This window comes from Balaenoptera acutorostrata, chromosome 18 (assembly GCF_949987535.1).
Source record: "Balaenoptera acutorostrata chromosome 18, mBalAcu1.1, whole genome shotgun sequence".
Classification (NCBI taxonomy): domain Eukaryota; kingdom Metazoa; phylum Chordata; class Mammalia; order Artiodactyla; family Balaenopteridae; genus Balaenoptera; species Balaenoptera acutorostrata.
In genome coordinates this window covers 38,405,684-38,477,772 of record NC_080081.1, presented here as the reverse complement: position 1 = coordinate 38,477,772, position 72,089 = coordinate 38,405,684, and the positions used below count along the sequence as shown (strand labels likewise).

The 72,089-nt window shown below is 35.3% G+C and overlaps 1 pseudogene; it reads left to right on the top strand.

Moving 5' to 3' along the window:
- The first annotated feature begins 30,975 nt into the window (after positions 1 to 30,975).
- On the top strand, positions 30,976 to 62,059 carry LOC103012907 (uncharacterized; annotated as a pseudogene).
- The last annotated feature ends 10,030 nt before the right edge of the window (positions 62,060 to 72,089 follow it).

Here is a 72,089-nt window from a genome sequence, read left to right as displayed (position 1 = left end):
AGGCCTCACAGAGTCTTTTCCTTGGTTTCAACCTCCCCCTTCCTTTGATACTCCTCAATTCTGAAGGGTACAGGGCCCCTGTATTACTGTTAAACATTCAGTTGGATTTTCCTGTATTTCATCCAATTTGGGTATATGTCTGTTTGAAATAATCAAAACCAGGTTATCAATCAGGGTTTGGGGTTGCAAGTGAAAGTTCTGGAGATCTGAAATATAGATGGAACTATTTATGAAGAGACCTGGTAGCTGCAGAATTGATGGGACAGAAGAGGAAGCAAGTATAGAAAATGAAAGGTAATAAGGATGAAAAAAAAAAGAATAAAACCCAGCCTAGGACCTACTAGGATCCTTTGGGTAAGATGCTGCCAGGTGCTCGGGAACCAGTCCACCCTTGACACCACCACTGAGCACCTACACATGTTGCCTTGGCACAACTAGGAGTAATTTGGCAAGTGATGTCTTTTTACCTTTCCCTGTTGATTTGAAGTTCAAAGCATTTGATAGTTAAGTTTAAGTCATGTTTGGGGTTCAAGCTTGTGTTTTCAAGGGGTAGGAAAGTATACGAGGCCTGTAAGAATTCCAGAGTGGGATGTGGGGTACTGCACAGCAGGGCATTCCCTTAAATTAGGATATCTGTTTATGTTCAAAGCTGTTTCATAAAGGCAGATATCTATAAGTCCATTTTATCTTCCCTTATTTTTTTTACTCTAAGAATTAATGCAAGCTCATTATGCTATAGAGAACTAAGAAGCAGAAAATTATAAAGAAAAAGCATAATAAATTCATAATTTAACTACTAACAAAACACAACTATTAATATTGTATCTTCTTTCTGGTTTTAAAAAAATTCAAGAATATGTTTGTATGTACATTGCATATGTACCCATATTTTAAAAAACTAGAATCTGCATAAATAGATTTAATTCTGTATCCTGTTTATTTAAGTCAACATTTCATCAAGAACAGTAAACATTATTTTAAAACATAATTTCTATGTTGTATAGCATTCCACTCTATAAATGTATCACCTTTTACTTAAACATTCCTTTAGTTTAATATATATGCTGTTGTCTTTTTTGTTGTTATAAATAACAAAATAAACTTTTCTCAAAAACTTTACATGCATTTGTTTATTTCTTTTTCTTTAGCATAGATTCACTCAGAAGGAAATTACTTTAAGGATAGACCTTTTAAAGTTCCTGAAAATATTGATTTTTTTTCTAGAAAAGTTAATTACAGTATGGTAAGATAATGTCATTTTAAACATTCATTTAGTGATAAAATTGTAGAGAGTATTTCCTTACATATAAAAACAACTTGCTCTCTCATTTTGCATTTGACCATTTGTGAAGTTAATGTGTTTATTTTATAAATATGTATTATGTATGCTAAGACTAGTGCCAACTATAGGGAATACATTAGTAAAAGGAACTATACTGATTCCTTCTCTCTCAAAGCGTACAGTGTACAGGAGGAAACTCTCATGAAGCGATTAAAAGCTCGTTTGTTAAGAGCTGTGCAGTATAGATGATGCTATGCAATGACATAATATGAGCAGCACAGCCAAATCTCAGAGTCAGTTATGCCTTCCAGAAGAAAGAACCTCCTAGACTGAGAGATGAGCAACTGTACAAAGAAATGAGAGAGATGGAAAAACAGTATTACAAGTGGCAAACACTTGTAAATTACACATTACAAAAGTTTGGCCACATGAGAATAAGACATAAAGAACTTAATTTGAAAGTTTATAGTGTAGAATGTGAAAAGTGGTGGTCAAATATGAATCTGAAGGAATAATCAAGAGCTGAATTATATAAAGCTACAAAATATAAAAAATAAGCTAAATCAAGGGACTGAAACTTCATTCTGACAGCAGTGAAGATTCATTGAATTTATTATTTGTTTTAAAGCAGGGAATGTCATTTCTACTACACGCCTCAAGATAGAGTTCTATGGAAATGGAGGTAGAGACTTTGGCAATAATCTTGATGAGATATAATGATGAAAAATTAGACTTGGAGCAGAGAAATGGAAAAAATTAAGTATTTTTAAGATATTTAACTTGGTGATGGATTTTGTAGTAAGGGATGAGTGGGAGAGAGAGAAGGAGAAGAATCAAATATTACAAAGAATTCAGTTTGGAGAGCAATACTTTTGAATTATCTTGTCTTTAGGTTATCTAAGAGGGTTTGCAAAGTAGGCAGAAATCATTTTGACTCTGCTATAAACTCAACCATGTCTCCACAAAATTCATATGTTAAAGCTCTAACCCCCAATGTGACTGTATTTGGAGATAGGATTTTTAAGAAGTAATTAAGCTTACATGAGGTCACAAGGGTAAGGTCCTAATCCAATAGGATTGATGGGTTTATAAGAAGAGGAAGCTCTCTCTGTCTCTGTCTCTCTGTCTCTCTCTCCATGTACTTGCAAGGAAAAAAGGCCATGAAAGCACACAGTGAGAATGTGGCCATCTGCAAGCCAGAAAGAAAGCCTTCACCAGAGCCCAACTATGCTGGTATCCAGGTCTTGGACTTCCAGCCTCCGGAACTGTGAGAAAATAAATTTCTGTGTTTATGCTTCCCAGTCGCTGGCATTTCATTATGGCAGCCCAAGGTGCCTAACCCAGACTCTATATCTCAGAAGATATGGCTGAATGAACAACCAGAGAAGAGGCACTGCAACAGAAACAGGAACGCCAAAATCATAAATAGGCTTATTAATCTCCGCTTGTCTTTTTATTTACCTTATTATGTCTGGCCATGTCTTTTTTTATCCCTGATGAAGTTTTAAAGATTCTCATATCTGTGTATACAGATCTTTGTATATTAAGAATATCAACTCTAACTCCACTGTTTCAGGTGTGTTTTGTCAATTGCGGTTGATTTTCTGTGATGTTCGAATTGATATTTACAGACATGAGTCACTTAACCATATAGTATTACCAGTCTCCAAATCGTGGTAGGATGTTCTAATATGTTCTAATATCTAATATTATCTCTAATATCTAATATCTCTATTTCATACTTAAAGTTATTCTTCTTTGTGTAAACTTACTTGTACATGTAATGCTTTATGGGAGATAAATGTTGGGCTAATTTCTCATTGCACTAACAAAAATTCTTCTCAGCAGTGGAGCGGATGAGGTGTGCTGCCTAGCAACACTCTTCCATATATACTCTGAGTTGCTTAGCAGCAAACTTTTGATAAAATGCTACCTTGAATTGGTATAATTCCTCTCTTCCTTGAGTAGAGAAATGCATGGCTACCCAGATCCACCTTCTTTAATAGCTACATTATGGAATCTGGACAGGGCAGCAAATTAATATTTCCAGTTCCTTTTGGCTCCTATATTCAGAAGCCTGTCTCCTCAAACAAATTTTCTTGACCTACCAGAGGCCTGAGGGTGACTTAATGAATAAGGAGACTAACCTCTCTCAAAGAAACTCATATTTTATTGGTCTTATACTTCAGGGTTGTGGGACTTAGCATATATATTTAAAACCAGGATAAAGAGAAACATTTTTTTACCATAGGTTTACCATAGTTTTTTACAATAGGTTTAGCAAATGTATGATGTTACATCATAACATAGTTTTTCAAAAAACAATTTGTTAGAATGATGAAATATCCAATAATAATGCATCATTTGGCAAGACTTGAAGCTCAAGCCATTAACTGATTTCAATTCAGTAGTGTATGCCCTTACTGTTCCTCTGTCAATTTTGATATGTTTATGATAGATTTTTGGTCTCATTTGCATTGGAAATGTTACCAAAGAGATCAAGTTTTTAACATCTTGATGGGGATATTACCTTCACAAAATCTAGCCTTGGGTTTTATTATGTCCATTTAAATATGGACCTAAATAAAGAGAGTACAGTATCTTAAAGGGGAGTGTTTTCTAAATGAGAAGAATAACCCATGTGACTTGTAAACTGGATGCTTGATGACATTTATCCTGTTTATTTCTTTTTAAGGCTTATCTCAAGTGGAAATATATAATTTAAAATTAGCAGAGTGGGCAAAAATCATGAAGTCTACTTAATAACTAAGGAAAGCTGTCAAAAAGTATATGAGGTACTTAGGACAGTCAAATTCATAGAGACAGAGGGTAGGATGGTGGTGGCCAGGGAGTGGGGGGAGTGGGCGATGGGGAGGTATTGTTTAATGGGTACAAAGTTCCAGTTTGGGAAGATGAAAAAAGTTCTGGACATGGATGGTGGCAGTGATTACACAACGATGTGAATGTGCTTATGCCACTAAACTGTATATTTAAAAATGAATAAAATGGTACATATATTTTGTATATTTTGCTGCAATAAAAAAGAATAAATCAGTGTAAAACAATATTTATATTATTAAACCAAATTAACATCTAATAAGCTTATTATTTTTTCTAAAAAAGAACAGAAAATATTTATAATTAATTAATAATGATTTAAAATTATATTATTAAGAGAATAATCTTATAAATTGCAAACATTATTATATTCATTTCTCAGATGAAGCAGCAGAGGCACACATAGATAAAGTCACTTCCCTACATCACAGGATGAAGAAGTAACAGAGACCAGAGATAAAGTATACAGTTTATATCCTTAACCACTGTGCTACACTGTTCTTATAGAGATAATTTCTTTATACTAAGAACTTACTATGTGCCAGATACTTTTTAAAATACTTTACAAGTATTACCTTGTTTATTCAGCAGAAGACTGGACTATTAATTAACAACAATAACAAGTGTTATATAAATATATTAACCTATTAATCTTCATACCTATATTATGTGGATTGAATAACCCTATGCATGTTAAAATATTAGCTTGGTTTCTCATATATATTAGACAGTAAATATGATATACTATTAACAATACTGTCTTTAGGTGTGTAGTCTCAGAATCACTTTTTTACCAACTATCCTGTTGGTCATATTTTAACATCATTGTCAATAATTCAGAAAAAAAGTATCATTTAAATCCTATGAATATTATTTTTTTTAGTAAATCTCCTCTCTTTGTCCTTAGTTTATCTCAGTCAGTGATACCTAGGGTAGGTATTATCTTTCCCCAAATTTTTATTGTAGATTTCATTATTGTAATAACTGCCTAATTCATTTTTATGTCTCAGAACAAATTGGTGGAGAGGGTCCTTTGAGTAGAAACATTAAAAGTCTATTCATACTACATGTATAGACAATATATGTTACATTTAAATCATAGAATTTTAAGTAGAATAGAAATACTAAGTAAGCAGCATGGTTGCTTTCTTTCTACTTGTAAGCTGTTAGGCTATTAAGAGGTTTAGCCTATGTAGGACGCAGCTAACTTTAAGTCAAGGTTAGCAAAAATAATACACATTCACCAGCATACTAACAAGGTGCATCATGATTTATGTGCCTATTTTAGATATGAGGCGGGAAGAGTGCCTTCATTTTAACAAGCTAGCTTTTAGCTTGAAAGTAGAAATTATTAGGCTCATGTTCTCACATAACATTCTCAAGAGAACAAAACTAAAAGAGGAACTGAAATAGATGTCATATTAAGCACAGTCATTTCAGCAATGTTTTTGAAAAAAAACTCACATTCATCCAGTTCACACTTTAAAAAATTATAAAACTTATAGGATGAATAGATTTATAAGCTTATGCTTCAAAAGCTATGTAACTGTAGCTGTAACCAAAACAACAGCAATACTTATACACATACGTACAAGGCTAAATACTCTCTGATGCTCATACCTCGAATCCCATTCAGTCCATCTTTTGAATGGAATTCCTCAACCTAGCCTATATATTCTTTAAATTTCTTGCTCTCTTCCACAAGTCATCTTGAACTGTTCACAAACAACATTTTTAAAGGCTTGAGCTGATTAGCTTGATTGCTTTATTTTTCCTCACAAGGCTTAGAAAATTCAACTATCTTGTCCAGAGAGAATAATTTGGTCCAAAAAAAGGGTTGAAATTCATCTCAGGCAGTCATCCTACCAAGCATGTGTTCTTATCATCAACGCCACCCAGAAGTTTAAAAGAATGAAAATGTAAGTAAAACTAATACTAACCACCAATGGCATAGTGTATTATATTCATATGAGAGTTTTATTTTAGCAAAAAAATAATGTTTTGGATATTAGTAGCAGATAACCACTTCCTTAGAACTCCTCAAATGAAAATCAAATGATAGAAACTAAAAGACAAACAGATTTTTGTTTCGGTTCATCTCCAGACCTAACCTATATCTAAATCTTGAATGCAAGATTTAAAAATATAGGTTTTTGTTGTTGTTGTTTTCCTTTTTTACATGACATAGAATATTGATATGGTTTGGTGAAAATCCGTTTTCTATTCAGAATCCAAAACATAGTAAAATTTCAATAGTTACTGTTAATTTTTTTTTTTTAAGTTTTTTTTTTTTTTTTAATTAATTTATTTATTTATTTTTGGGTGTGTTGGGTCTTCGTTTCTGTGCGAGGGCTTTCTCCAGTTCCAGCGAGCGGGGTCCACTCTTCATCGCGGTGCACGGGCCTCTCACTATCGCGGCCTCTCTTGTTGCGGAGCACGGGCTCCAGACGCGCAGGCTCAGTAGTCGTGGCTCACGAGCCCAGCCGCTCCGCGGCATGTGGGATCCTCCCAGACCAGGGCTCGAACCCGTGTCCCCTGCACCGGCAGGCAGACTCCCAACCACTGCGCCACCAGGGAAGCCCACTGTTAATATTTTGAGGAAGACATATGCACATTTATGTAGAGTTTCTGTAATGTGTTCTTTTTTTTTAAATTGGAGTATAGGTGCTTTACAATGTTGTGTTAGTTTCTGTTGTATAATGAAGTGAATCAGCTATAGGTATACATATGTCCCCTCCCTCTTGGACATCCCTCCCACCACCCCATCCCACCCATCCAGTTCATCACAGAGAACCGAGCTGAGCTCCCTCTGCTATACAGCAGGTTCCCACTAGCTATCTATTCTACACATGGTAGTGTATATATGTTAATCCTAATCTCTCAATTCATCCCACCCTCCACTTCCCTATGATGTCCACATGTCTGTTCTCTATGTCTGTATTCCTGTATTCCTGCCCTGCAAATAGTTTCATCTGTACCATTTTTCTAGATTCCATATATATGCATTAATATACAATATTTGTTCTTCTCTTTCTGACTTACTTTATTCTGTATGACAGACTCCAGGTCCATCCACATCTCTACAAATGACCCAATTTTGTTCCTTGTTATGGCTGAGTAATATTCCATTGTATATATGTTTCACATCTTCTTTATCCATTCATCTGTCGATGGATATTTAGGTTGTTTCTGTGTCCTGGCTATTGGGCAAATTTGCTAATATTTTACTGTAGGTTCATTTGAGCATGGATCTATGCTCTTATGGTTTTATTATATTGCATTATACCATATTGTGTCTTATAAAATTATTTTCCTGTACGTGGTTTGGAAGGTTTTCAATTTTGTGAAATGTCAGGGCACAAAATAGAAAGGAATAATACATTTTAAAAATATAATCAGATTTGAGGTGACATGATCATGTAGATGTGGTTGAAAGTTTGAGGGATTTCTAGATTACTAATTGTCAGTCATATTTTGGCTCTCATGCTACTTCTTTATAGAAGCCTTCCATAATCACCCACTCTACTGCAGTCCCCTCTAACCTGCCACTGGGTATCACATTAATCTGTTTATTAACTAAAGAAGCTATATGGATAATTTATATGATCTTATTACTTTGTATATTATGTCTATTTTCCCTGCTGTAATGTAAACTCCACATACAAGCAGGATCTTGTTTCTGTTTCTGACCACTGCATTTTGATCTAGAAGGGAATCTACTTGTAGGGCTCATAAATAAAGAGTCTATGAATGAATAGATAAGTGAGTAAATAAATAGTATCAGTATCATCATTTTTCTTATATTATTATGTATTGAAATTACACAGACCAGAGGGAAAAAAATAACTGATAGTAAACACTGATTATGCAACTTCATTTCTACTTGTGTTTCATTGTTCAGATATGATTATCTGAGATAATATAAAATTTTTAGATACCAAAATTTGAAAAAAATTAATTAGATACTTTTTTCTCATCTAATTTCTCATATGTAAAACCTATTTAATAAAAAGGACTCTGAAAGATGTGAAATCATACTATCCACTCAAGAAAACATCCCCTTAATAAACCTTAAAATAGTCACATATCCTTACAAATTCCCAAGCGGTTGGAATCAAAGAGCTTTGTTTTTATTTTGTTAAGTATAGCTATTTCAAAAGCATGTAAAATGAAAACCCAAAAGGGGATTATGGTACTTTAACATATCATACTGATTTTAACCATATCATTAATTATTTCTTATGCAAACTTTCTTGACAGATAAATTTGGTAAGTCTGATTTACTTGTGAATTCTTGAAACTGGGTAAATTGATATATTACTCATTGTTCTCTATGTAGTCACAGAAATTGCAATCAAATGTGACACTGTTAAATCCAATTGTCAAGTCTTATCCATGAGCAGGCCTTATGAACAGTCAGAGTAGGCAGCTGAATATGTCATATGATTTGAAAGCACTGGGAAATTATTTTTACTTAAAATATCTTCCTCATTATCTTTTTCTGTGCATGAAATTTCATCTTTAAAAAGCTCTCAGGGCTTTAACTTTAGTTTTCACTTAATACTTGGAAGTTTGAGTCTTCTCTTTTACAAATGCTTTTGGAGAGCTCATCTGGAGATTCAGGGAGGACGTATTTTCTTAACACCCACCTGAAGAACTCTTCTCCTATTTCAGGGAAGTCTTTTCTGTCATGAAATTTAGGTATGTTACATAAAGAAGAGAAGAAGGTGGCCCTTGCAGCTGACCAGATCGGCCAAATCATACCTGGGGACAAAGGCAAGTCACTCATGTTGTAGCCAGACAGCACTCATATGCCCTCAGGAGGTTAGGTGACCAACATAAAGGCCAGGAGAAACATGGTGAGGAAGAGGAGAATCCAAACTATAAGATCTGATAATTTTGTATTTATGACAATATTCAGCGCTTCATCTGAAGTTTAGCCCATCATTCTACCAAGGAACTGATGATACAAGAGATTATTATTTTCTTAGAGAAACACAGATAGTTCTTGCTGAGAAATTTACCCACATTTTCTGAAAACTGTCTCTTTTTCTACTACGTACAATTGTTTCCTATCCTAGAATCAGGAAAAGGAAAAAATACATCTGGGGTTTAATTATTCTTTTCTGTGTGTGTGTGTTCTTATTTTGTTGTTGGTATTGTTTCATAAAACTTGTTTTCAATGGATCACCCGTTAGAATGAAGCTAATGTATTTAATTTGTAAACAAATAGATATAAGGAAAAAAATTAAACTTCATTCCATTACTTAATCATTGTTTGTTCTACTTACCAGTTTTGAGTAATAAATATAAAATATTCAATCACCAATATTTCCCATTTTCCTTCTTCTTTTATTTTACATTTAGCAATTAATACTCTTTGACATACCGTATGTTTTGCTTATGTATTGTATTTATTGTCCATTTCCTGCACCCTTTGCCAGAATTAAGCTTTATGAGGCCACAGATTTTTACTGATTTTATGTATTGCTCTGTTTCCAGTGCCCCCAACAGTATGACACATATTCAGTATTCAATAATATTTTCTGAATGAATGAATGGATGAAATTTGAGACAAGAGAACCACAATCTTCATTAAACTAAAATGTTAACAGTAGCACCTCCACCACTAATACATATTATTTCTAATGCCAGACATAATCAATGCATGGGGAAAATGCAAATGTTTGAAACAGGCAGTGACAAACAAGTCAAGGAGAACCCATAGCACACAGTCATATTACAGAAGAGCAAATCTCGTCTTTTAGTGGTCTGTTACTTTACAGTCCAGATGTCCTTCTTAAGTGAGTACTATTTTGCAGCTTCTAAAGTTGAATTGTAAGTGATTGAAAGGTTTGTTGGATTTATTTCTCTGTTTCCTCTTTTCTTTTCAAGATTTCCTAATGAATAAAAGATAAAAATATAAAGAAATTGACTTCAATCTTCATGTATTATCCAATGCTTTTCTGTGTATATGTAGTACCTAGATGTTCTTTAATTAGCTACGTTGGGCAGAAAATGTCTGGTTTAGAATGTTAAAAAAACAATAGGATTCAGAGAACAATTAAAGGTAAATGTAGTGTTAGATTGTCTGGTGAAAGATGAAAGTTGTTTGATGTTATTATCTTTTTTATAGTATATGTTATTTCACTGTAAGCTGAAAATTTGTCAGTAAGCAGTTGGGACACAAACATAATTAAATACCTTTGTTCTCTACATTTCTTGAAAAAATGAGAATATTAAATAATTTGTTAGTTGTCTCATACAGTGTGTGATCGCTGAGATCACAATCAATATTTTTAATCTACCTATAATGATTAAGTTCACTGTTTATTTTAAGGGTATAACCATAGTGTTCATTTTCTAAACTTACTAGAGAGAGAGCTCTCTTAGCAAAACTGTGCATCCGTGTTTGTTTTGATTTTGGTTCACCGCTTAGCATCTTATCTTGTCTTTAATCAACATAAGGCTTGTCTAATTCATTGGCTTTATATGTGATTTAAGGTTTTCATGGCATGTGAAGAATGTGATTTAAACATGTAATTTTATTATGTGTTAACATAATCTTCCGAGTTAAAAAAGAATAGTTGAGGGAATTCCCTGGCGGTCCATTGATTAGGACTTTGTGCTTTCACTGCCAAAGGTTCAATCCCTGGTCATGGAACTAGGATCCCTCAAGCCACACGGTGTGGCCAAAAAAAATAAAAGTTGAGGCAGTTCAGTCTAATACATAAATTAGCCCTTTATCACGAGCTAGGTGTTAAGAATAAAATCCTAGTTACAAGAAGGCCTGTATCTCCAACAGCCTTAATCTTATGGTGCATAATCATGATAGTAAAACTAGAAAAAAACAAAACAGAAAAAAATCAGACTATGGGAGAAGTAGTTATAGACCGTCTGTAACCTAGACAAATCTATGCAACATAAAGAAATAAGAGTTCAATTAGTGCAGGAGATAGAAAAGAAATACAAGACCACTATCCAGACACCTGAGGTCATTTATTGCAGGGGTAAATGACTTCTATAACTAAAAAAACGCTATGTTACTACATAATCAATTTTACAGTAAGCCTTTCTCATAATTAATTTTTTAAATTATGTTCACAGTTTTTTTCTTTTAGGTTAGCTTGGAAGTTCATAATTTAGGAAGTTTTCTATTAGTGAATTCAATAGAGAAATCTAAGTATTTTGGCATTGCTCAATAAATAATAATAGCAATAAGGTAAATACTGAAAAGTTATTTTCCTTTCTTTTACCTTCCTCTCTTCCTGCCTCCTTCCCTCCCACCTTTTTTCCTGCAAATATCTAAACAATATTTATTACACACAAATTATACACTAAAATTCAGCTTGTTACTAAGGCTATAAATACAAATGAGGTAAAAATCTCTGACTTCAAAAAGCTTGTAGGGGAGAATCTGGAAATTTGCAAATAAAAAGATGTCATTCCTCCCTATTTAAATCAAATAGACATTTACGAGATTCTTGCTATAAAAGAAGTTGCTGAGATAGATTTCATTATCTCTTTTTTTCTGTACTACACTTACCACAATATTTGGCTCATTAAAGTTGCTCAAAATAATTTTACTAAATTAATAATTTGTGTGTGTATTCTATGTGAACTTTCTGTGTGGGACTCTTAATGTGCAAATACTCCCTTGTTGGTGTTAACGTGGTAAAGACTTTTTCTGTAAGTCTGTTGATGATTGGAAGAAGATAAGTAAACATCATCTAATGATATTTAAAAATTAATTAGTACATAATAGAGAAATCAAACATCTTTTCTACTCTCTCCCTTTATATGTCTATGCATCTTTCTCTCGACAACACATATATTCAGTAGAGGCACAAATCACAACTTACAGATGTAAGGGGAAAAAAATGAAGAAATAAGTCTTCAATATATTTATCTCAAATCAGAGTATCATGCATTTATGAAAGATAGAGTCATCCGTATTATAGGATTTTGATTATTAATTAATTAATTTAATTATTATAGGATTTTAAAACATGTACCTTTCAGCCAGAAATAATGGTTTCTAAACCAAAGCAAAAACTACCTGATTGACAGTGGCCCGCTCTTTGCTCTTCGTCACTAGACTATAGGCTCTGCGAAGGGAAGGACTTGTCCATCAAGCTCATTGATGTATTTCTAGCACATAGCACGATACCTAGTACATAGTAGCTATTCAATGACTATGTCTTTTATAAATAAATGGTTTCCAAAGTTTAAAAGCCTTTATAAGATTTTGTAGGAAAGCAGATAATATTCATTTTTAAGCTTGTTTTAGATCTTGCCTCAAGCAGCTTTCCTACGTAACCCCAAAGTAGATTAAGTCTCTTGATAATTGCTCCAGGAACACCTCATAATTGTCTTATGTGGCTTTTACTACATTACTGCATTTGTTAATTATTAGGTGACTTTATTATTTTACTTTCTGTCTTGTCCTATAGATTGTAATTCATAAAGACAGAACACACATACTTAGTTCATCAGTTTGTCTCTGCTAAGTATAATATTCCCAGAAACAATATTAATAACTTGGAAAATATTAAATTATTTAAGGAATTACTGTGCTTCAGCTCATAAGCTAATACAAACCTTAGTCAATTTTGCCATGTTTTTGGTAATATTGCTACACTATGTTAGAAGTGTAAAATTATAAGTTTTATATGATGTTTCCCTCCCTTCTCAAAATCTAAAACTCATGGGCTTCCCTGGTGGCACAGTGGTTGAGAATCTGCCTGCCAATGCAGGGGACACGGGTTCGAGCCCTGGTCTGGGAGGATCCCACGTGCCGCGGAGCGACTAGGCCCGTGAGCCACAACTACTGAGCCTGCGCGTCTGGAGCCTGTGCTCCACAACAAGAGAGGCCCGTGCACCGCGATGAAGAGTGGCCCCCACTTGCCGCAACTAGAGAAAGCCCTCGCACAGAAACGAAGACCCAACACAGCCAAAAATAAATAAATTAAGTAATTAAATTAAAAAAAAAAAATCTAAAACTCATAAAACTCACCAATCTGCAATTAAGTTAGCCCACCTAATTCTAATTTTGCATATGTTAGATTATCATCCCTTTATATATTTCCTTAAATTTATGTTTAAAAAGTTATTATTTGTTATTAAAACAGGATATACTAATTTTAGGCAAGGAATCATATAGTTAAAGATAAAGGAATAACTCTTAATTAGTTTTCAATAAAGCTTTAAACTCATTGTCCTTTTCGACTAGAGTTATATTGCCTTTTAACAGCTAAAAATATGAGGAACAAGGTAACCTTTGAGAAAAGAGAAAAGAAATGTCATCTTTATTGCCAATAGGGCACAAAAACATGACAGATTTTTTTATTGGTAATATTCAGGAAACTGATGACAAGGGTGTCCTGTCAGTGAATGATAATTGTTGAGTATCTATGAGTGTGTTAGAATTTCACTGTTCCTGTGCAAAGCTGTGAGGTGAGAGCTGCATGCTTCTTTTCCCTCTTAGTTTCTCATTCAAATTTCTCTCTCAGCACCTACCCTCACATGGTCTCCATGAGTGCCCAGTTCACTCACAATTCCCCTTCATTGTACACAGCCCCTGATTTCAGCACCCCACAGAATTGAAATCTCCCCTGACCTATGATCCAAGGTATTTATTACAAGCCCCACAACCAGTTCTCCACATTCTAGTTTATTTTCTCAGCTATTGTCATGAAACAAAGTAGTCTAATAAACTAAGTCACAGACAGCTGATAGTGTGTTTTATTATCCTTTGCCTTTCATTTATTTTAAGAGTAGATGTGTAGAAGTTACACTAGCTTAACTCAAATTAGTGTACCAATGATCAGGCAGATTATAAGGCCTTTTGTAGGTGTATTTAAGGCATATTAGGCAGAATACAATTTTCATTGACTTTAAAATTCTAAGTCCTAGTTGCCTATACTATTTTGATACTTTGATTTGTTGGAAAAATATCATTCAGTAGTTGCACTTATTAGGCCTTATGAAAAGAGGCTATAGACTTTAATTTTTTAAAAGTCATCTTCTTCTATCATGTTAGGAATAAAAAAGAATGATGCTTGTGTTTAAAATGATTAACCTAAGTAGTGTTATATTTATCATCAATACTGCAATGACAGTGCCAAGATTATCAGAATGTTGCTGCGATATGTGACGCTGCACTTGTGCTACATGTAAGGCCTTTTAGAAGTGTACCCAGGAATTCCTTCTCAGTACGTAGGCACCACCATCACCACCAGCATTGAAACACAGTTTAAGTCTCTTGGCAAAGAAGTTGTAATAGTGTCAATATTAGAAAGAAAACTACAAAACTCCCCCTGCTGGCAGAAAGTACTGAAAAAATTATCCATAGTATATAAATCTTTTTTGCAGGCAACAGAGAAGGAAAGAAAATGATAAGAATCAATCAGTTGCCCAAGGAAATATAATAATCAGAAACCAATCAGCAAGTTAACTGCTCTGGGGCAGTGAGTGGCTTTCTAATGGCTGATAGATAATGATACATAGTAAGAAAAACAGGCTTATAGGTAAGTAACCTTCATTTTTTCCAAAGGCAATGCACATCATCTATTATACTGTCATGATTCCATAGCTGGAGGCTTAGAGAGCTCTTAACTTGTAAATAGATTTTGGATAATGGTTAACTCCAAATGACTTCATTCTTGAGGCAGATTACAAATAGCAATTTTTAAGGAAGGTTTGATGGCAAGACTAGCTAGTTGCCTTGTAATTTTCCACTGTTGTAACATTTTGACGCTTAGAAAAATGTTGAAGTATTGCTGTTTGACCCTTTTTCTTGTTGCCAGATTTCTGCTGGCACTGTTACAGTAGCAGCATCTTCTCAAATGTCTAAGGTTTACATGATCCACCTAAATGATTTTCAACATTAACTTTCAGAGACAATTTTAAAGCAGAGCATATATAACTAGTAAGGCATAAACTGGAGCCACTCCCTTAGGTAGTGATATTTTAACAGAAACCAAAGTCTTAATCCAAAGACACTCTAATTAGAACTTTAGGCATTGGCACACATTTGAATAGATGAGATTATTTGGGGGACATATTTCTCAAGGCAGAATTATTCTGTTCTTTTTTCCTATAAAGATAAATTGATAGGTTTACATCAATATTTCTGCAAGATATTATTTCTACATACATGTGTTAAAAAGTTTGGGAAACACAGCTTAATATATAGTATCTCATAGTATCCCCAATGTACATCCATATATTGAATTATCTAGAATTTACAAAATATATTTTTGTTTGACACAGCTTTCCCAACCAAGTATGACCATGAAATTTTTTCAATGTAAATTCGTGTAACATCCTATGATACACTATAAGAATACTGGTCTAGAAAAGAAGGACATTGACTTGTCTTTGATCATATTTAAGCCAACATATTTTTCTAAGGAATGAAGGCATGGTAAAATATATTAAGATTTTTTTAATCTAGAGTTAATTAACATTAGATATAAAATTATGTCATGTTGCCATATGTTAAATTATTTTAGGTGTTCACAATAGTCACTCCCATATTTATATCCTTTCCACAAGTATTTTTCAGTACATACAGCTCATGGATGCAACATATGATGATCACAGAACAATCTTTCTTCACCTGAAATATTACAGCGATGTGAGTCACGGGAGAGCAGAAAGCGGATTATAGATTCATAGTGCTCTCATATGCTCATAGGTGAGAAAGAACATTGCAGTTTCAGGGGAGTAAGGATGGCTCAGCACAGATGGAGGCTCCCATGTCTGCTGATCTAATGTGCAGCATAGAAGGGGGATGAAGATGCAAAGAGAGGCAGTGGTCGGAACATGAAATGCTTTGCCTGCAAAGCCAAAGTCTTGGAATATGACATATAATCTATGAAAAGAAGGCTTTTATGCAGGGGGAATAACTGGAAGAATAAAAATGTTCATGGACTGCATTTTTCTCCTGCAAATTACAAGGGCTTTCTTGATGTCTATGAATAATATATATATATTCTTATAAATTGGATGATCTATTTTCTTGAATGGAAGAATGTTACTGAGAAATTGACACTGCTCTTTAATAATGAAAGTTAATATTAATATCTAGAAATCTTTTGGAATGAACAACAGAAGCAGCCTATCATGCACTCCTCTCATTTGTGATTTGCTTTAGAATTTGCCTGGCATGTGAGATCTCATGGCATGCTCACTTTCAGAGAAAGCAATGAAAGTTCAGAAGCTTCAGGTTACTTTCTCAGTCTCACACTGAGGAAAAGCTGGAGATTCAGATTCCTTTCAATGAGGCATTTGTTGAGCACCTATCGAGTGTCAGGTACTGTGCTGGGCATACGGAGTAGAGCAATAAATAAAAGTCTTCCGTCAGTCTTTCCAATACCAGGCTTTTTTTTTTTTAAATGGAGGCTCTCCATCACCTTGGGCTAGTCCACCTGATGTATTGTTGCCACCTGTGATCTCTAGGGTATCCTTGCTATCACTGGATTTCTCTCCAAATCCTAGACCCAAGTCCCAGGGCGGGCACAACACTGCATCATTCACAGACAGAGCATTTCTACAGATTTCTTTTGCTAAACCACTTTTTCATTCTTGAGGTTGTGGTTACATGCTGGTTGTACCATACTCACTCTACTTCTAGTGTTTCTCCTTTGCAAAAATGGAATGCTGCACTTGAAATTAGATTGCAAAGCTAATTATATATATATGCTGGTGGTGGGCATTGAGTTGCTCATGCCTGTGCTGCTGGAGAGAAATCATCAGAACGATTTGTACCAGGAGTGTACTGCAACTTAGAAAGATGATTGAAGCTTATTTAGAACAAATAAGCCTTTCTACTTAGTGTAGAGAAAAAAAAAAAAAAATCTAAAGAGACAAGACTAAACACCAATTGGGAGATAATTTAGAAGGTCATTGCTGAAAGCAAAATAAGAAATGATGAGGGTCCAGCCAAAATAGAGGAAATAGAGAGGATTGAATAGGAAAATACTTAGAGAATAAAATCAAGTGTATTTAATGGATGACTAGGTATAAATGAAAACAGAAGTCTGACATAACTTCTATATTTATGAGTTGTACACTGTAATGTCCCTTTAAGAAAGGAAAAATGGGAAATGTGACCTACCCAGCTTTGAAAAATTGAGCCTATGTATGTCTAGTCACACATATAAATGTTGTTATTTCCTTGCTAACTTCTTCCCTTTCACACTCAGATTCCTAGGAAATTCCACTTATTTTTGTGGTTTAAACTAGTACTTATATACTCATAATGAATAACTATAAGATAAAATAAAATAATTAATATAATATAATATACTTATCCTGGCTCTTCCTCCTAAGCGTCCTACTTTTATATCCAGCTCCCTATTAGACCCCTCCAACTCTATTTCCCACTGGTGAATTCATTCAATATGTCCTAATCTATACTCATAGTCTTTCCATCCTAAATTGTCCTCCCTGCTCTATAGTATTCTTTCAGTTCTCTAAATTCATTTTCTTATCTATAAAAGAGAAATAATAATATCTACACTAGATTATTTCTATGAAGTTTAAATGAGACAAAAGTATTAGCATTATGCTCTCATACTAGTAAAAGCTCAACAATTGGAAGTTGTTGATGATTTGTTCATCCATTCAATCATTAATTCTTAAATATTTATTGAGTAGTTATTATGTGCACGTATTATTACAGGTACTAAAGATGGAGCAATAAACTAAACAAGGCCTCATATCTCCTATAGTTTCATTCCAACTGGGGGAAAGCCAATAATAAAAAATAAATATGCATTGAGGTTAATGATATAAGAGCTATAAAGATAAATAAGTCAAGCTCTGTGAATCCACATTGGTAGGGGTGCTCTTTCTGATAAAGAAATCACTGAAGGCCTTTTGGAAGTGGTGACATTTGATCAGACATGGTAAAGTGAGGAATGAATGGAAGGAAGAACTTTCAAGGCAAAGACTAAGGAACTGAAAAGACAGGACCATACTTGGTGTATTTAAGGATTAGCAAGAGGCCAATATGAGACCAGCTGGGACCTGGGACCCTATGCTGCAGTGCTTACACCTGGACAAACATCTCCTCCAGCAACAAAATACAAACTCTAAGGGACTAAAATTAACTATGTGCATGAGCAGATAGGACAAATTATGTACAACAAGATATAAAAAGACCAAAACCCACACAGCACCACCAAGGGGGTGGGCAGATCACCTAAGCTACCCCTCTGGCTGGACCCTACCCTCACCCCATATAAGGAATCAGCTTGCCTTGCCTCAGGGACAAGCAAAGAAACCTGCTACTTGTTTTTGCTCCCTCCTGCTGCAGCAGGGGCCTCAATAAAGCCTTGCCTGAATTTCTTGTCTGACCTCTTATCAATTTCTACTGATTAAGTAGGCCAAGAACCCTGGTTGGTAACAAATATGGCTGTTGTTGAGTGGGGAAATCCACAGGAAATAAGGTCAGAGAGAGAGAGAGAGAGAGAGAGAGAGAGAGAGAGAGTCACAGGCTAGATATTCTGGTGTTTACTGTACACCATGGATTGCCATTTGTTCTAGAAACACCAGAGGGAGATACAAAATAACTCTCTTTTAAAAATCTGTTATAAATATAACAAATAGAAACAATAACAACAAAATCTTATGTAAAGAAAATAATAATGAAAAATTATTTTAAATAACTCAGAGTGTATTATGATCAGCCTAAATTTAAATTTAGTCTGGTATTATTGTTTTGTAGATGTTCAGGTGTATAGCACTAAATCAGACTTTACTTTGTCCTCTGTATAGTTTGGCCCTTCATTTACATATTTCCCTTGAATACAGCTTACTTAATCCAGGAGTTTTTGTTTTTGGTTTCTTTTTTTTAACTATTTTTAACAAGTGGTAAAAATTGTACCTTTAGCTTATTCTAAGTTTTCCCTTTAAAATAAATTTAGCTTATTGTAAACATTGAAGTTGCAATCACTTTCTATTTTAAATATGCTCTACAAAATTTCACAACTATAGCATAAATGTTATACTAAAATTTTACATCTCAGCTTGAATCAAAGATTTTGCACTTCCATTTTTTATAAGGCATTTTTTTTCATAAGAAAATACATACTAGCTGACCCTCAATCCAACAAAAAGATATTTTCATAATTTGAATTTGTGTTTTGGGATGGTGATGATGGAAAATGTTTAATACTTACACAAAATACTTTCTCAGGATTATAAACACAGAAATGTCATATTTCTTTTAGTTGGCTACAACATAGCTACACTCAAGAACTTTTTAAGAATTGATGCAGTTTTATAAGAAAAATCATGTTTGTGTTTATTTCCCTCATAGTGGTATATACCCATCCTGAAAGCTTGAATTTATTAGTACTCAATAAAGGACTAGGTTTGTTGGACTGATCCCATAAGACACTTTACTGCAGAAGGAGAAACAAAGACCTCCGATAATAATTTATTTGGGGGTTGAATTTAATAATATGCCAGACAAGGAAGTGTCTTAAAGAAGAGTCTCCCCAGCTCTGAAGTATGAAAGTGTCATATAGAACAAGGTGGAAATACCTTCCAATTAGGATAAGATTTGAAAAGGCATTTACTGATTGCTTATAGAAGGGAACTGGAAATCTGTCTTGCTCATTATTGTTGCAGTGTCACATCATTGTTGCAGGCATGACACTAGGCTCATTTCTTTAAAAGGTCTGGAATGCTGAGACTTGGCTTAGGGTCATGAAAGGGTCAAGCCCACATATGCATGTGCAAGACTGAATAGAGATTTCCTTTATCATTACTTATACTCATTTAGTGCCTGCCTATAACCTAGAGGATAAAAACCCCAAGTATATATTTCAAGTTGTTATATGGTCCACTAACTGTTGGTCTATTCAGCGTAAAGCCTTTATACTTTTCTGTTTTTATTTCATGATTTGACTATCAGGAATTGGCTGCAATTAGCCCATATTTAGTATGCTGTTGACACTGAAATGTCTTTACACACACTGTTTCCTTTGCCTCTAATCACCATCTTAATAAATATTTATTAACAATGCATATTTAATAGGTATTTATTATACATTAATTATGTGCTAACAAATAAGATAGATAATGGTAAGCTAAATGTATCACAAGATTTATTAATTCAGTAAGTATTTCTATTTAATATATAATTTGTGCTAGGTATGGTTCTAAGAAATAAGGATACCATGGTAAGCTGAACATAAATTACCACCATCATGGTGTTGAAGGAAACCAGAATACGTCACCTCCAAATACGTCTCTCTGACATAAAAAATTATTTTGAACAGAAGGTATTTAAGAAGTAGCAAATGTAGAGAGAGCTTTCTCTCCTTCTTCTTTACTGCCTAAAGCCCCCAAATAAATTCTCCCTTTACTGCAGACAGACTCTTATCAGCCCAGAGATGGCACCAGAGAAATCTGTAAACAAACCTTACTCCTTTAGTTTCCTCCCGTATATTTTCTTCTTCACAGTTTGCCTTGGAAGCCTTAAACTGCTTTCCTTTGTCCTGATATTTCTCTACAAATGTATTTTTCTTTCTTGAAGTAAGCCAGAGTTCCAAACCACCACTTTGAGTTACTTTTCTTTGAGGTTTCTCCCATGTGATGTACACTGCATGTGTTAACAAGCTGTTCATTTTTCCCTGGTTAGTCTGTCTTTTTATTAAAAAGCCCCAACTGAAAACCTATGTTGGGTTAGAGGTGAATTTTTGCCTAACTTACAATGTTTACATTCAAGTGGAGGGTTCAGAAAATAAACAAGAAAATAAATGATGTAAGATTAGTATGATGAACATTATCAAAGCGAAAACTGCAATGGACAAAGTTAAACAGGCAAGGAAGACTTTTTCCAAGATTATTACAATTGGGAAGGGAGGCCAAAATTAATCAGAACTCAAATCTACTGAAACAAAGAGCAGGAGAATTTTTAAAGTTTGCAATAAACTAGTGGGAAGGTACTGGAAGATGTTTTGAGAGCAGGCTGATCAGAGGGATGTATAAAGTACATTGAGTTATTTCCTGAGTTTGCAGATAATTTTCTCTGTGATTAGACAATCTGTGTTTGCTAATTGGCTGCCATGGAAGTTAGTATCCTATTCTTTCCATAGAGACTGAGAAATAGGGGCATTATCTTTCTTGATGATTACATTTCAAAGGGATGTCTTCCAAGTCTATGAGAAAAAACATTCCTGGGTTGTAAACTGGCAAGAGGCTTTTTAGAAAGACTTACATTTATCTCAAAGGGGCAGAAGGAATAACTCACAATTACAGTTGACCATTGAACAACACAGGTTTGAACTGCATGAGTCCACTTAAACACAGATTTTTTTTCCATAGTGAATACTATAATACTATATGATCTGTTTTTGATTGAATCTAGGGATACAGAACCATGGCTATGGAGGAACCATGACTCTAGTTATATGTGAATTCTTCACTGTGCAGAGTGTTGGTACCCCTAACCCCTGCATTGTTCATGAGTCAACTCTATAACTTTTCTAAAGAAAATACTCTGAGAAAAGAGAGAGCAGGGACCTACAATGAGGAAGAAAACTATATAAAGTTTAGTCAAGCTGAGGGAAGTGTGAAGGCTACCTTGGTCAAGAGAAAGCAAGCAAGAGAGAATAATAATGGGAAACAGTTCATTTAGAAAGCATTTTAAGGAGATGGCAGAGGAGGTGATATGTCAGCGATGACAAAGAGGTGAGAAATCCTGGGAGCCAAAGTTTCTAGGCAGGGAGAAAAGAAAGGATGCTTTTTTTCTGTTGTTCCCCTTTTCACTTCCATTCTCAACATTGTCATAAAGCAGGAGGAAAGTTAAATAGTTTCTGTGGTCTTCTCTTTTATATCCTGGGTTAGAGGACAGCCTTAATCAGAAGTATTTGTCTTCTGGTCCCCAGCTCTTCAGCTGATATGGAAGATGGTTCCATAATGAAATGTATCAGAACACAAGGCTAATGGAGCCTATAGGTCCACATACATTTCTTATAGCAAAGAAATGTTCTCACATGTATTTCATTCACTGTGTTGCTTACACGAAGACACAATGTGAACTGCTATTTCTTTACCCACTATTATTGTTTAAGTACTGTTTAATCTACAGTCTCTTTAACTTATATTCAGTACAATTATTTGTATAAAAATGCTAGAATGGAATTCTACACTGCCATACATTTTTATTACTTTTATACATTTCTAATGACTGACAACTATATTTGTAATTGAAATTCTTTTTAGTTACCTCCTTATAGTAGGCTATGAACTCCAAATTAAAATGTGAGTCAGCCTGTCTGAACTTAAAATTTAAAATGAATTATAGAATTTTTGAGACAATACAGTATCATTGCTATTGTATTCATCCATCCCAAACAATGCTAACAAAGTGGAGATCTTCCAAGTGGAGGTCTTCCAGGTCCTTCTTTAATGAATAAATAAACTTCATTAACACTTTATTTGCACATTAATAAGAATGATGTACTTGAATATTCTCTCAGGTATATTAAATGTTTCCCATGCAATGTTATTTCCTTATTATTAAAATTGTTGGGCTTCCCTGGTGGCGCAGTGGTTGAGAATCTGCCTGCTAATGCAGGGGACACGGGTTCGAGCCCTGGTCTGGGAAGATCCCACATGCCACGGAGCGGCTGGGCCCGTGAGCCACAATTGCTGAGCCTGCGCGTCTGGAGCCTGTGCCCCGCGACGGGAGGGGCCGCGATAGAGAAAGGCCCGCGCACCGCGATGAAGAGCGGTCCCCGCACCGCGATGAAGAGTGGCCCCCGCTTGCCGCAACTGGAGAAAGCCCTCGCACGAACCGAAGACCCAACACAGCCAAAAATAAATAAATAAATAAATAAAAAATCAAGTAAAAACTTTAAAAAAAAAATTAAAAAAAAAAAAATTGTTTATTTTTATACAAAACTAAGGAGGAAAAGAGTAAACTCTAGTCACAGAAGTTCAATTCAGTAAAAGTCATTATTACTCCCCCTCCCTCATAAACACACACAATGAAGTGAACTTTCAGAAAATGGCTTACATCCTAGCTGGATTTATAAAGCTGAATGATCTATAAATAACTTAAATAAGAATCAAAATATTTCACGAGGAGTAACTGCACAAATTGAATTTATATGACAGTGTTTTAGAACTACTGCTCAGTTTGAGTAGTAATAATTTTAGGAAAAAATGTATATCTGCCTCATATTCATATATTATTTATTGTAGCAACTATACATATTCATATTTCAGTAAACATTTTAAATATAAACGAAGTCTTCATCATGGTGAAAACAGACAATATGAACAGCAACAAATAAGTCCTTAATTGTTCTAAAAGTACCTACTTTTTCAAAAAAGAAACTCGATTAGTGAAAATGTTATGGTAGAACATAAAAAAATTAATGAAACATTTCAGAATTGAGTAAATTGTTTGCTTTAAAACATTGCTACTAGTATGTGAATGGAAAAAAATCTGACATTACAAAACTCCTTGTTTAAAAAATATCTTTAATTATACTATAATTTAAGTACATAGGAATTATTTCCCATGTAATGGAATTTGCTCTTCACCAAAACAATGAAGAGCTATAAAACTGATTAACATTAGCTAACAAATTATTTTATTACTGAGAATGATTTTTACTTTTTAGTAATTTGTTAATTTTAGTTGACATTTTCCAAGTAACTGAATACATTAACAATTTATTAGAAACAATTGTGCTTATTTAAAATGTAATATATTCTCAAATTATAATGCAGCCATTGTGTTCTTTGTTATGTAAATATCGGTTGACCACTATGCAGAGTTTTCTTTACCTGAGGATTTGACTATTCCCACGTTGTCAAGGATAAAAATCCCCAATTGTTATGCATTATCACCAGTGTAGGGTACAAAATAAAGGCACTGTGTAGCAAGGAGGAAGTGGTCAACATCTCATTAGTCCACTGAACAAGATTTACACTGCAGCACATTTTCAAGCTTCAATCTATAAATTATGTAGAACCTTTACCCCCAACCCGGGGACATATTTGAGGCTGCTATTCAAAAGGTAGGCAAAAAAATCCTTTCATGTGCTGAATTTAAGTAAAGGCATGGGTTCTAAAAAAGCAAGTTTAACATAAACACTTTAAAGTTATGTAGATGGATAAATGTAATTTTTATAAAATAGTATTCTACAATGGTGGATATATAATATGTTTGTAAGTCTCTTTAAAATACATAATAAACTAAAGGGCAGATAATTATATGAGATTAGAACTTATTTCATAAAAAAAGAATTGATAATTATTTTTGGATAACTTGTATTTAGGCCTTAAGTGTTTGTGTGTTCTTCTGTACTCTGGATTTATTTTTCCCCCAGAGGTTTTAAAAATAGAAAAATAGCATAAAACCCATTCTATTAAAACACCAAAGGTATTTTAAAGAGGCAGAAAAATAGTTTTCTAGAGTAAGTTAGGGAACTTATTATGTATCTTTCACAATTCTGATAAACAGAGAAAGAATTAATAGACATCATTTGGAAAAAGAAGTTAGTGGGACCCGAATTTGACAGCTGATGCTGTTAAGGGAAGTGAAGATGGGCACATGATTTAAACATTCTGATGCTCAGTTTGCTCATCTAATAAAATGGGGGTAACCATTTCTAATAATAATTATGAAACAAAAACTTGTGTAAAACTCTTAACATATGTGCATTAGGGTCCCTCAAATAATATGCATCTCTAAATATATAGACTATTGTTGTTTTATTTTTATTCTTGGCCCTAACAAATGTCTTCATTATTACTATTTGTAATGACGCCATAGTGACTTATCAGTAATGTAATGTTTTAGAGCCTCTTATTCATTACATCATCACCCTATTCACAAACTTTCTCTTAATTTCTTTAATCAAGTGTTTAAGTGCTTCTACTATTTTTCCCCTAAAATCTATTTTTTCTTTCCTCTAGCTCTCTTCCCCAAACATACACCTCTGTCAAACTATATGACTTCATATTTCTTAGAAATTTCTTCCTCTGTGCCTTTATCCGCATCATTGTTTTCTCATTCTCAATTACCTTTCCCTCACTGCTGGTCTGGTCTACAGAAATTTCTCATTTTTTAAGAATCAGTCAAATCCTGTGTATAATTTTTACTGACTCTCGTCTTTCCCCTCCTTTGTGCTGTTTTTGTGTATAGTATTTATATAACATACATAATAAATTGCTTTATGTTACAATTGTATAAACTTTTCATTTACTTTCATGAATTATAAAATATTTGAAGGCCCCACTACTGTCTTATATATCCCTATAACTGTGACATCAAGTATATTATATATGTAGCTTTTTTCTTGAAGAGTAATACTGTGCATTGAGTTTACCTGAAATCATGTCTGCTCACAGAAATGAATCACTTCCCAAATGAAAATCAAACAATTTGATGTGCTTTTTTTTTGGCCATTAAACTTAACACTTAAATATGGAATATATACTGCACTGTGTGATAGTATTGCAGTCCCAGTTTTATGTAAATGGCTTCTGACAATTTAGAAAGCAGTGTGAGTGCAAGAGTGATAACCTTGAAACAGAATTTTTAAATTATTTTTTCATATTTACAAAAGGTTAAGATGTAACTTTGTTGAGAAACATATATATCTGGAATACCAAAACACACATTTATTGAAAGTATTCTACAAATGAAGGCACAGAACAATTTTACAAGGCTTTATTATGAGATAATTATAAGCTAACCTTGAGGTTAATGGAAAGTTTGCTTAAGAGTACTTTACAAAAAAAAAAAAAAAAGCCTGGTAATACTCAGTAAGCCAATGTCACTAAAAACTTTCAAGGAAAAGGGGTTATTTTATAATCAATATGTTGTTTAACCTGTAATTTGGATAAAAATCAGAAAGGAGCATGAAAATATATTCAGACTGACATCTTTTGCAGGAAAAATCTGGCAGCAGCATCCAGCACCAGCTGGAGTTTATGCAGGTTCCTCTTGGGCCAGAAGCCAGGAGAGGATTGCAGTAATCTAATCCTGAAATAGCAAAAGCGTGAAAGACTATTTCAAGGTCTAATTCAAATAGACATGATTACAACCTAATGGGGGTTCCTTTAGGAGAAAGGAAGATAGAATACCTTCCCTAGGAAATTAAATATTTTAAAACAAAATAAAACTAGAAAATATAGAAAGCAATAATAATCTTTTATGATTAGTCATTTCTACCAGCAATTAAAACATTTAGTTCAATAGAAGAGGAAAACTTCAAAAATTAACTACCATATGAAAGATAATTAATACAGAAAAGGAGCATATTGCAGCTTCAATTATTTCTGTAAATATTCTTCCACAGTCCATAGTGAATATATATCATACAATTATACTGTAGATAATCTGGCTGGCTAAATTATAGGAACCAGGAAAATATATACTGCTACTGACTTCTTTTTGCTATATGATTGGAATCTAACTCCACTAGAAATATTTTTAAATGTATAAAAATAATAAGCAATACATTAAAGTGATGAATTAACAGTTAATAATAAAATATTTGTAATAAAATGAAGAAATATTTTAAAAAGCCAATTGTATAACAGACTGAATAAAGAAGAAAAATAAAAGACAGAACTGTTTTGTGAATAAAAATAGTAAATTAATATTACATATATGTGATTATAAATTGCTCTGATTGAAGCAGTTATATATGTTATACACTATGGCTGCCATTAAATGTCAAGTTAAGCTCAAAGGGAATCAATCGACCTCAAAATAATAATTTTGTATTGTTATTAGCACTATTGGTACTTAAATATAAACAGGATTTTATATTCAAAACATTTTCAAATCTTGAATTGCTGTTCAGTTGAGACTATCAAATTATTTTAACTTCTCAATTCATTCAAACCAGTTCATTTGATCTCCCTTCCCCCCTCTCATCCTCAATCTCCCTCTGTCTCTTCCTCCCTCTCTCTCTCTCCACATGCAGACACACATAGGACACATATTATATAATCTGCTTATCATAACTGAAAACTATTTATTAACTTTGATATTTAAAATGCTAGGTTCACCTATAGCTCTATAAGTTCACATGAAGACTGAGCTGACAGATCTTTTGACCAATGGCTAGCATTCCAATCCTTAAATTACACTGCAGGCAGATGTGACCCTCTAGGTCACACTGAAGGAATAGAAATGGTCATGCCCAGATCTTTTATCGATCCTAATGGTAAAGATCTGCTGATATTCCACAGCATCCTAAATGAAGCATTTATAAATAATTACTTGATAAATTTATGGAATCTATCCATTCCTTGAGATTAAGCAGTCAAAATAAGAATTGTGGTCTTGATAAACTAAGAAGCAAGTTTGTTGTAAAATTTACCAAAATACCCACAATAAATTATGGTATAATATATCCAAATGTTTAAACCATTAAATTTAAAATATATATATATTCATCCATTCCTTCTTAATAAAGAAGAAATAGAGTCTATTCTATTCAACCATACCTAACAACAATTTCTATTCACTAAACAATCAATTTGGAAACAAGGATTATGAGACTATAAAAACAGATCAAAATCTTAATAGATGCTTGAAGCTTCCATTTAGTGAAAATTTGAGTCATTTTGAAAAGTTACAAAGGAACAGTTCTACATTTCCCTTTGTGAATTTTATGTAAGAGAGCTTGAAGACCAAAATATGGAATACTATTAAGGCCATACTGAGTTTGGCACTAAAATACAAAGAAAAAAGTGAGTGTAAAATAGCTCTTTCTAAAGAAGGTAGAGAAACAGAAGAGGAGGAAAAAAAAAAAAATGGAGGAGCTGAGTTCAAGCACATAAGCTTAGGAAAATCCAAGAGAAGTTTACAGAGTAAAGTGGTTAAAATGTTCCCCCTGGATTGTTGTAATGAAGTCATGAAAGTAAACTGTTTCTGGAGGGAAAAGCAGGTCTTTGATCTATACCTCACCTCAAAGCCTGAGGGATGTAGGTGGATTATATTTTGAAAGCAAGGTCAGAAGGCTGTAAGAAACAACCAAAAAATCTATAAGGAAATATTTGGTGTTGGCAAAGGAAAGAGGTCTTGTCTTATTTATTCATATTATCAAAGGAGTCAAGATTCCCTGACTCTCAGGACAGTCTCTGATACAGACAAACCAGGGTCCTCTCGTCTTATCTTTTATCGTTGATTTTTGAACCTAGATAAACACCTTCAGATTTATCATCAGAAAATCATTTTAAAAGAGTACAACCTTCCAGTTTGGGGAGTCTTGCTTTTGAAAAATCAAAAAGTAACAGAAGCACAATAAATTATTATCAATGATATAGCTTCCCTCAGCACCTAAGCTGTAGAACTGTCGATTGGTAGGAGTTCTATTGGGAACTATAAACCTCAGGGCTGCCATTAGTCCTCATGTCTACCCTTCAAGTCAGAGGAGAATATTTTTTTCTTTTTCTACCTTCCAAATATCATGTAAGTATGCAGTTTGGACAAAATTCAAACCAGATTTTTGCTGACAACATTGTCTGGAAACATGATTCTTGTTTGCCAGTATGTTTCATAATAGAAAAAAATCAAGAGGACATAGATGATCATTCTATCAAAATACAGTATCCAGAAATATTTAGCCATTAGTTAACAATCAGAAAACTAAAGTCAAAAAAAAAATTGAAAATGAAATGTAGATGCTGGATGTGAGGAGCAGAGAAAGATCCAGAACTTTTTTGTTTTTGGTCTAGCAGTACATATTGGCTGAAATCTGGAGTGGAAGAGAATAAGGAGGTGAAGATCAACAAAAATAGATTTACAAGTGCTACCAAAGTTATTGAGGGAATACTTAAGAACCTTTCAACTACTTACATATTTTCCTAGGACTGACCTTTACACTTTTCTCAGTGAATCAACCATGGAAGAGTGTAAGCATGTCCATTTGTAACTAGAGTGTGTAATCTGATATCTCTGATGAATAGTAGCCAGGTATATTTACTGAGGTTGAAAATAGCATATAATGAAAAATAGTAAATAGTAAAAAATAATAATTAATTAATTGTCATATGACTGTTATATGATTTATTAAGAATTAAATAGAAACACTGCTATTGAGAGCTGGAATTATCTTTAAAGATCAACTTTTCTAATCATCTTATTTTAAGTATAAAGAAACTGAGGCTCAGAAAGTTTAAGTGTCTTGATACCACACATCTAGTAAATAGATCTATGCATAATAACTTTTTCTTCTTATTCCTAATATTGTGCTTTCTTTGTGATACCATCTTTAGGTTATGTAGTAGACAACTCTTGTTTTTACCCATTCAGCCTCCATTTTGCTACTTCTAGAATTATTCCTGTCTTGGTTAGGGAACAATCATACCATTGTTGAATCATTGTTGAACCATTAAACAAGTTGCCAGATAATCCTTCTTTCCACATTACAAATTACATGTTTCCAAGTTACATGCTCCTGACAAAGCCAGGCCAAATAAATGCTCTATGCCTTAAATTTAATCAGTAGTAAAGTATATAGGACTGAATAAAATTAGCAGTCCATTTCTACAGTGGTGTCTTAAAGAAACCATGCATTAAATTCTCCTACATAGCTCATTTCCTGTTTAAGAATAGATATTTTTTCTTTAAATTCTGTGATATGATTCACATAACTTCAAAACATTCCTTCCTGCATCCAGTAGGCAATATAATTATTGTTATTTGCAATCATTCCTAATCATACAGAAATTGTTACCAGAGAATGAACACTCAGAACAGATGGTCAGGGAAATGTACATGATTTTGTAATGTGGGGTAGAGTAAAAGACAGTGAGATTCACTAAATATTAGTTCTGAGTTTACTTGAATCTTTCATAAATCTGGATATCACTATTATCCTTGAAACAGAGTCATGTATTATAGGAATCAGATGACAAAGTTTGATTTTGTAGTGAGATCCTTTATCAAAGCTTTGCCATTTCCTTCATTCTTGAGTACATAATAGAAAAAGATATACTCAGCTTCTAGAAAAATTCTAGCATAAAATTAGAGTAATTTTGGTTTTGAGGGCTAAATAGAAGACATTGAATCTCTAACTACCTACCATGTACATTCCTGCATAACTACTTGAAACATTCAGTAGTAAAGATTTTAAAAACTAGGTAAGGCTCCAACTATAATTGCTGTTCCAGATATGGGCTTTCCATAAATTGATAAGGCCTCTGGTTCTTGGTATATGGTTATCAGCTTGACAGATGCTTTTATCTGCAAGGGAAATAGATATACATATATGTATATATATACACACTATATTAATATAATGTGTATATGTATAATGCATACACACTATATTAGTAGAGATTGATTAAAGCTGCTGAGCCAGTTATATAGAAATAAGGGGTTTATTATAGATATTAAACCATATGCAATTGAGGGAGCTGGTGGAGAAGTCTAAAAGGCTGTTGCCTCTGCATACCGTGTTAGACTTTAAGCCACCATAATTAAGTGAGGCTGGTAGTCATGGTGTGTAATGGCAGAAAGCATGGAAAACTGAAACACAAAAGGAAAAACTGAAACTTATAACAATATGGAACCGTCAAGGACAAAATGGGATGATGAATGAAAAAGTGGAACTCATGTTTGCCTGGTGGGATTATGGAGCTGGCTCATTAGCCCATGAGAGGCTAAATGGTAAATGTTAAGAATTTGTTGAGACAGTTAACATAATATTGGTAGGTTGAAATAGGCCATGGTGAGAAAATTTTCACCATTAAATTGGCAAATTCTTCTAATTAGAGATTTTATTTTCTGGAAATCCAACTTCTAAACTTTACCACTACAACACTGCATCTACCTCCAACCACCTCCAACCCCAATGACGTCACTGACTGATGTCACACCCTCCACCACCGCGGAGCAGCATGACTGCTTAGCCCAGGACTCCGAAAAGCTGAAGGAGAAAGTCTATGGGAGCTGGAGCTGCAAGCTGGGTGATCCCACTCTCAAGGAGATGAGGCAACAACAACACGTGATCTGATGTAAGCTGAACACCTTGCCCTGAACTTCAGAGCATAAAAGCAGCTACAGCTTCACTTCTCCCTCCAAATGTTACTCAGTTTTTCCTCATTGTAAACCCTATTTCAGAAATATTCAGGGAAAAGAATTCTAGAAAATGTAGTTCCAACTAAGCTAAGTTGACAAAGCACAAAACCACTGCATAGCCAGACACCATTCATTTGCACTTGTCTGGGACAGGTATAGTTGTTTCCCATTTTGTTTCAGAGACATGTTAGCTCTCTGAATATGTACCATTCTGCAGAATTGCTAATCATCTACCATGCTGTTGATACTGTGTTGATAAAATCTGAAAAATGTATGGTATTTAGATTTCCAATTAGGGGTCTCAAAATAAGCCCTCTTGGTGTCCTGGATCACACGTACAAATAACACTGTGGCAGGTAAGTTTCATTCCCAATTCTTCATTTCTCCTTAGTACTACAATAAGCCACATGCTTGCAATGGTTTCACTGTGAGAGGAACACACTTCCATTTTCCCAAACCATAATTTTGGTGAGGCCATGTAACTTGCTTTAGCCAATGAAATGAACGCATCAGCATGAGATATGTATGGATGTTTGGATTTAGTACTTTTGTACTTCTGCTATTGCAAAGTGAAAGAAATACTCTAGACAGCCACTATCCATGATGTCTGAAGCCGAGGCCAGCTGAGCCTAGCAGAGGCCAGCTGAGTTCATGGAAATTTCAGCTAACCTGCAGACTTGTGACTTGAAGGAGAACCATTTTAGCTAAACTAGAGAGCTATGGAAAAGAAGATAAAAGAGGATAAATGCTTATTATTGAATATCAGTGAATTTTCTAGTAGTTAATAAGCATTATGGTGGCAAGAGCTAACTAACACAGCTACTTTATAAGGAGACTTTCTTTTGGTGCAGAAAACACATTTTAAATTAACTGAAAACAATGTGTGGCTTAAATAGATATTTTATAAAACTTGATTATAATATGTCGATTTGCACCTAGACAAAAACATTTCTATTTAAAATGTTAAGAGTGAGACTGGCTTTTAGTTTTGTATAAATTCGATGGTTTACTTGCTGAGTCAGTCCCAAAACTCAAATTCAGGACTACTGCCAATGGACTTCATAAATATAAATAATCAAATAGCCATCTTTCCAGGACAGTGTGAAAGAACAGAACATGCATGCTACTGATGGCAAAGATATAGCATCTGCAAACAGCCATTGTCAGATGTGTTCTTCCTGCCCCAACTGTATGAGAAAGGACACAACGTGGTACCTGACAACACATCATTGAGGCCTCTCTCAATATTCAGCAGGCACCTTCTGCCTTGAGTGACAAGAATCACCTCTTTCATTACTTTTTAGTATCACCCTTATCTTTTGACCTGAAATCAGTGGAAATTGCCTGATAAATAATTTTTCTCAAATCTCTTAAGGATCTGTATTACTTTCTTAGGGTTGCTGTAACAAATAACCACAAACTAAGTGGCTTGAAACAATAGGAATTTATTCTTACATAATTCTAGGGACTAAAGGTCTGAAATGAAGATTTTGCCAGGGCCATGATCTCTCTGAAGGCTCTAGGAAAAAATCATTCCTTTCCTCTTCCAGATTCTAGTGGCTTCCAGCAATCCTTGTCATTCTCTAGCTTGTGACTGCCTTCTAATCTCTGCCTCTGTCTTTGTATTGTTCTCTCCTCTTTATAGGACACTAATCACTGGATTTAAGGTCTACCCTAATCCAGTATGATCTCATTTTAAATAATTACATCTGAAAAGATCCTATTTCCAAATAAGGTTGAATTCTGAGGTTAAAGGTGGACATGAATTTTTGACCACTATTCAACAGACTATAGTTTGCCCTTGGGTCCCCTAAAATCCATACCCATCCGACATGCAAAATATTTACATTCATCTTGTCTCAACATCCCCCAAAGTCTTAACCTATTCCACCATTAACTGTAAATCCAAACTTTAATCTAAATATCATCAACTGAAAATATTCCAAATCTTGTCATCTATATCATATATGGATGAAACTCTGGACATCATCTATTCTGGAACAAAATATTTCTCCATCTGTGGACCTGTAAAATTAGAAAGCAAGTTATTTGCATTCAAAATGTAATGGTGGAACAGGCAGAGTGTTGGCATTCCCCATTCAGAAAGGAAGAAAATGGAAGAAAAAAATGGGATTACTGTTCCAAAGCAAGTTTACAGTCAAGCAAATCAAATTCCATTAGATTTTAAGGCTTTGGAATAATGTTTTCTGGTTTTATGCTCTGTCCTCTGGGACCTTGGCTGCAGTGGTGGCTCCACTCTGCAGACCAAACCACAGAAAACTTAATGTCTTAAATAATAATTTATTATTATCACTAAGGATTCTGAGGTAAACTTGGCACAGCTTGTGGTACTTGCTTGGATTTTTCATACTGTTACAAACAATCTGGGGCTAGAGTCCCCTTAATGTTGGGCAAGCCAGATGGTTTGTTGAAAAGACTGATAATTAATATTTACCATAGGATGGGACTCTTTACTAACTTATGAAATGGCCTCCCTGTGTGTCCAGGCTCTCAAAACATGGCATCTGTCTTCCAAGAACAAGAGTTCTAAGAACAAGAGTTTCAAAAAGTAGAAATCTACAGCTACTGGGCAAATCAAGGGCTACTTCCAGAACTACTATCATGCCACTTCTACCATGTTTGATTGGTCATAACAGTCACAAGCATGCTCAGTGTCAAGAGGTCTGAGAAACAAAAGCCATATCTTGATGGAGGAGTTTCAAAATCACATTGCAGAAGAGCATATGAGATGGGAACTACTGTTTCGACATCTTTTTAGAGATACTAGTTTATTAAATATATATATATATTTTGCATGTTATCTTGTTATACTATGTAATATGGGTATATTAGTAAGGATTTTCCAGAGAAACAGAATCAATAGTGTATATATATATATATATATATATATATATATATATGTATATATATATATATATATATATATATATATATATATATATATATATATGTGTATGTATATATACTCACAGAGAGAGAGAGAGAGAGAGAGAGAGAGAGAGGAATTGGCTCATGTGATAATGGAGCAAGTTGAGAAGTCCCACGATCTGTCATCTACAAGCCAGAGATTCAGAAAAGCTGATGGCATAATTCCCATCCCAGTCCAAAGGCCTGAGAATCAGTGGAGCCTATGCTGTAAGTCCTGTTCCAGGGGCAGGAGAAGATGGATGTCCCAGCTCAGCAGAAAGGCAGGAAGCAAAAGGGACAAACTCCTCCTTCCTCTCCCCTTTTTGTTCTATTCAGGCCTCAATGGATTGGATGATGCCCACCCACACTAGGGAGGATAATGTGCTTTACTGAGTCCACCAATTCATATGCTAATCTTATCTGGAAACACCCTCCCATACATACCCAGAAATAATGTTTAATCTGGACACTCCTTGGCCCAGTCAAGTTAACACATAAAATTAACCATCACAGTGGGTCACATTTTTCTCCAGCATCCAATGAAAAATTTTATTTCTTCCAATCTCCTGAAGGCCTTCAGATCTCTGCCCTCTGCACAATCCTAATACTAATGTCACATAATTATTTTTTAATAACAGTATCTCATTCCAGGAAGTAGTTTCTGTTCCAATTATCTATTTTTGCATGCCAAGCTACCTCAAAACTTAGTAGGTTAAAACAATCATTTATTATTAACCTTTGTATTTCTGTAGATTGTCTCAACCTAGCTAAGTGGTCTTTCTTAGCTCTCTCATCCATTAGTCAGGTGACAGGTAGGACTGGAGTTGCCAAATAGGGTCACTGACATGGCCTTTGATGCTGTTTGTCAATTGGAAATCTCAGCTGGAGCTTTCAACCAGAGTACCTATCCTCTTAATGTGGTTTGGGCTACAAACAGGATGGCATCTTTGTTCCAACTGGGAGCATCTCAAAAATCAGCATCCCAAAATATGTGAAGCTGCAAACTTGATTGAGGACTACCCCCAGAACTGGCAAGGTGACATTTTTCCTAATCTATGTGTTAAAGCAGTCTCAGGCCCTGCTGATATTCAAGCGGTTGGAGAAATAAATGCAAATTCTTGATGAAAGTGGTAATGCCACTTTGCAGAATAGCATATGGGAATGAACATATGGTTGTGGACATCTCTGGAAAATATGACTATGGAAGGGGTTTCTCTTGTAAGAGAGACTAAAAGGTAACTGCTCTGGTCTGATGTTTTGCCTCTTCAAAATTCATACATTGAAATCCAGTCCACCAAAAGTCATGGTATTGGGACATGGGACTTTTAGGAGGTGCTTAAGTCATGAGGCTGGAACTCTCATGAATGGGATTAGTGTCTTGTAGAAAGGCTCCACAGAACTCCCCAGCCCCTCTGACCATGTGAGGATACAATGAGAAGTCTGTGACGCAGAAGAGAACCCTCACTCAACCCTGCTGGCATCCTGACCTCTCTCTTCCAGGCTCCAGAACTGTGAGAAATATGTTTCTGATGTTTATAAGCTACCTAGTCTCAGGTGTTTTCCCATAGTAGCCTGAATGGACTAAAACAGAAACCATCTAAATACATTTTCATTTCACTTTAGGCACAGAGCTAGAAGACATTTGTAGGTTCTTTAACTTTTAGGAATGGCCATATCACTGACATCTTAGAATGAACTTAGAAATATGTGTACCACCTCCATACCTGAGCCATGATTCTCCCCATTGTGTTATTTCTGACATATTTTTCTGTTCTTAGTTGGCTAGGACAGTGATACTCAAGGGCAATCTGGGAAACAACATGTTGAAGATGGCAGAATCTCTGTAACCCTGTGTCCCAAAGTGACTGTGTGGATTAGACAGAGCCATCGCTGACACAAGCCACTTACCTTGATTCTTCTATGTGTAATGTGTAATGAGTGTAGAATTCTAATATGACAACTTCCACCCCATGACCATCACCCTAATTCCCTCCTGTTGAATGTGGACAGAATCTATAAATATGATGAGATATTTCTTCCACGCTTTTATTACTGTTATATTCTATAGCAAATGAGATTTTGCAGATATAATTTTCAAAATCATTTGACTTTCATATTGGGAAATTATTTTAGGTAAGCTGGACCTAAGGGGCTCTTTCTGGTGAAAAATATTCAAAGACAGAAATGTGAAGCATAAGAGGGATTTGATGTGATGGAGATTCTACATTGTTGGCTGTGGCAAGGAATGTAGATGACATTTAGGGCCTAAGAGTGACTTCTGGATGACAATCAGCCAAGAAATGAGGATTCCAGTCTACAGTCACAAGGAACTGAATTTGTCCAACAACCTGAATGACCTTGGATATGTACCCCAAGCTCCAGATGACCACACAGACTGCCAAAACCTTGATTTCAGCCTGGCACGGCCCTAAGCAAAAATCCCAACCACATAGAACCTCCACTTCTGATGTACAGAATAATGGGGGTGTGTTGTTTTTAAATTTGCTATATTTTCCCTTTATTGTACAGGTAAACCAAGTGTAATTTTTAAAATTTAATAAACTTTTTATATTTTAGAAAAGTTTTAGGTTGACAAAAACATTGTGTAAAATGTACAGAAAGTTCTTTCTCTGTGCACAGTTTCTCCTATTAACATATTGTATTATTGTGGTACATTTGTTATAACTGATGAACCAATATTGATACACTATTATTAACCAAAGCCCATAGCTTAATTAGGATTTACTCTTTGTGTTGTGTAGTTCTATAGGTTTTGACAAGTGCATAAAGTCATGTAACAGCCATTACAGTACTGTAGTATACAGAATAATTTCACCAATCTAAAAATTCTTTGTTCTACCACCTTTCTCTCCTAAACCCCTAGCAACCAGTGATCACTTTACTGTCTCTATAGCTTGTCTTTTCAGAACATCATTTAGTTGGAATCATACAGCATATAGCTTTTTCAATTAACAATATGAATTTGTTTCATCTATGTCTTTTGTGATTTGATAATTTCTTTTTATCACTGAATAATATTCCATTTTATGTATTTACCAAAGTTTATCTATTCAACTATTGAAGAATATCTTGGTTGCCTCCAATTTTTGAGTAAAGTTGTCATAAACATTTATGTGCAGGTTTCTTTTGTAGACATAAGTTTGCAACTCATTTGGACAGATATGTAAGAATATGATTGTTGGATCAGATTCTAAGACTATGTTTAACTATGTGAGAAACTGTCAAATGGTGCTCTGAAGTGGCTGTACAATTTTGCATTCCCACCAACAATGAATGAGTGTTCTTATTGCTCCACATCTTGACCACCATTGGGTGCTGTCTGTGTGGTACAGTTTAGCCAGATATGTAGTACTATCTTGTTTTCATTTGCAATTCCCTAATGACTTATGATGTTGAGCATCTTTTCATTTGCTTATTTGATGACTGTATATCTTCTTTGGTGAGATGTCTGTACAGATCTTTAGTCTTTTGGGTTTCTTTTTTTTATTTTTGTTCTTTTTTTATTGTTGAGTTTAAAGAATATTTTGTATATTTGGATATAAGTCCTTTATGAGATGTATGTTTTGCATATATTTTTCTTCCAGGCTATGACTTCTCTTTTCATCATCTTAACACTAACTTTCACAGAGCAAGACTGTTTAATTTTAATGAAGTTCAACTTATATTTTTTTTCATGGATTGTGCCTTTGGTGTAGTATCTAAAAATTTATCACCAAATTTGAGGTCACCTACATTTTTTCCATTTTTATCTTCCAGATATTTTTATAATTTTATATTTTACCTTTAAATCTATATTCCATTTTGTGTTAATTTTTATGAATGTTGTAAGGTCTAGAGAGTTGTATGTAGATTTATTTTATTGTATGTAGATGTCCATTTTGTTCTAGAAGCATTAATTGAAAAAAAAAAATCTTTTCTGCATTGAATTATTTGCCTTTACATTTTGTCAAAGATGAGTTGACTATGTTTGTCTGTGTCTACTTCTGGGTTCTCTATTCTATTCTTTTCATGGTTTTGGCTATTCTTTCCCTAATACCATAATTTCTTATTTGCTGTACACTTATAGAAGTACTTGAAGTCAGGTAGTGTCAGTCTTCTGACTTTGTTTTTCTTCTCCGGGTATTGTTTTAAGCATTCAAATTTGTGGTAATTTCTAACTAATCATTGGAACTGCTACATAAGGTTAGAAATGAGTAAACATTGTTATCTTTACAACACAGTTTGTGTGTGTATGTGTTATTTCAATACAATCTATCCTAAATACACCACTTATTATTATCCAGAAAAGTTTGGTAATTTTGGAATCTTTTTGTTCCATGAATGTCTTGTAGAAATCTCTGCTTGAAACTTTCTAGCTTTAAGTGTTATTTATGGAAAGGTTGATTACTGATTTGAATTTTCTAAACTTTATAGGAGTATTCATTCTTATGTATTTATGAGTCAGTAATGCAAATTTTGGTTTTCTAGGTATTTTTCCATTTAATTCAAATATTTGGGCATAAAATTTTGTTTAATGTTCCTAATTGATTTTTTGTGTCTTCACCATCTGTTGTGATATCCCTCTCTTGTTGCTAATATTGTTAATTTGTACATTCACTGTCAGTTTCATGCTTATGAAAAAAATTTAATATTACTACATCTTAACAAAGACTTTTTTGAGCAAGATGCTGGCTTAATTAAATTTGGTCTTTCTATATTTTCCAATATTTGATCAATTTTTGTAAATATTTTATGTATGCATAAAAGGAATGACTATTTTATTATAATTGAGTGCATTTTTCCATATATGTATATTAGGTCAATTTTTAATTTGTGTTGTGCAATTCTGTTATATTCTAATTATTTTTGTCTTCTATAAATTACCAGAAAAGATGAATTAAAATCCCAATATGATTGGGGATTTGTCTCTTACTCTTTACAGTTTTCTCTCTCCTTCTCCTTGTGCACCTCCCTCTCTCTATTTCTTTCTCATTCTCTCTCTCTCTATATATATATATTTATATAATATATTATATATATAATAGAAAATAGAAATAGTCATAGAAAATATTTTTGCTTGTTGTAAGTTTTCTAAGGCATCAGTTGTTTCCTTTCAGCATTATTAAAAGTATCATGCCTCTGTCTACTGACTTGCATTGTGATCTTCTACTTAACTCCATGTCCTTTGACTTCTTTTCCATCTATTTATCTTTCTTGTTACTACATCCTGGATAATTTTTTTGAGCTGTTTTCCAGTTCACTAATTTGTTGCTAACCTATGTCAACTGGGTTGTTAAACCTGTCCTGCAAGTGTTTAATTTTGATAATTATTATTTTTTCCAGCTTTAGAACACTTGAAGATGTATTTTTCATTCTTTAGCCTTCAAATTACATTGATTATTATTTTTTAAAGATTTATTCTTTAATTTTCTAAATGTCACTGGACTCAGTCCATATTTTTAACTTGATTTTATTTTTTCAAACATAGTAATATTTTTAATGTTTGTGTCCAATAATTCAAGTCTCCTCCTACACTTGTATTAATCTATTAGTGCAATACACTATGTAACTCTTTCTGCTCTCTCTTCCCTCTAATACTTCTCTCTCATTATGTTTCATTTTCTTCTGTGTTAGGATATTTTTTACTATCTTTCACATGTTTTTTTTTCTTTTGACCACCATCCTTCAATTTCCCCTCTCCCGCCCTCTGTCTCTGGTAACCATAAGTCTGATCTCTTTTTCTATGTGTCTCTTGTTTTTTGTTTGTTTGTTTGTCTCTTTGTTTTTTTAGATTTCACTTAAAAGTGAGATCACACAGTATTTGTCTTTCTCTGTCTGGGTTATTTCACTTAGCATAATACCTTCAAGATCCAACCATGTTGTTGCAAATGGTAGGATTTCCTCATTTTTTTATGGCTGAATAATATTCTATTGTGTGTGCATATATACATACACAAATATATATCACATATTCTTTACACATTCACCCATCAATGAACACTTAAGCTTTTTCCATGGCTTGGCTATTGTAAATCATGCTGCTATGAACAGTAGGGTGCCAATACGTTTTTGAATAATGTTTTTGTTTCTTTTGGATATATTGCCAGAAGTAGAATTGCTGGATCATAAGGTAATTATATTTTAAAATTTTTGAGGACTGTCCATACTGTTTTCCATAGTGGCTGCACCAATTTACAATCCTACCAACAAGGGTTTCCTTTTCTCCACATCCATGCTAGAATTAGTTATCTCTTGTCTTTTTAATGATGACCATTCTAACAAGCATGAGATGATACTTCACTGTGGTCTTAATTTGCATTTCCCTTATGACTAGTGATGTTGAGCATCTTTTCATGTACCATTTGGCCTTTTTTATATATCTTCTTTGTAGCAATATCTCATTAGCCTTTTTCACTCATTTTAAAACTGGGTTATTTTGTTTTTGTTTTTTTGTTTTGTTTTTAATTTTTTGGCTATTCAGTTGTATGAGTTCTTCGTATCTTCTAGATATTAACCTCTTGTCAGATACATGACTTGTAAATAATTTTCCCATTCTGTAAGTTGTCTTTTCACTTTGTTGATGGTTACTTTTATTGTGCAGAAGCTTCTTAGTTTGATGTTATATATATTATAATTTTTGAAGTATTATTTATGAGATATCTTTGAAGGCTGGGATAAAGATATTATCTTCAAGAGAGTATTTGGGTATGCTTCTTGTAGACTCAAATCAATACATATTTAGTTTATAATTTATAGCTTGAAATTTATGGGACCCTGGGGATGAAAGCTTGGGCTGTAAATCAGTGTGCATGCCAAAGGTATTTGCTGCTTCTCAGAAACAGTTTTTCTTCTTCCTGCCCTATTCGTCAACAAAGAATCTAAATGTCAAATTATTTACTACTGCTTCAATTGTCTCAAGAGAATGTATCTCTTGAGGTATTCAAACTTAATACCGGAAAGATCTCCTTTAAGCTGCTCAATTTGGTAGTATCTGGACTATTTCTGAAGTCCTTATTCTACTAGGTCATCAAAATTATAGTAAATTTCTTTAATATTGACAAATGCTGTCAGGAAAGATGTGGTATTTTGTCTTTCCTTCCTCTCTGTAATCTAGCTTTCTCTTAATTTTAACCTTTATGTTTATAAAACTCCTATGTTTTAAGAAGACTTTTAAATTGTTCATCCACATTTTTAGTTGTTTTCAGTAGGAGACAGGACTAAATATTCCAGTACACTGTATTCCTGAAATAAAATAATGTGTACCTTAAATAAAAATCTTGTCACATTTATCTGGAGCAAGAGCTGAAGAGAGGTCAATATGTAAACTAATTCGTGGGTGGTGGCTAATTAACCAGCCAGATGTTAAGTAACCTGTCTGTAGCAAAAATATATGGTTAATGTCAATGATGTTTTGGAAGGAAGAGAAAAAATAGACCTCTTTAATTAAACAGAAATTAAGTCTATTCGTTGACTGTGCATGTTTATCAAGAGATTCAAATTACAGAATATGTTCTTAAAAATCTGCTAGAGAAGGTGACCATTCTTAGATTAATGATCTTGTGAGCAGAATGAGAATCGTGATCAAAATTTTGACTACAAATGGGCTCAACAATATGGGCTGACAGAGACCTTCAAGATGGTGAAAGAATAAGATGTGGAGATCACCGTCCTCCCCACAAATACATCAGAAATACATCTATATGTGGAACAACTCCTACAGAACACATACTGAACCCTGGCAGAAGACCTCAGACTTCCCAAAAGGCAAGAAACTCCCCACGTACCTGGGTAGGGCAAAAGAAAAAAGAAAAAACAGAGACAAAAGAATAGGGATGGGACCTGCACCACTGGGAAGGAGCCGTGAAGGAGGAAAAGTTTCCATATGCTAGGAAGCCCCTTTACTGACGGAGATGGGGGGTGGCAGGGGTGGAAGCTACAGAGTCATGGAAGAGAGCGCAGCAACAAGGGTGCAGAGGGCAAAGCGGAGAGATTCCCACACAGAAGATCTGTGCCAACCAGCACTCACCAGCTCAAGAGGCTTGTCTGCTCACCCACCAGCCAGGACGGGTGGGGGCTGGGACCTGAGGCTCTCGCTTCTTCGGAGATCAGATCCCAGGGAGAGGATGGGGCTGGCTGCATGAACAAAGCCTGAAGGGGGCTAGTGTGCCACAGCTACCTGGGAGGGAGTCCGGAAAAACTCTGGACCTGCCTAAGAGGCAAGAGACCATTGTTTCAAGGTGCACAGGGGGAGGGGATACAGAGCACCACCTAAACGAGCTCCAGAGAGAGGTGTGAGCCATGACTATCAGCGTGAACACCAGAGACGGGCATGAAATGCTAAGGCTGCTGCTGCAGCCATCAAGAATCCAGTATACAAGCACAGGTCACTATCCACAGCTCCTCTCCTGGGTGCCTGTACAACCCGCCACTGCCAGGTTCTCGTGCTCCTGGGACAACTCCAGGAGAACACACGGTGCACCTCAGGCTGTTGCAATGTCACGCAGGCCTCTGCCACTGCAGGTCAGCCCACTTTCTCTACCCCTCTTTCGCCCTGGCCTGAGTGAACCAGAGCCTCCTAATCAGCTGCTACTTTAACCCTGTCCTGTCTGAGCAAAGAACAGATGCCCTCAGGAGACCTGCATGCAGAGGTGAGGCCAAATCCAAAGCTGAACCCCAGGAGCTGGGTGAACAAAGAAGAAAAAGGGAAATCTTTCCCAGCAGCCTCAAGAGCAGAGGATTAAATCTCCACAGTCAACTTGATGTATGCTGCATCTGTGGAATACCTGAAAAGACAACGACTCATCCCAAAATTGAGGTGGTGGAGTTTGGGAGCAAAGATATATAGATATTTTTCCATTTACTCTTCTTGTGAGTGTGTATGTGGATGCTTCTTTGTGTGATTTGGCCTGTATGACTTTACTTTTACCATTTGTTCTAAGATTCTGTCTGTCGTTATTTTGTTTTTCTTGATTTTTTTATTTTATTTTTTTTTTAGTATAGTTTTAGCACTTGTTAACATTGGCAGATTTGTTTTTTGGTTTGATTCCTCTCTTCTTTCTTTCTTTCTTTTTTTAATTACTTTTTAATTTTTTAATTTTTAATAATATTTTTAAATTTTTTATTTGAATAACTTTATTTTATTTTATTTTTTTCCTCTTTCTTTCTTTTTTTCTCCCTTGTCTTCTGAGTCATATGGCTGACAGGGTCTTGGTGTTCTGGCCGGGTGTCAGGCCTGTGTCTCTGAGATGGGAGAGCCAAGTTCAGGACATTGGTCCACCAGAGATGTCCCGGCTCCACGTAATATCAAATGGCAAAAGCTCTCCCAAAGGTCTCCATCTCAATGCTAAGACCCAGCTCCACTCAACGACCAGCAAGCTACACTGCCAGACACCCTATGCCACACAAAGAGCAAAACAGGAATGCAATTCCACCCATTAGCAGAGAGGCTGCCTAAAATCATAATAAGGTCACAGACACCCCAAAACACACCACTGGACATGGTACTGCCCACCAGAAAGACAAGATCCAGCCTCATCCACCAGAATACAGGCATCAGTGCCCTCCACAAGGAAGCCTACACAACCCACTGAACCAACCTTAGCCACTAAGGGCAGACACCAAAAACAATGGGAACTATGAACATGCAGCCTGCAAAATGGAGACCCCAAACACAGTAAATTAAGCAAAATGAGAAAACAGAGAAACACACAGCAGATGAAGGAGCAAGGTAAAAACCCACCAGACCAAACAAATGAAGAGGAAATAGGTAGTCTACCTGAAAAATACTTCAAAGTAATGATAGTAAAGATGATCCAAAATCTTGGAAATAGAATGGAGAAAATACAAAAAAGGTTTAACAAGGACCTATAAGAACTAAAGTGCAAACAATGATGAACAACACAATAAATGAAATTAAAAATTCTCTAGAAGGTATCAATAGCAGAATATCTGAGGCAGAAGGATGGCTAAGTGACCTGAAAGATAAAATAGTGGAAATAATTACTGTACAGCAGAATAAAGATAAAAGAATGAAAAGAACTGAGGACAGTCTCAGAGACCTCTGGGAAAACATTTAATGCACCAACATTCGAATTAGAGGGTCCCAGAAAAAGAAGAGAAAAAGAAAGGGACTGAGAAAATATATGAAGGGATTATAGCTGAAAACTTTCCTAATATGGGAAATGCAATAGTTAGTCAAGTCCAGGAAGTGCAGACAGTCTCATACAGGTTAAATACTAGGGGAAACACGCCAAGACACATATTAATCAAACTATCAAAAATTAAACATACACACAAAAATTAAAAGCAGCAAGGGAAAAACAACAAATAACATACAAGGGAATCCCCATAAGGTTAACAGGTGATCTTTCAGCAGAAACTCTGCAAGTCATAAGGGAGTGGCAGGACATTATTTAAAGTGATGAATGGGAAAAACCAACAACCAAGATTACTCTACCCAGCAAGGATCTCATTCAGATTTGATGGAAAAAATGAAACCTTTACAGACAAGCAAAAGCTAATAGAATTCAGCACCACCAAACTAGCTTTACAGCAAATGCTAAACGAACTTCTCTAGGCAGGAAAAAAAAAAGAAGGAAAAGACTTACAATAAGAAACCCAAAACAATTAAGAAAATAGTAATAGGAACACACATATTGATAATTACCTTAAATGCAAACAGATTAAATGCTACAACCAAAAGACATAGACTGGCTGAATGGATACAAAAACAATACCTGTATATACGCTATCTTCAAGAGACCCACTTCAGATCTAGAGACACATACAGACTGAAAGTGAGGGGATGTAAAAAGATCTTTGGTGAAAATGGAAATCAAAAGAAAGCTGCAGTACCAATTCTCATATAAGACAAAATCGACTTTAAAAGATAAACTACTATAAGAGACAAAGAAGGACACTACATAATGACCAAAGGATCAATCTAAGAAGAAGATAGAACAGTTGTAAATATTTATGCATCCAACATAGGAGAACCTCAAAATATAAGACAAATGCTAACAACCATAAAAGGGGAAATCAACAGTAATACAATCATAGTAGGGTACTTTAACACCCACTTTCACCAATGGACAGATCATCCAAAGGAAAATAAATAAGGAAACACAAGCTTTAAATGATACATTAAACAAGATGGACTTAATTGATAAGTAAAGGACATTCCATCCAAAAACAACAGAATACACTTTCTTCTAAAGTGCTCATGGAACAGTCTCCAGAATAGATCATATCTTGGTTCACAAACCAAGCCTTGGTAAATTTAAGAAAAGTGAAATCGTATCAAGTATCTTTTCCAAACACAACACTATGAGACTAGATATCAATTACTGGAAAAATCTGTAAAAAATACAAACACATGGGGCTAAACAATACACTATTTAATAGCTAAGAGATCACTGAAGAAATCAAAGAGGAAGTCAAAAAATACCTAGAAACAAATGACAATGAAAACATGATGACCCAAAGCCTATGGGATGCAGCAAAAGCAGTTCTAAGAGGGAAGTTTATAGCAATACAACCCTACCTCAAGAAACAAGAAAAATCTCAAATAAATAACCTAACCTTACACCTAAAGCAATTAGAAAAAGAAGAACAAAATAACACCAAAGTTACCAGAAGAAAAGAAATCATAAAGATCAAATCTGAAATAAATGAAAAATAAATAAAGGAAACAATAACAAAGATCAATAAAACTAAAAGCTGGTTCTTTGAGAAGATAAACAAAATTGATAAACCATTTGCCAGACTCATCAAGAAAAAAAAGAAGACAAATCAATAGAATTAGAAATGAAAAAGGAGAAGTAACAATGGACACTGCAGAAATACAAAGGATCATGAGAAATTACTACAAGCAACTATATGCCAATAAAATGGAAAGCCTGGAAGTAATGGACAAATTCTTAGAAAAGCACAACTTTCTGAGACTGAACAAGGAAGAAATAGAAAATATAAACAAACCAATCACAAACACTGAAATTGAGACTGTGATTAAAAATCTTCCAAGGAACAAAATCCCAGGACCATAGGGCTTGACAGTTGAATTCTATAAAACATTTAGAGAAGAGCTAACACCTATCCTTCTCAAACTCTTCCTAAATATAACAGAGAGAGGAACACACCAAAACTCATTCTACGAGACCACCATCACCTTGATACCAAAATCAGACAAAGATGTCACAAAGAAGAAAAACTACAGGTCAGTATCACTGGTGACCATATGCTAACACATACATATGGAATCTAAAAAAAAAAAAAAAAAAAAAAAAAAGGTTCTGAAGAACCTAGGGGCACAACAGGAATAAAGATACAGACGTAGAGAATGCACTTGAGGACACAGGGAGGGAGAAGGGTAAGCTGGGATGGAGTGAGAGAGTGGCATGAACTTATATATATTACCAAATATAAAAATAGATAGCTAGTGAGAAGCAGCCGCATAGCACAGGGAGATCAGCTCAGTGCTTTGTGACCACCTAGAGGAGTGGGATAGGGAGGGTGGGAGGGAGATGCAAGATGGCGTAGATTTTGGGATATATGTATATGTATAGCTGATTAACTTTGTTATAAAGCAGAAACTAACACACCATTTTAAAGCAATTATACTTCAATAAAGATGTTGAAAAACAACAACAACAACAACAAAAAAAACCAATATGGGCTATTTTTACTATAAGTATCCTTGCCTCTGCTTAAACAAGTATTGCACAATTTTCTAGAAGCAATGCTTAACATGAACTCCCAATATATTAGAATGGTCAGTGATTTGTCTTTCATGTAGTAAGTAATTATTTTGTATTTTTATTTGCCTTTTCTTAACCTTATTTTTTTATCACTATTATAATCTGGACATTCACTGGAAATCTTTATGATATACAGGATTGCTTCCAAAAAATAATTCATATCACAGTAGAAAGCTAGTACCCATGAAATATACATTTCCTAACATTTACCTTATCAGTGGAAGCAATTTGATTTTACTTTAAAATGGTGGTATGGCTTTGAAAATCAAAATGCTCTGATGCTTTCCAGCAGAATGTGGAATATGTTATAGATTTGTAACTTATATATGATCATGTTCCTTCCGTGTCAAGAGTACATGTTACTGGGGACTAAGGTATGAGGGTAGAAGAAGGGTCTATTATTATTATTCCTAGATATATTCCCTAAATATTAGCTTTCTTATCAGGATACAATGGGCTGTGTTTGTTCTATTAGATTTTCTAATATTAAAACAAGGAATACTTTCACCAGAGATTGCTTTTAAGACAGCAACTTATCCATTCTCAAGTCTTCAGGGCACAGGGTTAGCCCTTCTTTCCTAAAAAGAAGAAATGCTGTGATGACTGTAGTGATTTGTTCAAATTTACATATGGAAGTAGGAATGCTACCATATAGTGAACACTGAGTGTTGGTGAACTCTGAAGAGGCCCATGGGTCACCTTGTGTCCTAATGTGGCTGGGGATGACTTTAATGATTTGATGGTGTCAGAGTTGATGCTGGAAGATCTACTTCTAAAAAGCCTTTTTCAAATTTATGCACCTGGTGCCTTGATGCGGGTGAGTAGAAGGCTTGGCTCAGCTGGGTCTGATGTTCACAGATATAAACACAGACTCTCTAGCACGACAGTTTCTGCATAGTTGGGCTGAACTCAGCTCGGTTTTACATCAAACAAGATGGAAACTATGGGGCATTTTATAACTTGGCCTTAAAAATTACATAGCATCATCTCTACAGTACTCTGTTTGTCAAAGTAGCCATAAAATCACCCTGAATTGAGACAAAGGGATACAAATCCCAACCTTTCAGTGGTAAATATGTTACAGAATTTTAGACATAGAATTAGACACAGAAATACATAGAAATTTTAAAAAATAATCTAAACTCACTCTCTGATCACAAATTAATTACATACCTTTTACATATAAAATAAACTCCCTTCCAGGATCCCCAAAAGTCCAATTCTTTTATGATATCAGTTCAGGCTCATGGTTGAAGATCTCAATCACATCAGAATGCATATGAGTATCTTTGGATTTTTTCTTCAGGTACAATTTCTATCAATTTGTAAACCAATGAACTAAAGAGACTAATTTTCTGCCACCTAATAATCAACATCAAATGGAAGAAAAATAATTACATAACCAATAACCACCTCTACTCACAATGGAAAAAAGGAAGGTGTACAGAAAGCACTGGTCCTAGCAAATCTGCAATCAAGCCAAGCAGACATGTCTCGTTTCTTGATTAGGCTCCAATCCTGCTTCCTGGGACTTTTGGTTATATCTTCTGGACATTAAGTTCTACCTTCTCAGTCACCTTTCCTTTTCCATTATAAATAGGCAATGTCTGTAGCTGAGTAAATATCTCAACCTCCTTCCTGCCCGTAGAATTTTGGAGTCCACTGAGATATTTTCAGGCTGTATTTTGTGCATAGAGTCCAGGTTGCTACAGTATTTTTAAACTGTGTTTCTTATGAAACTTTTCATAATTTAGTCCATTAAACAAAAAACTATGTTCACAAATTTCCTTGAAATTAACCCTTCTTTACCAAAGCTTCCTCTGAGCTTGCTATAAGACTACAATTATAAAATTCTTAGAAATCCTGTTGTTTCAGAGAGAGGGACAGTGAGGCACACCTTTGGGAAACTTTGTTTTCCTTATCTGAAAGATTCTATGAGACATTAGCTTAAGATTTTTGTTTGTTTGGTTGTGAGGGTTTTTTTTACTTTTTCCTTTTTATCTTTTTTATTTTTTTGAATTTTATTTTATTTATTTTTTATACAGCAGGTTCTTATTAGTTATCTATTTTATACATATTAGTGTATATGTGTCAATACCAATATCCCAATTCATGTGACCACCACCCTCTCCCCACCTGCTTTCCCACGTTGGTGCCCATACGTTTGTTCTCTACATCTGTGTCTCTATTTCTGCCTTGCAAATGGGTTCATCTGTACCATTTTTTCTAGGTTCCACATATATGCGTTAATATATGATATTTGTTTTTCTCTTTCTGACTTACTTCACTCTGTATGGCAGTCTCTAGGTCCATGCACGTCTCTACAAATGACCCAATTTCATTCCATTTTATGGCTGACTAATATTCCATTGTATATATGTACCACATCTTCTTTATCCATTCCTCTGTCGATGGGCATTTAGGTTGCTTCCATGACCTAGCTATTGTAAATACTGCTGAAATGAACATTGGAGTGTATGTGTCTTTTTGAATTATGGTTTTCTTTGGGTGGATGCCCAGTAGTGGGATTGCTGGGGATATAGTAATTCCATTTTTAGTTTTGTAAGGAACCTCCATACTGTTCTCCAAAGCAGCTGTATCAATTTACATCCCCACCAACAGTGCAAGAGGGTACGCTTTTTCCCACACCCTCTCTAGCATTTGTTGTTTGTAGATTTTTTGCTGATGGCCATTCTGACCAGTGTGACTTGATACTTCATTGTAGTTTCGATTTGCATTTCTCTAATAATTAGTGATGTTGAGCAGCTTTTCATGTGCTTCTTGGCCAACTCTATGTCTTCTCTGGAGAAATGTCTATTTAGGTTTTCTGCCCATTTTTTGATTACCTTGTTTGTTTTTTAATATTGAGCTGCATGAGCTGTTTATATATTTTGGAGATTAATCCTTTGTCCATTGATTCATTTGCAAAGATTTTCTCCTATTCTGAGGGCTGTCTTTTCATCTTGTTTATAGTTTCCTTTGCTGTGCCAAAGATTTTACGTTTCATTAGGTCCCATTTGTTTATTTTTGTTTTTATTTCCATTACTCTAGGAGGTGGGTCAAAGAAGATCTTGCTGTGATTTATGTCAAAGAGTGTTCTCCTATGTTTTCTTCTAAGAGTTTTAGAGTGTACGGTCTTACATTTAGGATATTAATCCATTTGGAGTTTATTTTTTGTATGGTGTTAAGGAGTGTTCTAATTTCATTCTTTTACATGTAGCTGTCCAGTTTTCCCAGCACCACTTATTGAAGAGACTGTCTTTTCGCCATTGTATGTCCTGCCTCTTTTGTCATAGATTAGTTGACCATAGGTGCATGGGTTTTTAGCAACTTCCATGGATCTATATTTCTGCTTTTGTGCCAGTACCATACTGTCTTGATTACTGTAGCTCTGTAGTGTAGTCTGAAGTCAGGGAGCCTGATTCCTCCAGCTCCGTTTTTCTTTCTCAAAATTGTTTTGGCTATTCGGGGTCTTTTGTGTTTCCATACAAATTGTGAAATTTTTTGTTCTCGTTCTGTGAAAAATTCCATTGGTAGTTTGATGGGGATTGCATTAAATCTGCAGATTACTTTGGATAGTATAGTCATTTTCCCAAAGTTGATTCTCTCAATCCAAGAACATGGTATATCTCTCCATCTGTTTGTGTCATCTTTGATTTCTTTCATCAGTGTCTTATAGTTTTCTGAGTACAGGTCTTTTACCTCCTTAGGTAGGGTTATTCCTAAGTATTTTATTCTTTCTGTTGCAATGGTGAATCGGATTGTTTCATTAATTTCCCCTTCTAATCTTTCATTGTTCATGTATAGGAGTGCTAGAGATTTCTGTGCATCAATTTTTTACCCTGCAACTTTACCAAATTCATTGATTAGCTCTACTAGTTTTCTGGTGGCATCTTTAGGGTTATCTATGTGTAGTATCATGTCACCTGAAAACAATGACAGTTACTTCTTTTACAAGTTGTATTACTTTTATTTCTTTTATTTCTCTGATTGATGTGGCTAGGACTTCCAAAACTATGTTGAATAATAGTGGTGAGAATGGACCTCCTTGTCTGTTCCTGATCTTAGAGGAAATGCTTTTGGTTTTTCACCATTGAGTATGATGTTTGATGTGGGTTTGTTGTATATGGCCTTTATTATGTTGAGGTAGGTTCCCTTTATGCCGACTTTCTAGGGAGTGTTTACCATAAATGGGTGTCGAATTTTGTCAAAAGCTTTTTCTGCATCTATGGAGATGATCATATGGTTTTTATTCTTCAATTTGTTAATATGGTGTATCACATTGATTGGTATGCATATATTGAAGAACCCTTGCATCCTTGGGATAAATCCCACTTGATCATGGCGTATGATCCTTTTAATGTGTTGCTAGATTCTGTTTGCTAGTATTCTGTTGAGGATTTTTGCATCTATATTCATCAGTGATATTGGTCTGTAATTTTCTTTTTTTGTAGGATCTTTGTCTGGTTTTGTTATCAAGGTGATGGTGGCCTTGTAGAATATGTTTGGGAATGTTCCTTCCTCTGAAATTTTTTGGAAGAGTTTGAGAAGGATGGGTGCTAGCTCTTCTCTAAATGTTTGATAGAATTCACCTGTGAAGCCAACTGGTCCTGGACTTTTGTTTGTTGGAAGATTTTAAATCACAGTTTCAATTCCATTACTTGTGATTAGTCTGTTCGTATTTTCTGTTTCTTCCTGGTTCAGTCTTGGAAGGTTATACCTGTGCAAGAATTTGTCCATTTCTTCCAAGTTGTCCATTTTATTAGAATAAAGTCGCTTGTAGTAATCTCTTATGATGCTTTGTATTTCTGCAGTGTCCATTGTAACTTCTCATTTTTCATTTCTAATTTTATTGATTTGAGTCCTCTCCCTCTTTTTCTTGATGAGTCTGGCTATTAGTTTATCAATCTTTTTTATCTTTTCAAAGAACCAGCTTTTAGTTTTATTGATTTTTTTCTATTGGTTTCTTTGTTTCTATTTCATTTTTTCTGCTCTGATCTTTATGATTTCTTTCCTTCTACTGACTTTGGGTTATGTTTTTTCATCTTTCTCTAGTTCCTTTAGGTGTAAGGTTACATTGTTTATTTGAGATTTTTCTTGTTTCTTAAGGTAGGCTTGTATTGCTCTAAACTTCCCCCTAAGAACAGCCTTTGTGGCATCCCAAAGGTTTTGGATCATCCTGTATGCATTGTCATTTGTCACTAGGTATTTTTTGATTTCCTCTTTGATTTGTTCAGTGATCTCTTGGTTATTTAGTACTGTATTGTTTAGCCTCCATTGTTTGTGTTTTTTTACTTTTTTTTTCTCCTGTAATTTATTTCTAATCTCATAGTGTTGTGGTCAGAAAAGATGCCAATATGATTTCAATTTTTTTAAAATTTACCAAGGCTTGATTTGTGAGCCAAGATGTGATCTATCCTGGAGAATGTTCTGTGTGCACTGGGGAAGATAGTGTTATCTGCTGTTTTCAGATGGAATGTCCTGTAAATATCAATTAAATCTATCTGGTTTATTTTGTCATTTAAAGCTTGTGTTTCCTTATCAATTTTCTGTTTGGATGATCTGTCTATTGGTGTAAGTGATGTGTTAATGTCCCCCACTACTATTGTGTTTGTGTCGATTTCCTCTTCTATAGCTGTTAGCATTTGCCTTTTGTATTGAGTTGCTCCTATGTTGTGTGCATACATATTTATAATTGTTATATCTTCTACTTGGATTGATCCCTTGATCATTATGTAGTGTCCTTTCTTGTCTCTTGTAACATTCTTTATTTTAAAGTCTATTTTATCTGAGATGAGTATTGCTACTCCAGCTTTCTTTTGATTTCCATTTGCATGGAATATCTTTTTCCGTCCCCTCACTTTCAGTCTGTATGTGTCCCTAGGTCTGAAGTGGGTCTCTTGTAGACAGCATATATATGGGTCTTACTTTTGTATGCATTCAGCCAGTCTGTGTCTTTTGGTTGGAATAATTAATCCATTCACATTTAAGGTAATTATCAATATGTATGTTCCTATTACCATTTTCTTAATTGTTTTGGGTTTGTTTTTCTAGGTTCTTTACTTCTCTTGTGTTTCCCACTTAGAGAAGTTCCTTTAGCATTTGTTGTAGAGCTGATTTGGTGGTGCTGAGTTCTCTTAGCTTTTGCTTGTCTGTAAAGCTTTTGATTTCTCTGTCAAATCTGAATGAGATCCTTGCCAGGTAGAGGAATCTTAGTTGTAGTTTCTTCCATTTCATCACTTTAAATATATCATGCCACTCCCTTCTGGCTTGTAGAGTTTCTGCTGAGAAATCAGCTGTTAACCTTTTGGGAGCTCCCTTATATGTTATTTGTCATTTTTCCTTTGTTGCTTTTAATAATATTTCTTTGTCTTTAATTTTTGTCAATTTAATTACTGTGTGTCTCCGCATGTTTCTCCTTGAGTTTATCCTGCCTTGGACTTCCTGGACTTGGGTGGCTATTTCCTTTATCATGTTAGGGATGTTTTTGACTATAATCTCTTCAAATATTTTCTCTGGTCTTTTCTCTCTCTCGTCTCCTTCTGGGACCCCTATAATGCAAATTTGGTGCATTTAATGTTGTCCCAGAGGTGTCTTAGGCTGCCTTCATTTCTCTTCATTCTTTTTCTTTATTCTTTTCCACGGTATTGAATTCCACCATTTTGTCTTCCAGGTCACCTACTTGTTCTTCTGCCTCAGTTATTCTGTTATTTGTTCCTTCTAGTTTTTTGTTTTTTGTTTTTCATTTCAGTTATTGTATTGTTCATCTCTGTTTGTTTGTTCTTTAATTCTTCTGGGTCTTTGTAAAGAGTTCTTGCATCTTCTTGATCTTTGCCTCCATTATTTTTCCAAGGTCCTGGATTATCTTCATTATCATTTTTCTGAATTCTTTTTCTGGAAGTTTTCCTATCCCCACTTCATTTAGTTGTTTTTTCTGGGGTTTTATCTTGTTCCTTCAACTGGTACATAGTCCTCTGTCTTTTCATTTTTTCTGTCTTTCTGTGAATGTGGTTTTCATTCCACAGGCTGCAGGATTTTAGTTCATCTTGCTTCTGTTCTCTGCCCTCTGGTGGATGAGTCTATCTAAGAGGCTTGTGCAACCTTCCTGATGGGTGAGACTGGTGCTGGGTAGGGCTGGCTGTTGCTTTGGTGGCAAAGTTCAGTAAAACTTTAATCTGCTTGTCTGCTGATGGGTGGGGCTGCGTTCCTTCCCTTTTGGTTGTTTGCCTTGAGGCCACCCAGCACTGGAGACTACAGGATCTTTGGTGGGGCTAATGATGGATGCTGGGAGAGCTCACACGAAGGAGTACTTCCCAGAACTTCTGCTGCCAGTGTCCTTGTCCCTTTCCTCTAGGTCCCCTTTCCCCCAGGTTCTAAACGACATTTTTATTTTTTATTTTTTCCAATTCTTATTCATAACTTTTTGTAGGCCTATCAGGCTTCTCTAACAGTGTCTTCAAAAATCTGCCACATCCTATCTGAATAGCTAAAGCAATCGTGAAAAAGAAGAACAAAGCTGGAGGCATAATGTTTCCTGATTTCAAACTATATTATAAAGCTATAGTAATCAAAAAAGTATGATATTGTGTAAAAAAAAGACACACAGATCAATGAAACAGAATTGAAATAAGAAATAAACCCATGCATATATGTTAAATTAATTTACCACAAAGGAGCCAAGAAAATACAATGAGGAAAGGACAATCTCTTTAATAAAATGTGTTGGGAAAACTGGACAGCCACATGCAAAAGACTGAAACTGGACCATACACACCAAAATTAACTCAAAATGGATTAAATACTTGACTGTAAAATCTTAAACCATAAAATTCCTAAAAGAAAATATAGGTGATAACCTCCTTAACCTTGGTCTTGGTGATAATTTTTGGATTTGCAAAAACAGTAAAAGCAAAAATAGCAAAAGTACACAAGTGGGATTTCATCAAACTAAAAAGCTTCTTCACAGCAAGGTAAACATCAACATCTAATACCTATATTAGATAATCGTAATCTATCACTTGTAAGAAGCAAGGAGCTGAATGACTGTGTGTGTCCTGAGGGAAACCCCTATCTCCTATAGCTGCAATACTGAGATTGCTTAAAATCAAACACAGAATCTTATCCTGTAACTGCGTGAATTACAATGCAAATTGAGCTCCAAGCTTGGCAGCATGTTTACTTTTAAAAGGAGGGCATTGATTGGGAAAAAATGGTATCTTTTAAATTATGATGATGGCATATGGGAAGACCCTTGATGAAACTGGAGACATTAGGTCCCTAAATTCTGCTGGAAGAGGTCTCCAGACTTCCAGTGATATTTGCCTTACTATCCCCATCTGCATTGCCTAAGGAAACTCTCATGGCCTTCCCTGAGGCAGTAGCCATGCAAGACAATGCTAATTCTCCTGAGTACCCACCCTCAGCACTCTTCTTTTTTTCTAGACCTTTAAGTAGACTCAAGTGCCAACAGGCCCATAAAGGTGAGGTACAAAGTGTATTACACTACAAAAGAATTATTTGCATTTTTAATTTATACAGAGAAATACAATTAACATGCATAGGAATGGATACTAAGGATGTGGGATAATAGTGGAAGGAAGATATAGTTGGATCACATTGAATTTATGGATGTGGGTTCACTGAGCAGAGATTCTGCATTTAATATTGCACCTCCAGGAGTCAGAAAGGGTTGTAACAGTTTTTTTTTTGTTTGGTTGCCTGAAGCATGGACCAAAATGTGACCCACCGTGAGCAAACTGGAAATGCCCAAGCTGCTTTGGTTTAATGTGGATGAAGGGATTCAAAGGCTTAAGGAGATTGGAATTTTGAGGGAATTTTTAATATAAGACCTACTCACCCACATTGGGGGTCCAAAAAGCATGGCTTCCACTAAGACTGTGAGAAATAAGTTTTCAATGGGCTCCCCAGTATCCTTGAAGGGCTCAGAGTTTACTCCTCTATATAGGGCAGACCTTAGTAGCAACTGCAGCCACTGAACTGGGAAACTTAAGTGCAATGGGAGTAGTTGTATCCCCAGGTATCAGGGACCAAGTGGCAGCATTAAACCACTAAAGGAAAGTTGGATTTGATTACCTTAACAGACAGGGTAGTCAAAGTAGCAATCAGAAAAGTCTGACTCCTGCAAATCTATGGCACTGGTTAATCGATCACGGTGTTCTTAGAAGTGAAATAAGTATGAAGCCTACTAAATTCTTATTTGTTCTGTATAAGTAAGAAAGTTCTAGATCACACACTCACCAATGCCATGACAGTTTGGAGGTTAACTATAAAAGGCCAAAAAGTGGGCAGTGGCCCAATTCTTGGAAATCCCCAGTCCTTTCCTGAAATAGTTGGAATAATCCACCACTCACTAGCCTCCGAAATTACCCAGCCCATAAAAACTAACCACAGCATATTTTGGGGCCTCTCGCCTTCTGAGATAGCCCACACTCTGTCTGTGGATTGTTTCTCTCTAAATAAATCCACTTCTTACTTATCAAAAAAAAAAAAAAAGTGCTAGATCAAGTGAACAAAATTCTAGCTTGAATCATGAAAACAGTGAGTCACAATCCTCCAGTCAATTCTTAGATTTGTCTTTTACAAAACCAGAATCCCTTGAGTGAAGAAGAGAATAGATCTCCTTGAGGAAGGACTCTGGTTCATGGCCCAAAATTTATACTGTGAATCTTTTTCCCAGCCTTTTCCAAAGGGAACTACAATCTTTTACCAGGGTAACTATGCTTTGGGGAAAAAGAAATAATCAGACCTTTTGGAGACTAGTAGACACTGGTTCTGAACTGACTCTAAATCCAGAAGACCAAAAACATCACTGTGGTTCACTACTCAGAATAGGGGCTTAAAGAGGTTAGATAATCAATGGAGTTTTAGCTCAGGTTCATTTCACAGTAGGCCCAGTGTGGCTTCCAAACTCATCCTGTGGTTATTTCCTCAATTCCCTACTGAATTATTGGAAAAGGTACACTTTGCAGCTAGCAGAAGGTTCACATCACTTCCCTGACCTATAGAGGGAGAGCTATGATGGTGAGAATGGCCAAGTGAAAGCCACTAGAGTGGCCCTACTTATGAAGGTAATAAATCGAAAGCAATACCACATTCCTAGAGGTATGGTAGAGATTAGAATCACCAACAAGGTCTTGAAGGTTGTAGCAGTGGCGATTCCCACCACATTCCCATTCAGCTTTTCCCTAGTTGGCCTGTGCAGAAGACAGATGTATCTCCAAGAATGACAGTGACTCTCATAAGCTTAACCAGGGTGGTGACTCCAATTTCAGCTGCTGTACCAGATATGGCTTCATTGTTGGAGCAAATGAACACATTCCCTAGTACCTGGTATTTAGCTATTGATCTGGGAAATAACTTTTTTTTTCTCCTTTCCTGTCAATAAAACCAACCATAAGCAGTTTGTTTTCAGCTGAAAAGGACAATAATACACCTTCACTGTCCTTTGTCAGAGGTATCAACACTCCAGCTCTATGTCATAAATTAGTTTGCAGGAATCTTGATCACCTTTTCATTTTACAAGATATTACACTGATACATTACATTGGTTGAGACTAGTGAGCAAGACGTAACAACTTATTTGTTAAATAAACATTGGCAGTACTACTTATTGGTAAGATATTTGTGTGCCAGAGAGTGGGGAATAATTCTGACAAAATTCAGGGACCTCTATGTCAGTGAAATTTTTAGGGGTTTATTGATATAGGGCATGCCAAGATATTCTTTCTAAGGTGAAGGATAATTTATTACATTTAGCCCCTTCTATAACCAAAAAAAGGCACAGTGCCTAGGAAGCCTCTTTGAATTTTGGAGGCAACATATTTCTCATTTGGGTGTGTTACTTCTCCCTATTTACTGAGTGATATGAAAATCTGCTAATTTTGAGTGGTGCCCAGAACAAGAGAAAGCTCTGCAACAGGCCCAGACTGCCAAACAAGCTGCTTTGTAACTTGGGCCATATGATCTAGGAGATCCAATGGTGCTTGAAGTGTTGGTGGCAGATAAGAGGAGTATTTGAAGACTTTGGCAAACCGCTCTAGGTGATTTGTAGAGCAGGTCTTTAGAATTTTAGATCAAAACCCTGCCATCCTCTTCAAATAACTCCTTTTGAGAACAGCTCTTGACTGGTTATTGGGCCTTAGTGGAATCTGAATTCTTAATCGTAGGCCAAAAATTGTGTGTGCACGGCAACACTCCATCATCAAATGGAGACGGTATATACATGATGGGGAAAGAACAGACCCTGAAGGCATAAGTAAATTACATGAAGAAGTGACCCAAGTACCCATGATCCCCACTCCAGCCCACCACCTTCCCTCTTCCAGTCTGCACACGTGGCTACATGAGGGATTTCTTATGATCAGTTGACAGAGGAAGAGAAGATTCAGATCTAGTTTACAGATGGTTCTGCACAATATAGAGACACTGCCTGAAAGTGGACAACTAAATCCTTACAGCCCCTTTCTGGGACATCTCTGTAGGACACTGGTGGAGGGAACTCCTATTAGAGGCATAAGTTCAAGCAGTGCACCTCTTTGTTCATTTTCCTTGGAAGGACAAATGGCTAAACATGCAAGTGCATACTGACTTATAGGCTATGACCAATGGTTTGGTTGGATGGTCAGAGACTTTGAAACATCATGATTGGATAACTGGTAACAAAGATTTTTGGAAAGAGGTATGTGGATTTATTTTTCTGAATGGGTAGAAACTGTGAAGATATTTGTGTTTTCTGTAAATGCTAACCAAATGATGACCTTAGCAGAGGAGGATTTTAATAATCAGGTGGATAGAATGACCCATTCTGTGGATACCAGTCAGCCTCTTTCTCCAGCCAACCCTGTCATCATCCAATGTGCTCATGAACAAAGTGTTTGTGGTGGCAGGGATGGAGGTAATGCATTGGCTCAGCAAAATGTTCTTCCATTCACCAAGGCCAACCTGGCTATGGCCACTGCTGAGTGCCCAATCTGCCAAAAGCAGAGACCAACACTAAGTCCCTGATATGGCATCATTCCCTGGGATGATCAGCCAGCTACCTAGTGGCAAACTGATTACTTTGGACCACTTCCATCAGGGAAGGAGCCTCCTTTTGTTCTTAATGGAATAGACACTTACTCTGGATATGGACTTACCTTACTTACACACGTGTTGCTGCCAAAACTAATACCCATGTATTTATAGAATGCCTTATGTACTGTCAAGTAATTTCCTACAGCATTACTTATGATCAAGGAACTCACTTCACAGCAAAAAACCCTGCAGCAGTGGGCTCATGCTCATGAAATTCACTGTTCTTGCCATGTGCACCATTTTCAAGCAGCTGGTCTGATAGAATGATGGAACGACCTTGTGAAGATTTAGTTACAGCCTCAACTAGGTGGCAACACATTACAGGGTTGATGCAAGGTTCTCTATAAGGTTGTATATGCTTTGAATCAGCATTTAATATATAGTGCTATTTATTTCATATCCAGAATCCATAGGTTTAGGAATCAAGGGATAGAAATGGGAGTTGCACCATATACTATTATTACTTTTGCTTCAAGTTTCCATGACCTTATTCTCTGCTGGTGTGTTTGTGTGTGTGTGTGTGTGTGTGTGTGTGTGTGCATAAAAGAGCCTCCATATCCCTGGAATGAATGAACTCAAATGCACAAATTATATCCCTGATTTTCTGTCTTGTATACAAATGTAGAGCACTTACATTTATATTGTTTCTTATGTGATTTTTCAAAACAGTTTTATTTTCTTAGATAAGGAAATTAAAGTTTAAAAAATTAATTTACCTGTTTATTCATGATACATTTATTAAATTTATCTATTTATTAAAAATAAATTCAAAATGAATTAAATACTTAAATGTAAGACTTGAAATCATAAAACTTTAGAAGAAAACATAGGCGATATACACTTTGACATTGGTATTCATAATTTTTTTTGGATACGTCTTCTTGGTCAAGAGAAACAAAAGCAAAGATAAATAAATGGGACTACATCAAACAAAAAAGCTTTTGCACAGTGACAAAAATTATCAGCAAAGCAAAATGGCTGCCTACTGGATGAGAAGATATATTTGCAAACAATATATCTGATAAGAGGTTATATCCAAATTATACAAGTATCTCATACAACTCAACATCTAAACAAAAACAAAAACAAACGACTCAGTTAAAACTTAGGCAGAGAATCAGAATAGACACTTTTCCAAAGAAGACCTACATATGGCGAACAGGCACATGAAAAGATGCTCAACATCACTAATCATCAGAGAAATGCAAATCAAACCACAATGAGATATCACCTAACACCTTTCAGGATGTCTATTATCAAAAAGACAACAAATATCAAGTGTTAGCGAGGATATGGAGAAAAGGGAACCCTCACACACTGTTGGTGGGATTGTAAATTGGTACACCCACTATGGAAAACATTATGGAGATTCCTCAAAAAATTAAAAATAGAACTACCATATGATCCAGCAATACCACTCCTGGGTATTTATCCAAAAAAATAACCAAAAACATTAATTTGAAAAGATATCTTCCCCCTCATGTTAATTGCAGCATTATTTACAATAACCAAGATATGGAAGCAACCTAAGTGCCCATCAATAGATGAATGGATGCATATATATATATATATATATATATATATATATATATATATATATCTCATTTCTTCCATATAATATATAAAATGGGATATAACTCAGCTACAAAAAAGAAGGAAATCTTGCCATTTATGACAACAGGGATGGACCTAGAGGGTATTATGCTAAGTGAAATAAGTCAGATAGGGAAAGGCAAATACTGAATGATTTCATTTATATGTGGAGTCTCAAAAAGCAAAACAAATGAACGAACGTAAAAAATTATAAACAGAATTATAGATACAAATAAACAGGTGCTTACCAGAGAGGAAGAAGGTAGGGGAAGGAAAGAAATAGGAGAGAGAGATTAAGTGGTACAAACTTCCTGTGGCAAAATAAATGAGTCATGGGTATGAAATGTACAGTGTGGGGAATATAATCAATAATGGTGCAATATCTTTGTATGGTGACATATTGTAACTAAACATCATGGTGATCAGTTTGAAAAGTATAGAAGTATCAAATCACTATGTTGTGTAACAAGAACTAACATAATGTTGTAGGTAAATTATACTTCAAAAACAAACGAACTCATAGAAAAACAGATCAGATTTGTGGTTACCAGAGGCAGGGTTGGGCATGGGGGGAATTGGATGAAGGCAGTCAGAAGGTACAAACTTCCAGTTATAAGATAAATAAGTACTAGGGTTGTAATATACAACATGATAAATATAATGAACACTTGATGTATGTTATATATGAAAGTTGTTAAGAGAGTAAATCCTAAGACTTCTCATTACAAGAAAAAAAACTTTTCTTCTATTTCTTTAATTTTGTATCTGTAGGAGATGATGGATGTTCACTAAACTTATGGTGGTAATCATCTCATGATGTATGTAAATCAAATCATTATGCTACACACCTTAAACTTATAGTGCTGTATGTCAACTATATCTCAATAAAACGGGAAGAAAAAAATAATTTATCTAAGTTTACAGAGCAAGTATGTGGTGGTCCTGGAATTTATACAACTTTCAAAACTATGTCGCAAAATCAAAATTTAGAAGTCAACATTGACTTTATACATTGGGGCCTTGATGTCTTTCTTCTTATTTTTTGAGAAATCAGAATGAATTATTCAAGCATGAAGAGAGGTAGGTTTGTTATGACATTAATAAAGTTTGGGTTTCAGGATCTCTTTGTACTCCCTAATATAAAGCCTCCTAAACTAGGCACAGTTTTCCAGCTGACCCACCAGATTTTATTTCTCTTGTACTTCAGAACCCCCACTTGTAGGTTCTCCATGTCATCATATGAACATAATCATCTACAGGGCTTTACTTTGGCCTTGTGCTCTAGAAGAACTTATGGCCACCTTGAAAAAAAAAATACTGAGCACTGTGTGGTTATAACCATAGATTCTCTCCCTCAAAATAATACACTTTACATCCTTTTTCAAGTGGTTCTTAAACTTCAGCTCTATAGAACTTTTCAGAACTTTGGCCTTGAGTGTAAGAGACCTGAGAGCAGAGATCATGTGTTACTCATCATTTTACTCCTAGTACCTAGAATAGTGCTCATCAGTAAGTACCTTGATAAGTTGAAATATTCCTCTTATTACAGATGTAGTTATTTCAGGCAAGAATATAAAGGTTAGTGTACTGAGGGTTATATACATTTATTAATAAATAAAAACTCTTCAGAAACAGTAAATATTTCCAGCAGGAATTAGCTAAGAATGAAAGGTATGGGCCTTCTCAAATATAGGAGGTCAATATGGGTGGGCTTTAGATAAGAGGGAAGAAAATGCTCTGCTTATCTCTGACCCCAAAATAAAATTCAAATTGAACATGTATCCTCTTTATGGATGCCGACTGAGAGCAGAGAAACTGAGACCTCAGAGTAAATTATAACCTGGAGATGTAATGAATAGGCTAAATTACATGATGCCATGCTATTGTCTGCGTATATTTCTAGCTATCTAGATATATGTATACAGCTTTCATCCTTGGGTTTTACTGTATCACACAACAGTACATTTTTTTCCACATTTCTTTGTTTACTGATATAATACTTTTACTACCAACAAATATGCAGAGGCACACCCATACCTAATAGGCACTTGCACACACATACACACTTTAAAAACAAAAATTTTGGCACTAGGTCTTTTACCTATTGGGGTCTTTATGTCTTTCTTTTATTTTTTAGAAGTTTTCAGCATTATTAGAATTACATTAAAATAACATTAAAGACCTTATTAAATTTGTAAGTTCAATTAAAGAACAGCAATTTTTGAAGGGAAAACTTCTCAAATGTATTACTTTAAAAAAGTCCTCACTCATCAACTTTCTTAAAAGAAAATTCAGGGAAGAGCCCAGTCAACTATGCAAAAATTGATGAGCTCAAGGGCAGGGAGAGTCAGAAGAATTAGAGCCCTAGTGGAAAATCTAATATCATATACACACTCAAAATAGCCCTTATATTTCAAGAATCTAAAACATGTTCAATTATATTGGTGAGGTTGACAGAAATAATAGTGTCTGAAGCAAGAATTATATCACTAAGTATATCAAAACATAAAGCAGTATGTGGCAAAGCAATGGTAATTCTTATATCAAAAATTAGTGGTTTGGGGCTTCCCTGGTGGCGCAGTGGTTGAGAATCTGCCTGCTAATGCAGGAGACACGGGTTCGAGCCCTGGTCTGGGAGGATCCCGCGTGCCGCGGAGCGGCTGGGCCCGTGAGCCACAGCTGCTGAGCCTGCGCTTCTGGAGCCTGTGCCCCGCGACGGGAGGGGCCGCGATAGTGAAAGGCCCGCGCACCGCGATGAAGAGCGGTCCCCGCACCGCGATGAAGAGTGGCCCCCACTTGCCGCAACTGGAGAAAGCCCTCGCACGAACCAAAGACCCAGCACAGCCAAAAATAAATAAATAAATAAATAAATAAATAAATAAATAAATAAAATTAAAAAAAAAAAAATTAGTGGTTTGGATATATGCAGCAGATGCCATTTTATCATAATGTTACTCCCTGCTACCAAATGAGTAAAGTCTAAACGGTGTTGTAAGATATAAAGTCCTCCATGAGCTGACCTTGACCAACCAACGTCCTTAGACTCAACACCTGACCAAACCTGCATGCTTTCTCATCCTCTGACTTTGTACAAGATGTTCTCTGTAGCAAATAGCTGCCTAACCCCAACCTATCTTGCTCGTCCCTCATCCACATGTGAAAACATCAGTGTCAGTATCACCCGAGAAACATTTTATGGCCCCTTGCTGAGCTAAATACTTCTCAATCTCCTCTACTAGAGCATGAGTTTCATGGTGTCATAGGTTATTTCTTTCTTCCATTCACCAGGGACAAGGTGAAGAGAGAAGCACCCTTTCTTACCTATCAATGTAAACATTTTTTCTTCTGTGTTCAGGACCCACCTCTTTCCAAGATAAAGATTCATTCCTACAGGGAAACAATACCTCTTGATGTGACTTTGCAGGCCCAGCATAGGGTATACACAATGCATAATTAGTCAATGTACAAATCAATTATGGCTTTTATTTCCTTATTTGACAAAAAGAGAAGAAAAATTAGGTTATAAGAAAATGATGAAGCAGAGATAGAAGATGGCAGTGTGGGAAGATGTCAAGTTAGCATCTCCCCACAACTAGAGTGCCTGCAGGCCACTGGTGGGGGACCCTGACACCTAAGGAGATGGGAGGAACCCCAAGTGAACTGGTAGGAAGTGGGGGAACTGAAGAGGGAGGAGAAGTGGAGGCCAGATCGGATCAGTGTCCCTGAGGCCAGGGAGATCAGGAGAGGCAGGCAGGAGGAGCCCTCTGGCAGGAGCAGGAGAGGAGTGGAGAGTATTTACCCTGCCCACTCGAGCCAGGGAAGACTGCTGGGCTCCCAGGTGGGGTTCCCCACCCTCTGAGACCAGGGGTGGGGCACACGCCTGGGCCCCTTCTATTCCGTTGAACCTAAGCCCCACCCCCCACAGCCCTCAGGGCCTTTTACAGCCCTGTGGGTCCTAAGTATAGGCCCCACCCACTGCCCTTGCTTAGGCCCCACCGTCCTCAGCCAAGGCCTTCCCCTTCCCTTTCTTTTTTTTCCCTCATCTTTTTTTACTATTGTGGTATTATTGTACCTTCTGGTTGTTGGTTCATCTATAATTTTATATTTTTATCCTTTCAAACACGTTTGTTAGTTTCCTAGTCTAATTTTATTTTTTACTTTGTTCTGTTTTTTTCTTTTTTTTTGCCACCCCACATGGATTGTGGGATCTTGGTTCACAAGCCGGACGTCAGGCTGAAGCTCCTGCAGTGGAGCTCTGAGTCTGAACCACTGGACTAAACAGGAAACCTCAGACCCCAGGGAATATTCATTGGAGTGAGGTCTCACAGAGGTCCTCACTTCAACACCAAGACCCAGCTCTACCTAACAGCCTACAAACTCGAGTGTTGGAAGCCTCAGGCCAAACAACCAGTAAGACAGGAACACAATCCCACTCATAAAAAAAAATAAAAAATAAATAAATGGCAAAAAATACGTCACAGATGAAGGAACTGGGTAAAAACCTACAAGAACAAATAAATGAAAAGGAAATAGGCAATCTACCTTAAAAATAATTTGAAATAATGATAGTAAAGATGATCCTGAAATTCAGAAATAGAGCAGAGGCACAGATTGAGAAAATACAAGAAATGTTTAACAAGGATCTACAAGAACTAAAGAACAAACAGATGAACAACACAATAACTGAAATTAAGAATACACTAGAAGGAATCAAAAACATAATAACTGAAGCAGAAGAAAAATAAGTGACCTGGAAGACAAAATGGTAGAAATAACTGCTGAGGAGCAGAATAAAGAAAAGGAATGAAAAGAATTGAAGACACTCTCAGAGACCTCTGGGACAACAATAAACACACCAACATTTGAATTATAGGGGTCCTAGAAGAAGAAGAGAAAAAGAAAGGGTCTGAGAAAATATTTGAATAGATTATAGTGGGAAACTTCACTAACATGGGACAGGAAATAGTTACCCAAGTCCAGGAAGCACAGAGAGTTCCATACAGGATTAACCCTAGGAGAAATACACCAAGACACACATTAATCAAACTAACAAAAATTAAATTCAAGGAAAAAATATTAAAAGCAACAAAGGAAAAACAAAAAATAACACACAAAGGAATCCCCATAAGGTTATCAGCTTATTTTTCAGCAGAAACTCTGCAGGCCAGAAGGGAGTGGCAGGATATACTTAAAGTGATGAAAGAGAAAAACCTACAACCAGATTACTTGACCCAGCAAGGACCTCATTCAGATTCAATGGATAAGTCATAAGCCTTTCAGATAAGCAAAAGCTTAGAGAATTCAGCACCACAAAACCAGCTTTACAAAAAATGCTAAAGAAGCTTCTCTAGGTGGCAAACACAAGAGAAGAAAAAGACCCATAAAAACAAACCCAAAACAATTAAAACAATGGTAATAGGAACATACATATCAATAATAACCTTGAATGTAAAAGGATTAAATGCCCCAACCAAAAGACACAGACTGGCTGAATGTATACAAAATAAAAAGAGCCATATATATGCTGTCTACAAAAGACCCACTTTAGACCTAAGGACACATACAGACTGAAAGTGAAGGGATGGAAAAAGATATTCCATGCAATGGAAATCAAAAGAAAGCTGGAGTAGCAATACTCATATCAAATAAAATAGACATTAACATAAAGACTGTTACAAGAGATAAGGAGGGGCGTTACATAATGATCAAAGGATCAATCCAAGAAGATATAACAATTATAAATGTTTATGCACCCAACATAGGAACACCTCAGTACATAAGGCAAATGCTAACAACCATGAAAGGAGAAATCAACAGTAACACAATAACAGTAGGGGACTTTAACACCCCACTTACACCAATGGGCAGATCATCCAAACAGAAAATGAATAAGGAAACACAAGTTTTAAATGACACAATAGACCAGATAGATTTAATTGATAGTTATAGAACATTCTACCCAAAAGTGGCAGAATACACTTTTTTCTCAAGTGCACATGGAACATTCTCCAGGACAGATCATATATTGGGTCACCAATCAAAACTCAGAAAATTTAAGAAAATTGAAATTTTATTAAGCATCTTTTCTGACCAAATTGCTATGAGATTGGAAATCAATTACAGGAAAAAAATTGTAAAAAACACAAATATATAGAGGCTAAACAGTACACTTCTAAATAACCAAGAGATCACTGAAGAAATCAAAGAAGAAATTAAAAAATACATAGAAACAAATGACAACAACAACACAAAACCCAAAACATATGGGATGCAGCAAAAGCAGTTCTAAGAGGGAACTTAATAGCAATTCAATCTCACCTCAAGAATCAAGAAAAATCTCAAATAAACAATCTAACCCTACACTTAAAACAACTAGAGAAAGAAGAACAAAGAAAACCCAAAGTCAGTAGAAGGAAAGAAATCATAGAGATCAGAGAAGAAATAGAATAGAAACAATGAAAACAAGAGCAGAGAACAATAAAACTAAAAGCTGGTTCTTTGAGAAGATAAAATAAAAAGTGATAAACCCTTAGCTAGACTCATCAAGAAAAAAAGGGAGAGGACATAAATCAATAAAATTAGAAATGAAAAAGGAGAAATCACAACTGACACCACAGAAAGACAAAGGATTATAAGAGACTACTACAAACAACTATATGTCAATAAAATGGACAACCATGAAGAAATGGACAAATTCATGGAAAGGTACATTGTCCAAGATTGAAATAGGAAGAATTAGAGAATATAAGCAGACATATTACAAGTAATGAAATTGAAACCATAATTAAACATCTTCCAACAAACAAAAGTCCAGGACCAGATGGCTTCACAGGTGAATTCTAACAAATATTTAGAGAAGAGGTAACACCCATCCTTCTCAAACTCTTCCAAAAAAATTACAGAGGGAGAACCACTCCCAAATTCATTCTATGAGGCCACCATCACCCTGATACGAAAACCTGAAAAAGATATCACAAAAAATGAAAATTATAGGCCAATATTACTGATAAACATAGATGCCAAAATTCAGAACAAAATACTAGCAAATGGAATCCAACAGCACATTAAAAGGATCATACACCATGATCAAGTGGGGTTTATTCCAGGGATGCAAGGATTCTTCAATATACACAAATCAATCAATGTGATACACCACATTAACAAATTAAGGAATAAAAACCAAATGATCATCTCAATAAATGCAGAAAAAGCTTTTAACAAAATTCAACACCCATTTATGGTAAAAACTCTCCAGAAAATGTGCTTAGAGGGAACCTACCCCAACATAATAAAGGCCATATATGACAAACCCACAGCAAGCATTATACTCAATGGTGAAAAACTGAAAGCATTTCCACTAAGATCAGGAAGACGACAAGAATGTCCACTCTCGCCACTATTATTCAACATAGTTTTGGAAGTTTTAGCCACTGCAATCAGAGATGAAAAAGAAATAAAAGGAATCCAAATTGGAAAAGAAGAAGTAAAACTGTCACTGTTTGCAGATGACATGATACTATATATAGAAAATCCTAAAGATGCCACCAGTAAACAAGTAGAGCTAATCAATGAATTTGGTAAGGTTGCAGGATACAATATCAATGCACAGAAATCTCTGGCATTCCTATACACCAACAATGAAAAATTAGAAAGAGAAATTAAGGAAACACTCCAATTTACCATCACAACAAAAAGAATACAATACTTAGGAATAAACCTGCCTAAGGAAGCGAAATACTTGTACTCAGAAATCTGATGAAAGAAATCAAAGATGACCCAAACAAATGGAGAGATATACCATGTTCTTGGATTGGAAGAATCAATATTGTGAAAATGACTATTTTACCCAAAGCAATCTACAGATTCAGTGCAATCCCTATCAAACTACCAATGACATTTTTCTCAGAGTTAGAACAAAAAATTTTACAATTCTTATGGAAACACAAAAGACCCCAAATAGCCAAAGGAATCTTGAGAAAGAAAAATGCAGTTGGAGGAACCACGCTTCCCGACTTCAAACTATACCAGAAAGCTACAGTAATCAAGACAGTATGTTGGGCTTCCCTGGTGGTGCAGTGGTTGAGAATCTGCCTGCTAATGCAGGGGACACAGGTTCAAGCCCTGGTTTGGGAAGATCCCACATGCCGCGGAGCAGCTGGGCCCGTGAGCCACGGCTGCTGAGCCTGCGCATCTGGAGCCTGTGCTCCGCACAAGAGAGGCCGCGATAGTGAGAGGCCCGTGAACCACGATGAAGAGTGGCCCCCCACTTGCCACAACTAGAGAAGGCCCTCACACAGAACCAAAGACCCAACACAGCCATAAATAAATAAATAAATAAATAAATAAATAAATAAATAAAATGCAACTGTGGGAAAAAAGAAAGACAGTATGTTACTGGCACAAAAACAGAAATATAGATCAATGGTATAGGATAGAATACCCAGAGATAAACCCACGCACATATGGTCACCTAATTAACTACAATGGAGGCAAGAACTTACAATGGAGAAAAGACAGCCTCTTCAATAAGTGGTGAGGGGAAAACTGGACAGCTACATGTAAAAGATTGAAATTGGAACATTTTCTGATACCATACACAAAAATAAACTCCACATGGATTAATGTCTGAAATGTAAGACTGGACACTATAAAACTCTTAGAGGAAAACATAGGAGAAACACTCTTTGACATAAAAGACACCAAGATCTTTTTTGACCCACCTCTTAGAGTAATGGAAGTAAAAATAAAAATAAACAAATAGGACTTAATTAAACTTAAAAGCTTTTGCACAGCAAAGGAAACCATAAACAAGACAAAAAGACAACCCTCAGAATGGGAGAAACTATTTGCAAATGAAACAACAGACAAAGGATTAATCTCCAAAATAAAAACCAGCACATGGATCTCAATATCATAAAAAACAAAAGATTCAATTAAAAAATGGGAGGAAAACCTAAATAGACATTTCATCAAGGAAGACATACAGATGGCCAAGAGGCACATGAAAAAATGCTCAACATCACTATTTATTAGAGAACTGCAAATCAAAACTACAATGAGGTATCACCTCACACCAGTCAAAATGGCAATTATCAAAAAATCTAGAAATGGTGTGGTGAAAAGGGAACCCTCCAGCACTGTTAGTGGTTGTGTAAATTGATACAACCACTGTGGAAAACAGTATGGAGGTTCCTTAAAAAATTAAAAATAGAACTACAATATGACCCAGCAATCCCACTACTGGGCATATAGCCTGAGAAAACCATAATTCAGAAAGAAACATGTACCACAATGTTCACTGCAGCACTATTTACAATAGCCAGGTCATGGAATCAACCTAAATGTCCATCGACAGATGAATGGATAAAGAAGATGTGACACATATATACAGTGGAATATTACTCAGCCATAAAAAGAAATGAAACTGAGTTATCTATAGTGAGGTAGATGGACATAGAGTCTGTCATACAGAGTGAAGTAAAGCAGAATGAGAAAAACAAATACCATATGCTAATGCATATATATGGAATCTAAAAAAAAAAAATGATACTGATGAACCTATTTGCAGGGCAGGAATAAAGATGTAGACATAGAGAATGGACTTGAGGACACGGGATGGGAGGGGGAAGCTGGGGCGAAGTGAGAGTAGCATTGACATATATACATTAGTGAATGTAAAATAGTTAGCTAGTGGGAAGCAGCAGCATAGCACAGGGAGATCAGCTCAGTGCTTTGCTATGACCTAGAGGGGTGGGATAGGAAGGATGGGAGGGAGGCTCCAGAGGGAGGGGACATGGGGACATCTGTATGTATATGGCTGATTCACTTTGGTGTACAACAGAAACTAACACAGTATTGTGAAGCAGTTATACTACAATAAAGATCCATTAAAATAAAAAAGAAGAGGCAGAGATAAATTTAAAAAAGAAAGAGACTGATGAGAATTTTGAAGTACATTTAAAAATAATATTTTATAATATGCTAGAAATTCACCATGAATAATCAAATGAATTAATGAAATATAAATTGTTCATGTTTTAGGGATATAGAATATTTTCTGAGTCTATTTGTTTTCATTTCCCTTTCTCATTTGCTATTTTAGCAAATTTTCTGACAAATATATTTGAATTTAAGAATTCTTACTCAAAAATCATGTGGTTTCTTTACTTTTTAAAAACTATTAGTGAGTAAGAATACTGCTAGTTGAACTTATTTAAAGCACTGAAATACTTGGTTTTGGTAGAATTATGTAGAAGAAATAAAATAATTAAGCAGTGAAGAGAAGTGGCCAGGAAATCAAGGTCTGAAATCAGATTCGTGCTCAAATCCCATTTCTGATGCTTGCTAACTTGTGACTCTGGACAAGATCATATTGAATTTTCCTGCTTATAAAGAGGAAATAATAAGAGTTTTTCCACTTTGGGTTATTGGAGGGATTGAACGAAATAAGAATTATAAAAAAAATTTCACAGTGCCTGGAACGTAGTAGATGTTAAATAAATATTAGCTATTCTACACTTTAATAATAAGAGGGAACTAGCATAATCAATAATACAGGAAACAATGTGAAAAATGAAACCAACCCGAACTATCCAGGCTCTCTAGTTGAGGATCCCAGGAAATACAGAGATACTAGGATTATGCATTGTAAGACAGATGAAAGTCTATGTGAAAATTGGAGACTGAGATAGGAGGGTCCACTAACGACCTCGGGGAGAAAAAACAATCAGCAGAATCACGGATCCATAAAACATGCTGCAAGGTAGCCTAGAGGAGATCTTTGAAAAGAGAAAATCAGCACAGAATAAAGAGGCACAGAATTACAGAATCAATTTGGAGAAAACCATTTTGAGAAGTTTTGAATTGGTTTTTAGTTTTACTTTCAAAGACACCTTGATGAAAGTTCTTTAAATGTATTCTGCAATTATTCTTTTAAAGTCTAAAGGAAAGAAAACAAATGGAATAGGTGCTGACTGCAAAAGAAATTCTAAATAAACCATATAGAAAAAATATCCTATTTTTATTAACACATTTGATATCATAAAGTATATAAATAGCAATATGCTTTCTTTGTTGTTGTGTCAAGGAAATATTGTCACAAACTTATTTTTTTAAGGAAAGGTAAGTTGTTCATTTATTTCATAATTTTAAAATGTACTAACTTTTAATTGGCATCGTTCTCTAAGGAACAGATTCAAAACTGTATTATTTTTAAAAAATCAGCAATGTGATAGTGGATTGAAGAACACATATAGCTACATATTGCATAAAAGGAAAATATTAAATCAATATACTGTAATACAACTGTAATCCTGTTACCGATAACCCAAGTTTTCAGTAAATCTGCAACGTAGTTATATTTCTGTCTGGGAATTTTTAAAATTTTTAATGGCATGAGTAAAAGTTCCAGCTAAAGGAACCCCAAACCATTCTTCTTTCAGATATCTGCCTTTTAATATGGTAGAGAAGTAAGATGATCCAGAATTTGGTAATTTCAGTGAATTCTGAAAGAAAGACC